Source organism: Akebia trifoliata, chromosome 2 (genome assembly GCF_017979445.1).
Source record: "Akebia trifoliata isolate Shusen 1 chromosome 2, ASM1797944v1, whole genome shotgun sequence".
Classification (NCBI taxonomy): domain Eukaryota; kingdom Viridiplantae; phylum Streptophyta; class Magnoliopsida; order Ranunculales; family Lardizabalaceae; genus Akebia; species Akebia trifoliata.
In genome coordinates, this window is record NC_141376.1 from 9,319,322 (window position 1) to 9,391,410 (window position 72,089).

Here is a 72,089-nt window from a genome sequence, read left to right on the forward strand (position 1 = left end):
CTCTTCATTTGCAAATCAAGGGGTATGAGCCATGAGCTCATACCGCCATCATGGATAAAAAGCAACACGAGAATTCTCAAGGACCAAGAGTAATTTGTGTCGTTGGATTGCTTATTTGTTTTCTTTCAAAATCAAATCTAACCTTTCTTTTTTGTCTTTGGGAATCTATTTTAAGTCATAAAGAAAAACATCTCTACGAAACTAATCTCTACGAAATCTATATTGTCCCTCAAATTCTAATGATTATGTTGATAGAGAGTCTCAACCGTGAATCGAGGATAGAAAAGTCCTCTTTACAGAAACGAGGAGGTGTATTTCTACATAAGAAAATACTAGCCTCAACGGACAAGTTGAGGTTTTCCATCATCGTTGGGATGTTACAATTTTCTAAGAAAAATGTATCCCAAGAAAAAAAAAACATGAATCCCTAGAATATCAAAAAAGCAATGATGAATGCACACGATAAATCATACAAGACTAATGTGACAAGGGCACATGAATCCCTAGAATATCAAAAAAGTAATGATGAATGCACACGAAAAATCATACAAGACTAATGTGGCAAGGGCACATAATCGTAGATCTTTTTCCTTCTGTATCCCAAGAAAAACATCTATGATTCTATGTTCTTGCCTCGTCAACCCTGTATAGATCGCGTGCATTCATCACGACTCATATCCAAATTAATCTCTAAAAATCTTCATTCTTTCTTTTTTTTTCCCCTAAATCCTAGAGTCATGTCGATGGAGGCTAGAAAAGACCTTTTGGATAACTCAAAAAAAATTAGACTACAGGTGTGTCGAAGACTAATCAAATGTCTTTTTAAGCAGTACTGGTAAAATAAAATAAAATAGAAAAACTTGTGACATTGGTCGTTGAGCTGTCCTTTTGGTTTTGCCTTTTAGGGTTGGTAAGGTCCATGTCATGCCGTGCCTCACACCCATATCCCCAACCCTTCTTCGCGCTCTCTTTCTCTCTCTCTCTATATTATGAAACGTTGGTACTGGGCTGGACATGGTGGGTCCATAGACATGGCCCATGTCTCCCATAATAATTCAAAATTTCATAATTAGAGCAATAATACTGAATTGGATTGATAATCATCGATTGCAGTCGAAAAGACAATCGAACGATTCAAATTTTCAGATAAAAGTCGAGAAAGAAGACGTGACAGCAAAACTTGCGTCACAATCACAAATGGTCTTTGTCTCTCATTTTCTTGTCCAACTGTATCGCACCTATGTCACTATTATTTTGCAGATTAAAAAAAAATAAAAATAAAAAACTGTTACAAGACCATTTCACTCGATTAAATCAAGAAATTTATCGTTCACTGTTCTTCTGGAAGAGTGAACAAGAATACAGAGTTTATCCCTAAATCAAATATGATAATTTAGGTGTACATCACGGGTTTGATTTTTCTCTTGAATTTTTCTCATGATTTAATTGAGGGATCATGACGGTCGGTTGTCGTGATAGTCCTCCCCAAGATTTGTTGTAGTGCATTCAAGTTGGTCTGGACACTCAATTAGCAAATATATATATATATATATATAGGATTAGGATCCGTATACACATAAAGATACTCATAAAGCTACAACGTGTTTTGTCTTACGTGGACAAAAATATTTGGAATGAGCTGATTTTTTGTGAGGATGATCTCTATGGTGAGGAGATTATCCTCGCCAAAAATCAGCCCATTATGAAACTCCTATCCCCATGTTTATGAGTTGAAAAATTTTAGAACGTACAATTTTTGTAAATCACTTTTGATGGGGTTAGAAGTTTTGGAATGAAACGATTTTTTTTGCAAGGATGATCCCCTCATCACAGAGATCATCCTCACAAAAAATCAGCTCATTCCGAACCTTATTAACCATATAAGACAAAAACGTTATAGCTTTATGAGTAGTTTTATGTGTCTACGGAACCCCACCCATATATATATATATATGATGGTTTAATGTAACAATCGTATATTGGCACTGGAAACATGTCTAAGTCTAGTAAGTCCATGGGAGGTATCATCTCTGTTTGTCCTTCCATATGCGTCTACATGTACAGTTGTATATAATCTTTTGCTAAGTTTTTGTATATATAAGAAGAGTAGTGATAATATGACTCCACTTTCGGATAAACACCCCCTACGCCCCCATCACAGAATTGTATCCCAAGGCATTTTATCTACGATTCTGTGATGGGGGTGTTTATCAGAGGGGAGCATCATATTATCATGGTTCATATAGGAATAGTAAAATTTTGCATGATCTAAGTCAAATACTAAAATATCAATATATGTAAAATTATATATTTAATCTAATTGCAATAACGACTTTAGTATCTTTGATATTGATAAAATTAGCAGTCAGTCAAGATAATACTCAATCTCCAGTCGAACATCCAATCCTGATTCCTTTGGTCTCAACTCCGAGACTACCCTTGGTCCAAGCCCAAAAATAATCTGCTCTCGAATCCAAAGTTATTTGATCTTAATTCTATTTGATCTCAAGATTGAAAGATAATAATTGCTTGATCCTGAGTATGAGGATTATTAGAATGGAACCTAAAGTTAAAGTTGATATGAATCCTAAATACTGTATACACGAGATGTCACAATTTTTGTGAAAGATATGACATGAACAAGATTATTATAGAATCAATAGAGAAGAAATATGACTGTTGATTTAATGTTACACCTATCTTATTTATCTTCAATGTATCATACAGGGAAGATCTTATATAAATAAGGGACTTCTTCACATGTGTGTGTGTGGTAGGAAAAATTAATGGATTGGATCAAAAGCTCGGGGATTTAGTTGACAATTTTGTGATAAACCCCATGAAAACTATGTTGTATCTATTTTTTGATATTCAATTAATGATATTTGAATAATTTTTTTGGTCATGATGACAATATCAAATTTAGGTCTCCTTTAAACCTATTATGTTAGTGGAGACACTCAAATTTAAACAGGCCTTCCGTACAATGTGCCTAAAAATACACAAAAAGTGGAATGGCCCCAAAACCCAAACCCTCAAGAAACTTGTTTCATTTTCAAATAAATGACTTAAGACCCCTTCTCTTTTGGTCTATGGGTTAGGAACCTACCTCTCCTCTAAACCATCACCACTTCACTTCTCAACCCAACCCTAATAAAATTCAACTCAACCCAACACCTAAGCCCCCTAGACCTAAAACCCGACTCAAAACTTAAGTCTAAGTCTCAACCCAAATCCAATGATCACAACCGATCATCATAAGAGATCAATGATTATCACAATGAGACACATGTCATTAATACAACTCACTTTCCTAATTTATCTACCAACCCCATCATCTTTCTCTAAAAAGTCAACCTACTCACTTTTCTACTCACACCCATATCATAACCTACCCCTATCATTCTCTCTAAATCTCTCATTACAAGTCACCCTGCACCCCTTATCCTTAATCAACTCATCTAACACACACCCCTCACACCTCTTTAGAATATGTCACCATCTCCTCCACCCTTCCAAAAAAATCAACAATCACTCTTTAACACCATCATTCTTTTAACCAAAATCTACTTCATTTAACTCATCTACACTCTACCCAAATGGGTTGAAAGATCCAATTCATTTAAATAAAAATAAATTTACTTACATCCTCTTTCACAAATACCATTCTCATAACCCTAAATTTCATACACTTTATTCATAAACCTCAAATTATTCTAAACTTTCTCATCATTTCACCTTATTCTACTCCTAAAAGTCCCCTCCAAGGTCTTATAAACCCCTCCTCCCAACATAATCTCCCCCATAACTCTCTTTATCAAGCCTCACTTTCTCTCAACTCTCATTCAATTTTCAACCCTCTCTCAATTCACTCTCAACTCTCCCTCTCGTAACTTTTATACTCATACCTTCTAACTACTAAGAGTCTTACACATTCAACTTAAAACAAAGAAGCTCATCACTTGAACATCTAGAAGAAAGTCAAAGAGAAAGAAGAACAAGGTTCACTATCGTGGGGTATGCATTATTGTCAGTTCAAGAGGTGAAGATGTGGTAACAAGCTCGGACGCCAATACGGTGCTTTGTGATTCATGCACCTAGGCAGCGATCCAAAGCCTAGTGATATTGACCTGAGGTGACTTGTTAGCATCCGTACATCCCAATTGACATCCTCGAGATTTGTGTCATGACAAGTACAAAATACCTATCAACAACAACAAATGCATTCTCCCCACATGATTGTGGATATTCACCAAGAACATCACCAGTTCACTTATATTTTGTAGACAAATGTTGAAGTTATACCAAACGTTTTGAAGGTGTCAAAGCTCAGAAAGAATTGAGCATGAGCATGACATCTACTCAAAGTTGCATGCTTCATGGTATCCCATTTCTCCTTTAGCATCGTGCAACATATCACCTGATTTTCAAACAAAGCGAGAGGATAGGAAAAGGGGTCTCCTTGCATTTAACTCTTTTTGCCCATGTTCCACACATGGCACATGCACACTCCCTCTCATTCACACTTTCATGTTGTAAATCACAAAAATGGGTATTTGTGGGCCTTAATCAATGGTCCATATAACGTCACGGTCTCACGGATGGAAGATCAATCTCTTAAAAAAAAAAAAAAAAAAAAACTCTTCCAAATGAGACTAAGTCTCGTACAAACAGGTTGTACTCAACTGGTGCACATGGGCTTTCCATTGTATTTCTTCCTTGTAGGCCACACATCATTACAAAGAAAACCTCCTAGTCACTTATCCCTAACATAGACTTGCTTTTAAGAGTCTACTCAAAATAAAATACCCACCAAGAATAAACTTTCACTTGATCCCAACGGAGACGGATTCCCCTAATACTGTGGGCCACATGTGACGTGAATCAGGCAATAGTACATTGTGCCACCAAATAAAGGAAGCAAAACGCATTACAGCTATCAGCCATTACATTTATGAGTAATTTCATTACTAATCAAATATAATAGAATATTGACGTTCAATCCCAATTCCCAACGGTTCAACCAAACCCCCATTAAAACATTTAATATTTCATTTTATTAAATTAAAACATCCACGTCCCTTCATTAATCTATCTACTCTACCAACGAAAACCCCACGTAAAGATAACCAAAACTAACCAACTTAACACAACAAACCACACTTCAATCAATCACACACACACACACTAGAAGATTAAATTAGTTAAAATTCAGATAATTAAAAGTCACACACAAATAGGCGTGCCCCGTTTCTTCTTCTCATCTTACTGTACAATTTTACACAAACAAAACAAAACGAAACACAAACACACGTGACACATCTAGACAGATAGTTAGAACTACCGACAGTAGAAGAAAGTTACATCTAACTGCGACGAAACGGCGAAAAAACAAAACCATCGTCAAGACCCACCCAATACCAGCTAAAAGAGAAAAAGAAAAAAAAAATTTCCCCCAAATAAAAAAAAAAAAAAACAAAAAAACAAAAGAAGCAAAATCAACAAAACATTTCCTGATGTTGGGACAACTCTTTTCTGAGCTTTTGAGAGAAAAGCCTGCAAGCGTCCATGCTAAGATCAACAGCAGCAGCAAGAGCAACAAATGCTGCTGCATCTTCAGTGCAGTTCACGTGCTGCACACTAACCTCCACCACAGGTTTACTGCACTTTCCCTCTCCATCCACTGTAGACGACATTACGAAACCCTTATAGAGACAATAGGGCCACAACCCGTACCCGAAATCACCGCTCCCCCTTGGACTACAACCAGGGGAGTTCGATATAGTTGGCGTAGAACGCCCATTGGAGTTCCCACTCATATCAATTACAAATTTGCCACCTTTGTTACTGCGGAGAGTAGACTCTGCTAGTAGAATTCCAGCTGAGCTCATGCCACCATTAGTGTCCAGAATGACCTCGAATCGGTAGCCAAGGCCATCACTGCTTCCACGTTCCCGCCATGCCTCGAGTCGACCCCATGGCTTCCACGTGCCATCGCCTGGTCGAAGAATGAGCCATGCTCCTGGGTTTGATCGGCTCACTCGGTCCGAACCGGGTGAGGCAACGAAGGGCGTCACCATTGATGCGGCTGCAACTGGTGAGCCAGATAGATCGTGAACCGTGATCGACCAACCCTTTCGTTCTTTCCCCAGACGTTCCCTCTCGCTTCCAAGCGAGCTCAACCAACCCCTAGAACTACTTGGTTCAAGTTGCGATGATCTGTTTTGGACAAAAAAAACAATAAAATCCATAAAGTTAAGATCTTGGTTTAATTTTTCTGAAAATCGAACAAAATGAAATCTTCGATGCTTTAGAGCTTATTAAATAAATTCAATGAAATCTTCCTTGTTTGATCCGAATTGAAAGTAAGCTTTACCGTACACTTCAGAGTTACATATTACACTTTAACAAGATGGAATTACACGCAACCTCATTAAAGAAATGAATCGATTGAGTTCTATAACAGCTTTATCTCTAATTTATTGCTACATATTATGAAATGTAATTGAAACGCTCTTCCAATTCGTTGATTTAGAAAGTTAAAAAGAGAAAGTTAGAAACATAATCAGGAAGCAACTTTACTGTACAATTCAAACAAACTTTATACAATTTTTAAAATCTTAAATTTCAGAAAGGATCAATTTTTAAATAAACATGAAAATTAAGAAATGCAGATTCCATAATTAGAAGAAAAAAAAATGAAAAACAAGACTGTCAAAGATGGAGAATCTAATCTACTAAAAAGAAACAGAAAGAAACCCTAACTAACCTGGAAATCTGATTCCGGTCACCAGAGCTTTTTAAACTGAACTTGCAAGTGAACACCGGCTGCCGTATGTTCCCCTGAATCTGGAAAACCTGAGGACTACATTCCGCCTCTCCGTCGAACTGAAAAACGAATCTCGGATCAGGCTCTGCTTTCACATTCAAATGCATCTGCGTTGAAGATCCTTTAACATCCTTCCCAACAGATATCCAACCGTTCTGGAAAACACAAGACCTAGTCTCCGTTCCCGCCAGATCCAACGGAACCGAAACCCTACCCAAAAGTCTCCCAGAATTCACTCCACAAGTCGTACCTCTGCGTCCAGTATAGATCGCAATCTTCAAACAAGGTTTCCCAGCAAAGATCGACTTTGCTTCAAGCTTTTCCAGATCTGCTTTACTCAAATGGAAACTTGCAGCTAGGGTTTGTGTTTGATGATCGGAGATCTGAGTTTCCGGTGGAATAAGAGGTATAATCGCCGTTTGTTGAGGGAAGTACTTGAGTTTAATCTTGCAGAAACATGGAGAGCTATAAGGATGAACACCGGAGCGAGCAGGTTTCGAGGCTACCGGAATCTTCAAAGCTAGGTTTCCGATGAGGATTCGGACGAAAGGACAAGGATCCATTGTTGTACGTCCTTTGTAAATCCTCTCTCGGAGAAGATTACAGTTTCTAGGGTTTTTCTTGTTAATCTTCTTCAGTGATCAGAGAGAGAAGTACGAGGAGATCCCAGAAAGAGAAAGATACAGAACTAATATACTAAGATAGAAGAGAGATAGAGAGAGAGAGGAGTTTGTTTCAAACAGGCTGTAATGGCTGTAGAAATGTTTATTGGGAAGCGTGCGGCGAGGAGGGAGATTGAGCTGGTGCGCAATGCACACGTACGCCAATCTCTCTCTCTCTTCCCTTGGTATCGATCTGGCTCTGTGTTGGTCTTTTTGGTTTCTTGCTTGCTTGCCAAAAAAAATAATAAAAATTAAAGTGATTTCTGTCTCTCTTTCTCTCACTAGAGTTTCTCTCACTAACTGTACGGGACAGTTGCAGGCATTAATTACACACTCGTTGGCATACAGCTGTCTACAGACTGTCGTTTTTCTCGCTAGTAGAACGGTAGTTTGAAGGTATCTGAATGAAGAAGTCTCTGTAGGGTGGGCGAGGAAATATTTGATACATCATGAAGCTTCGAAAGTTTTTAAAATCATACAAAAAAACAACACGTGGTAGAATCATATAGGATTTGTTGATGTAAAAATGTTTGGCCCACCCTTTTGGTATGCCAAGTGGCAATTTTTGAGGGGATGTTTCAAAAATTTTAAAGTGTCCGACGTATCATTGACACTTGTTCTTTATTTATATATATTTTTTTTTCTTTCTATTTGGGTTTTTGTTTTTTTGTTCTGTATAATTCTTTCTTAAAGACCTCTTCACCGATCTCTAGAAGCATACAATTTAACTGAATCACATATTCCCATCACAATGTGCACGCCCCCACGTACAGCCATTTTTTTCTTTGACGGAAATGCCCCTACTTTTATCTTTCTTTGGACTCGTCCAAAAGGGTGGTTTATAGGGCCTTTCTTAAGCCCATATAGATAGGGTTTGGATAAAAAAAGATATTTCAGCCCATTAAATCTATGTCGAATTAGGACCAAAGTACCTAACAATGTCTGGTCCATGATTAGTAATTCTTGGAATAATTCCTGATTTATATCGTAATTTTCCGAATGATAAACAAAACCATTAAAATTTTCATCCAATTCAATTCTTATTAAAAAAATTCAACTTTTTGAACATATTTTAATCATTCGCAATTTATTATTTTCTCGAATTAAACAAATCAAACATATTTTCTACAAAAAGTTAAAAATACAAATTAATGCATATTTTTATAATAAAATAATTCCATCTGAATATTGCAGAATATTATTTTCATTATTCTCTCTTTACACTTAAAGGTTTCATCATCATACAATCACTAATTGTTGATTGTTATTTCACTAATCATTATTTGTTATCGAATCTTATAATTCTCAATCTACATTCAATTTCTTCACTCCTTTTACATGTCTTCTCTCTTCTCTTGAATTTTTTGAACATGAGTCTTGGTAACTCACTTAATTCAATTAGTATGTGTTAGTATATGAAGATCTGTGTTAATAGTATGATTAATAACAATAAATAAATAAAATATTCTTAGTTTTAAATCTTTTTCTATACATGCTATTTTAGAATAAATATTAGGAAAATGTTGGAATGACACAGAGCATTTACTGCGATTCTCACAAGTCTGACGTGGGATGTGCACATAATCATAGATGTGTTTCCTTGCGATACGAGTAAAAACCATCTACGGTTATGTATGTATGTCCATGTCAGAATTGTGAGAATCCTAATAAATCCTGTGTCACCTCAGCACAACTCGAAATATTAAAATGAAATATGTGGAAAGGTATGAAGTGTTATTGATTTGTAATAAAGTTTAAGTGTTTGATATACATGAATAAAAATATCTTATGTTCTTAATTTATCGAGGATGAGTTTAAAGATGAAGGACATTGATAGTAATTTTGAAAATAATAAATCTTAAAAAGATAGAAAAGATTTCTAAATATTTGAATATGAGTACTACGAAAATTTTAATATGTATACACACGAATTTTTGAAAGTTTTTTAAAGTATTGAAGTCAAATTATACCCGAATCATTCTTGTATCGCATTTACGTATTTCTTCGAATTTTTGACCAAAATTTTAAACGAACTACTAAAACGAATTAACCCTATAACGATTTTTTTACCATACACTGAATTGCTAACTATGGCTTGGTTTAACCGGATCTAGTTTGTGGTCATATTGCATGTGTGTGTATCTTCGTTATCGTTACCATTATCTATACCCTATATATAAAAAGGAATAGCAAAACAACAAATTTTGTCGGATAATTAGTCGTTTTACTTTTGCTTTTGCTTTTCCCTTCAACTACGAATTGCAAATGACTTAAACATCATTTATGTTCAATTTCTTTACCAATGCAAACACACAACACATTAGTAATTTTGTTGTGTACCTGTAGAACATCGAAAGTTGTAGTTTTGTTTTTCGATTAACACATTTGGCAACAACTCTAGCAAAGAGACGATGAAAACAACTGCCAATATTGATTCGAGTTAGGGTTTATTAATGGATTTTGAGTTAGGGTGTGAGATTTGCTTCATTTTTGATCGATCTCTGATATCTTTTTTAATATTTTAGATTTCTTTTGCTTTATGATTTATTGAAATCAATCATAGGATTTATGCAGTCGTTAAAGATGATAGGTTTTGGTAAGAAATTCAATACAATATTTTGTATAACCTTCAAAATTTTCCCCAATTATTTACAAATATTTTCAGAATTAACTGAATTGAACACCCACAAAATAATTGTCGAATCCGTACTTTGTCGTTATGGAGTATGGACGTAAGTACTAAGCCCACCTCGTAGACTGTAGCACTATCTAAAAGGACTTTTCTTTCCTCAACCGAGCCATCAAACAAGCGATTAAGATTAAGAGAAAAGTAATAGCTTCCTAGAGATATGAGCTATCTAGGGATTAGTACATTTTTCTAGGATACATTTTATTGGGAATCTCTAGAATCTCAAGAGTTTTTTATTTTATTTATTAAAAGCCTTGGGTTGAGGCTAGTGTTTTCCTATTTAATACTACAATAATGCAGAAGTGACTTCAACCTAGAACTTCATATCACACTTCTTGATGTGATAGTGTAAGGGAACTATAGATGTTTTTCATTGAGATACGAGTAAAAACATTTATGATTCCCACTTTCACATCAAGAAGTGCGATATGAGGTTCCAAGTCGAGGTCACTTCAACACAACTCCAAAAGAATAATGCAGAAATGACCTCAAATATTTACCTCGTTTCTTACTTTCCTGACGTGGAGGTGTGTGCAAATCATAGATTTTTTTCATCGATATCCAGCTCAATATGAGATAGAGAATATGTAAGTTTTTCTCCAAAGTTTTGTAATCATGGCCTTTGCTTTGTTGAGACACTTGTACAAGTGTTAAGAGTTTGACTAGCCTTAGTAAGTTAGTAAGGATTTCACCCTTACTAAAAGTCCTTGGGCTCACCTTCTGGCATTCAAAAATATGATCGGATTCTTTAGGGTTGTAGAAGACAAAATTCTGTGCTATGGAGAAAAAAAATCCAAAAAAAAAAAAAAAATTATTTTTTTCACCATTGAATTTCATTTTTAAGTTTGGGAGTTAGGTGGAAGTTCGATGGCCATCTATTTTCAAAACCTTGGATCAAGCTCAAAAGAAATCATTTTTTTATCCAAGTTTTTTGATGAAAATTATAGAGTTGTGGTGTTGGATTGGTGATGTGGTAATCCATTCAAACAAAACGACCCTTAGTAAGATCTCAGTGACCAATCCTTTTGTTATGGATGCCGCTCATGCTCTCAAACCTTGTTCTGGAGTTTTCGGAGTGAAACCTTCTCCGATCTCCGCTCTCAAAATGTTCAAACCCCACTCCCAAAAATTTCATCTATCGTATTAAGCATTTTTTTTATTTCTTAAATAACTATTAGTCATGTATGTCCTAAAAATAAATATTATAATGAATTATTACTAAGTTTTACAATTAGAAATAACAATATTGTAATGATTGAGAAATTAAAATACTACTACAATTATAGAATTAATTTAAATCCTTCAAAATAGGAGTTTCAACCATTAAAACATATATTGATTATTTAATTGGTAATAATTATATTGATCAAGAATTATTTTGTCGTAACTGATTGAAGGTGGTGAGTAGCATAGTAACAACACTAATATAATCAAATTACAGAAATAGTTTAAAAAAATAAAAAACAAACAAATAATAGATGTAGGACAAGCGAAAATATAACAACTATGGACCATAGTGGAGTCATGTAAATAATCTATTAGAAAAGTTTATTTATTTTACTGAAAACTATTAATTCTAAATTGTAAAAGATGTATCTTGTTGCAAGAAAAAGTATGTAATAATAGATTAATTAAAGCAAATAAAATAAACAATAGTAAAGTTGATATTATATATATGAAAAGCATTCAGAAACCCTAGAGAGAGAGAGAAAGGCAAACATTGTGCCAAACACTTCTCAAAATATAAGTTAAAAAGTTTCGGATTGGGCTGATATATATATATATATATATATATATATAATATATATATATATATATATATAGGGTCGGATTCTTACGACCCCTATTACGACTCACATTGCGACACACCATTTTATCTTATATGGGCAAAAATGTTTGGAATGGGCTGATTTTTTGTGAGGATGATCTCTATGGTGAGGAGATCATCCTTGCCAAAAATCAGCTCATTATGAAACTTCTAGACCGTCCAATTTTTGTTAAAAAATTATAGACCGTCCAATTTTTGTAAATCAATTTTGATGGGGTTAGAAGTTTTGGAATGGGATGATTTTTTGCCAAAATGATCCCCTTATTACAAAGATCATCCTCACAAAAAATCAGCCCATTCCAAACATTTTTGTCCATTTAAGATAAAACGGTGTGTCGCAATGTGAATCGTAATAGAGGTCGTAATAACGCTGTTCATATATATATATATATATACACACAATGTTTTTTAAGGTGTTGTGTGCCTTGAGATATTCTCAACTAGACATTAAAATCTTTACTGTGTTAGTAAGGAACATGTTTCTCTTCCTCAACGCGTTAAGGTTTGCATGATGTTATTTTGGATTTTACACATTTCTTTAAAGGAATTGTTGCAGTTGTCAACGACTTTGATATCCGTAGCCGATAATGGCTATTTAAAAGCTTAGGAGAATCTACTCACTGCGTGCCAATGCAATGAGTTAGTTAGGGACCCACTATATGATGATGTTGTTCAACAATACCATCACGATCTCCAATGGTTTGATCTAATAGTGCATTCGTCTCCAGAGCAGACCTGCCATTGGTGGGGCCATATTTATGATGCATTCGAGCCATGGTTTTACAACTGGAGTCATCTCGACCTCTCTCTCTCTGAGGTAACAATGTGATTCGCCCATCACATCAACTTGTCTAGGACCCGTTATTAGCCCATATCTCGAACAAAGCGGCAGAATCGATTGATTTTGATATTTTTTTCATAATTTTTTTTTATAAAAATTTAAATATTTAAAACTTACCCAATCACTCTAAGAGGAACCCACTCGGTAATATATAATCTATAAAAAAAAAAAAAAAAAGAACCCACTCAACAATCTATTAGAGGATTGGATTTGAATTAGATTCGGTTAAAAAAATTTACAAAATGCACTCATTAGGCAATATTTTTTATAATTGGAGTGCATTTTGAAAACATTTAGGGGGTAACGAGGGTGAGTTTACTAAGTTTATTTATTAATCTACTTTATAATATAAAAAAAAAGTGATTAGTCCAAGGACAACATTTAATACGAGAGATTCTATTGGCACACCAATTGTCTAATTTCAAAAGGATTGGTGTTGTAAGTAAAAGTTAGTGTGTTAATAATAGAATCTCTTAAAATAGGGATCTAGTTCCCTAAGATTTGCAAAAAGAAAGAATCTCTTCCATCAAACAAATTGATGCACTGACCTACAACATTTGCACTCCAAGCATCCCCCAAACTAGTGCATTCTTCTTCCCAACAAACCCCATAATTTACTTAATTGTTGATATTTTTTCTTATAAATAAATAAATAAATTTTAAAATACATTGTAAACCAGTTTAAACTAAAAAGGCTTCACTCGGCTAAAGACTATAACTCAGTGAAATCATCTGTCTTTGTACGGGCCTAGTCATACAAGGGGTGAATTTTATTTTAACACATAAACATGAAACATGAAACATGAAACATGAAACATAAAACAATGCACTCTAAGCAAACCATAAACTTCAACAAACTCCGGATATTTCAAAATCAAGCCAAAACTGAGCATTGTCTCATTTAAAAAAAATAATAATAATCTGAAGGCACTTAAAAATGAGATAAAAACTACTAATAATCAAAAGTTTATCGGCCATGGCTATTTGATCATCTACAACTTGTTATAAAACTCAAAACTTCATGATCATGACGACATCCGCAGCAGGGGGCAAAACTGGAGACTAACCTTAGAAGGCTGTGAAAGCCTTCTTTCCACCTCCACCAGAGGATCCAGCAGGAATGACTTTCAACACATTAAACCTCACAGTCTTCGATAATGGCCTAACAGAACACAGACATAAAATCAAGAAACGATAAAGCAATACAAATATTATTTGACTTACGGGTGAAACAACCCTTCTTCCTCCTCTTAGAATTTACCTGCACTGGCCAATAGTGACATGGTCACCTTCTTTCACACGGAAACACGGGGATATGTGAGCCGGGATATTGGAATGCCTCTTCTCATATCTGAAACCTCAAAATACAAGACTTCAGATTCCCTTCTCACTTTAAGAATCAAGTGCAAATGCAGATGTCAGGAAAGAATTTCGTTTGTTACTTGCCTCTGATATTTTTTCACATAGTGAAGGTAGTCTCGGCGGACAATGATGGTTCTCATCATCTTGGCACTGTGACAGGTGCCTGCCAATATACGACCTCTGATGGAAACATTGCCAGTGAAGGGGCATTTTTTATCGATGTATGTTCCTGAAAATAAAACATGTTATCCCAATCCTCAAGCTTTGTAATAGTGTGAGCTCGGAAGAATTTATCAAGCACCAACTAGAGAAATTCCTTATGCATATAGATTGCCTATCAATCAACAATGACATATTGTTTAGACAATAATTTGTATTGAGTACATCTGTGCTCCATTTTACCACCCGAGTGGTGGAACCGTGGTTCAGTGACCCAGGTATGATCCCAAGGGTCGAGAGATCGAGTCTCTCCACCCACAACTTAACCCAATACTCCTGTTTGTGGTGGTTGGGTGTATCTGAAGGGCTTAGTCTCACTTCTCAGGGGGTGGGAGACATCCTACTGCATTAAAAAAAATGAAAGAAAGAAAGAAAGAAAACTGTGCTCCATTTCTCGAATGGTATTCAAGTTAAACAGCCTATAAAACTGACAAAGGAACAGCACCACAGCAATATCTTATCTACTTCAACAATGTTCAGAAGAATGCATGCAGCTTCAAAGTAAAAATAAAAAAAATAAAAAAAATGAAGTGTGTGGTGTCTAATTTGTGTTAACTAAAGAATACCCATCAATCATGTAATGAAAGGCTAACAAAAAAATGATAGAAAACAAAATATAGAGTAAAGCTCTCCATAGAATGGAGACGCAATAAAGTAGAGAAAAGAACAATACTAAAGCAGTAGTAGTCTGTGACATTCAAAAGATCCAGCACACTCCAGGGGAGTGGTATAAGATTATATTCTTCGAAAGCCTAACACCAAAGGCATGTTGATACATATTACATGATTTAGGCCCCATGTAGGATCTTGTATATAGGCTGGAAACCCATCTTTAATCTGATAATGCAATATATATGGTAAGGATCCAATCAGATCCATAACCCAACTGAAAACATGTTATCCAATCCAATCCAGGTTAAGTCCTTGGATTGAACCCAGCCCTGTTTGAAACAGATCTTAACTCAACGAGCCAACCTCGCCAAAACAGCTTTGGACCAAGTTGTATCCTGTATTGATCCACACCATTTCAAGCCCTAACTGTCATGGTGGGGTGCATAGAATTCAAGGGAATAGATGATTCCCCTCCTTTTGATTCACTCACTAAAATGATGGAAAATTAGGGGGAAAGAATAATTTTTTTATCATGGATTTTCTGGTGAGCACGCATGCAAAAGGCTAAACTTGAAGGAGGAAAATGAGGGGAAAAAGTTCAAGGGGAAAGGGTGGGCGACAGGAAGCACAAAAGCAATTCCATCCCCACATTCCCATCGGTACCTCAAAATAAAGGAGAGGAAAAATATTTTACTGAAAAATAGAGGAGACACAAAAGAAGAACCCTTATGAGAGAAAATATTTCTTCGCCAACCATGGATATAATCCTCTTTAAGACCACAGAATGGAAACTTCAATTAGTGTGAAGCATTACTAGCACCAATCATTTAGGGGGGAAAAAGAGTCAATGCACTCCAAAAAAAATGACCGATATAGAAAAAACTGAAAAATGCTAGCCATCATTTTATCTATTGTAGAATCATGAGGAAGATATCAAACCTCCCTCCCTGACAATCAATATTCTCCCCTATTGGTCATTTAGACCCTCCCAATAAAAGAAAATATAAAAAACAATCCAGCAGAATACTTATCTTATTTATGTTGGGGGACATGAAAAGGGAACAAACCATCAAAGTTGTGGGATCAAGGCCACCACTGAAATGGTTATAAACAATTCAGTCTTACAACTCTCGATACTTAAAACCTTATCCCAAGGATTTTGGGTAAGCCAAATGAATCATGTTCCCCCATTCCACTCTGTTTTGATCCACATCTTTCGTAATTATAAGTTTGTTTGTATCTGCTTTGAATATAACAATTCACATTCTTTTAGGTCTTTCTTTTACTTGTTTAAAACCTTCGACTTTAATATCTTCCCTCATTGGGATTGTGATCGGCCTTCATTAAACATGTCAAAACCATCTCAATCAACTTTCTCCTAGTTTATTGCCTATTGGAGTTACTCCTAGGTTTTTTGAATGTGTTCATTTCTAAATTTATCATTTTTTATCTTTCCACTCATCCATCTCAACATCATCTCTTCTACGCTCAAGTTATTAATGTGATGCTACTTGACCACCCAACATTCAGCTCCATAAAACATAAATGGCTCAACTCAGGCATGCAAATATTTTATTTATTTTTTATTTTTTTATTTTATAAATTTGATTGATATGCATCAATCACATAACATTCCAGAAGCACACCTTCACTTTTAACCATCCAAGATATATGAGAAACACCTTCCTCTATCTCTCCATCATTATCTATATAAATTCAAGATGATGGAAATGGTTTTTTTGGGGTATTTCTAGACCATCAATTTTTACTGGACCTTCATCTTCTAGGTTGTCAATACTAAATTTACATTCAACATACTAAGTATTCATTTTACTTATTCTAAATCCCATGGACTCCAACACCGATCCCTATAATTCCAGTTTTGTGCTCACTCCTTTTCTTATCTAATCTCATTAACTAATACTATATCACATGGCACATCCAACTAACATACATCAAGGTACTTGCTCTTTAATACGAACAGTTATTACATTTATAACAAGAGCAAGTATGACAGCCAACAATTGGCACCAACATATCCAGATGCCACCAAATTACAGTATTGGCAGGCTAGTGAATATGAAATCTGTGTACAAGCTGACCCACCCAATTATCAATAAGCTATCTCAGACTCAAGCCCAACTAATTGGGTCTCAAATTTCAGTAACTATGTACCCCTTGACACTCACTCCTCGGTAGGGTAGGAGCCCTTCTGGGCTCCAATTACTTCATCTATGGCTCTCCAGAGCGAAAATGCTCCATAAAACATCAGCTAGTCCATAAATCTGGTTCTATAGAATAACAATTCCTTGCACCGTCTCATAATACTTCTTTATAAAATTTCGAAATAAGAAATAAATAACAATGACGAAATGTGCGCATTTTCATTTTTCTACAAGCCCTAGAATTCTGTTCAGATTTCATGTAATTTTAATTTTTGACGATTTCATGGGGAAAACAATGAAACAAAAAACACAAGTAGGTCATAAAAGAACAAATTACACAATCAAATAAACAATACAAAGTAGAAACATCGAATTGAACAAACCTTCGATAGCCTCTCTAGGCGTCTTGAAGCCTAAACCAATATTTTTTGAGAAACGGTTTCCGCCCTTCCCAGGCCTCTTACCCTTCCCAGATTTCTTCGAGCTGCAACGATCGAAACAACAAATTAGAAAATCGTACTAAAAATTGAAGAATTAAAATAATAAAAAAAAAACTATTTTTTTCTCACCATAGGAACACCTTCGGCTGCTTCAAGAATGCTTTCTCCGTCTGTAATCAACAACAACAAAAAATCAGTAAATCATGAATCCATGAACAAGAGAGATGAACCAGAACTGATTCCGAGAGTATAATAGTTACTGAAATCTAACCTGTTCAGCCATGATTGAAAGATGCTCGGTGGAGACGAAGAGAACAGATAAAGGAAGAGAGTCTTTCGTACCTGCGATTGAAACCCTAATTCGAAACGAACTATTTATCCCAACGAAGACTTAACGTGTTCTTGTGTGACATCACATGAGTGGCGAGTCGCACGACTCAACGTTTAATGGTAGGATGGCCCCTTAATGGGCCGGGTCTGGCCTTAAACGGGCAGATTCTTATCTCTCTAATGGTTGGGGTAACAAATAACAATGTTCAATCCCGGCCCGCACAATTTCATGCTTTGTAGGCCTTGTTCCCAAACCTGACCCTAAATTTGAATTGGGCCTAAGAGCAACTCTAACACACTAGGGTTATGGCCTTGGATCCTCTCCCAACTGCCATTTTACAGAGTCAGAGTCTTTCGAAAAGCACTCCAACACACTTGGACTCTGACTCTCTAGTTTAAAATATTTTAGAAAGAGAGGGAAAGGCAAAAGAAGAGAGTGAGTTTTCTCTCTCTCTCTCTACCTATTGACATAAAACATGATGGCAATTGTGAAAATTTTATTGTAGTTAAATTTATGAAGTCATTTTGAGTACGGTTGGAGTGAAGATCCCTAGAATAGACAAAATCACTCACCACAATAAAATGCCTAATAGGTATGCCTATTTGCATTGGAATTGCTCTAACACAACACAAACCCATACTTAAAATGGCCCTAATTACATTTCCCAAACCAAAATGCATGTTGGGCCGTGTAAAAAGTAGGATCATAACAACTACTTATCCGAGGTTGGAAGGCCAATATTGATGATTAATATATTACGTCAATAGAAGTATACATACGAAGTATTGGTCTACCATCTCGTAGAGAAAAAGAAAGCTCATCAAGGTGGATCCCTTTTTATTGGAACCAATTATAATTAGATCTAAATGAAACCAGAATCATTAGGTTCCATCGGATGAGTACCAAAAACCAATTCTATCATTCCTTTTTTATATTATAAATGATTGAAGTTGTTTTCATTCATTTTGTAATTAATACATATTATAATTTTTGAAAAAAACATCATTAATTTATATCTTTTATATAATAAATTATAACTAAGTTGATAATTTTCTAGGTGATATGTATATTTTTGAAAAGTAAGTGCCACTTAGCTAAGTGGTAAAGGTTTGATGAGAGTTGATCCTAAACCCCATTAAATTGAATCACTTTCACCACCATTAACCAATAAACTATTAAATTTTGAAAAGGAAAAAAGTTTCATAGATGTAAAATACTTTTCTCATTCAATTCTTGAGAATTGGAATGGATGGGTGCCCAGTTCCATTTATTTTACGCACAATAATCGAAAATTAGGAGCTAAAAAAGATGTAATGGTTCTAGTACTAAACTGAAACCAACCCATTGACACCCCTATCATACCTTGCTTGGAAAACCAATCACTCCAATCTCCAAGAGCAAAAATTCAAAACAAGGAGTTTAATCTACAAGATTTTTATAATACATTTGATCTACATAATGTGTTATTAGCAATCACAACATAAAGTGGGTGATGATGCAAAAGTTAAAAAATGAGAATAAAAGAGCATCATGTTCAAAAATATCTTAAGATGTGGAGTACATTTGAAATATTATATATTAACTAATGTTTCATAAATTGAAGATTAAATCGATTTTTTTTTTTCAAATTGAATGGACCACAATCAGATCACAGTTCAACTTTGTTGGATCGACATAGATTTTATTAAATGATATATATATATATATATAGGGTATCGTTCGGCATCCTACACTTTACCCTACGTGTTCTGTCCTACATGGGTTAGAAGTTTTGGAATAAGCTGATTTTTGGTGATGATGATCTCTATGGTGAGGAGATCATCCTCACCAAAAATCAGCCCACTCCAAAACTTCTAACCCCATCAAAAATGGTTTACAAAACAGGGACGGTCCACGATTTTTCAACTTGTAAACATGGGACTAGAAATTTCGGAATGAACTGATTTTTGGTGAGGAGGATCTTCTAACCATAGAGATCATCCTCACAAAAAATCAGCCCATTCCAAAACTTCTAACCCATGTAGGACAAAACATGTAGGGTAAAGCGTAGGGTGCCGAACATTTTGGCAAAACATTTTTCAAAACATGGGTTAGAGGTTTTGGAATGGGCTGATTTTTGGTGAGGATGATCTCTACGGTGAGGAGATCATCATGACCAAAAACCAGCCCATTCCAAAACTTCTAACCCCATCAAAAATGGTTTACAAAAAATGGACGGTTCACGATTTTTCAACTTGTAAAATGGGGCTAGAAGTTTTGGAATGGGCTGATTTTTGGTGAGGATGATCTCCTCACCGTAGAGATCATCCTCACCAAAAATCAGCCCATTCCAAAACCTCTAACCCATGTTTTGAAAAATGTTTGTCAAAATGTTTGTTGCTGAACGGGACCCTATATATATGTATATATACTTTACATAATCCACCATCACCTATTCCCTCAAGTTAATATATATATAACAATGTTCCGTAGACAACGTTTTGTCCTATATGCCAAAAAAGTTTTGGAATGGGCTGATTTTTTTGTGAGAATGATCTCTATGGTGAGGAGATCATCCTCACAAAAAATCAGCCGGTTCTAAAACTTCTAACCCTATGGAAGGTGGTTACAAACTAACGGTTAAAATGAACGGTCCACAATTCTTAAACTTGTAAATTGAGACTAGCAATTTTAGAATTGATTCATTTTTTGTGAGGATGATCACCTCACCATAGAGATCTACAAAAAATCAGTCAATTCTAAAACTTTTAGCCCATACAGGACAAAACACGTTTCTACAAAAGTTGACCCATATATATACCAATGATAAATCAACGCACTAAAGATACATGGTCTGTACGGGAATGATGTGGCAAGGGCACATAACGATAGATCTTTTTCTTTAGGATAAACGAGGAAAAAAGATCTACGATTCTGTGTCCTTGTCAGGTCATTCACATACAGACTGTGCATTTTTTAGCGAATCGATATATATATATATATATTAAAGGTTGGTCCGATTAATGACTTTGAGATCTGAGCATTTTTCACCAAGGGTTGAAAAATCATTTGTTTTAACCTATAATTTGTTTCATGAATAATAAAAATAAAAATAAATTCAAGGACTAGAAGACATCTTTACAACATCAAGGGAAAATAAAAGATTCACATAAAGAGGGTAAAATAATATGCCACACGACACCTTTTTGGGCATTTGGTTATTCCAGCCATAGCAACAAAGTTTGGATTCGATAATTATTCCTCAAGGCTTCACTTCAATTACGTTAAATTTATTCAAGAAAGTTTCATAGAACAATCGTGAAAATTTTGGGGAGCATTGAAATGATGTTTTAGAATTTCTTATCAATGAAGAACCATCACTGTACTCTCTCCCAGTACACAAATCTTCAATAAGGTCTACCTCCAAAACCTAAACCAAAATTAAAATCAAAACCATGAGGAAATATAGAAGTATTACAAGCATTTGGTTTATTTTCAACAAGATCCAACCCTCCAATTGAATTCGATGACAAGAACGATGGTAGAGATGCATCAATCAATAGCTCATTGGCTCTATTAGTGACATTCTTCTTAAGATCCTCCATTAAGGATCTCAACATCTCCAACTCATGCATGCCTAGATCTTCAATGGGTGTTTCCCACCAGAATGGGTTGTGATTTACTTTTCTCAATTGGTGAAGTGTCTTTCCTCTCTTCTTCTCATCTTCCAATTGGTTTATAACCTCGGTGTAGCCTTGATTGACCTTACTGGCTCCTCGGTTACCACCAATAAGCATTGATGGTGCACCAACGTCGAGTAAACGATCGACAACAGATTCAACAGATGGATATCCAAAAGAGAAAGCCTTCCCTGCAGGTGAGAAAACAATTATAGCAGTTTCAGCACCACATAGGATGTTGAGCTCACTAGCCTTCTTGAAGAGCCCGGTTCGTCGCTTAGAGAAGGTAACCTGTCGGGCTTCTTCTTGCTCTATTCTCTTGATTTCGATCTTTCGGCGACCCATGCTCGTCTTCCTCACCATTACCAATTGATAAGAATTAGAAATTTGGGTTTGTTTTGGAGTGGCTGGATTGACTGGAAAGTTGGAGGAACAACATGGAGATTTAAAGGGGTTGATCCCTTCATACTGATACAATAACTCCCTCTCAAAGCTGTCTAAAATCTTTCTTTTTTTTGTTTCCTTTAAATTTAATTGTCAGTTTCTTTCTGTATATAAGATTAATTACCAATTCGGGGAGTTTAAGATCTTTTCCTACTTAATACGTGAAAATAATGAGAATCTAATACTCTTGGTTGGCATTTTTAATTTCCCATTGACCTTCTCCATACAATACAATAAATTTTATTTTATTTTCTTCTGAAAGTCAAACGAAACTCACAATACAATAGTATAGAAAGGTATACTTATGGGACCTGGACCTGACTTTGGTTAATCTTGAAAAGACCCACGAAACCTAGGGCTTCAACCTGGGCGGAATGGAGGGTAAACCCAAACCCAAACTCAACTCAAGTAGCAGAACCCTCGAGCCGAGCTTAACTCAACCTAACCATCGGGCCTAAATTCACTAACCCAAGTTTGATCTCTTAAAATCAGGTTGAATTTGAGTAATTTGATTTAGGTAATTTGGAGAGGTTTGGTCAAGTTGGGCTTATTGAAATTTCATTTTGATTAATAAATAAATTTTATAATAATAAAAAAATGTACGGCATCAAAAACTGATAAATAAAATTGCATAAAACCTTCAAATCCAGGGGAATATTTAGACAAATTATACTAAACAAAAATTCAGATTAATATTAAATAATTGTTCACAAATCTTAATAATAAATTAGAATAAAAAAATCTATAATTAATATAAAAATATTTATATATTAGTATACATCATCAGGTTGTTCAACCAAACCAAATCTGAATTAAAATCAGGTTGAGATATTCTAATCCAGGCTTTACTCATCTTCTACATAACTCGGCCATGGCTCGCCCATCAATCAGCTTGAGTTCGGGCTAGCCAACCCAGGTTGCAGCCCTAACAAAACCTTTAGCAGCCTGGCCCATTTGAAACCCATTGACAAAAACAAACAAGGAAAATATAATACAAAAAATATGGATAGATATAATTGGAACCACGATACAAGGGGGGTGTAAAGTTTACTACATTTTACTTGAAATTTTCAAACTAAAAGTACACAAAATTATACATTTTTCTTGAACAAGAAAGTATAATCAAGTTAACACCCTTCTTCTAAGATATCTATTAATCTCAGATTTACATATCAACTGTTCTTCCCCCCAAATAATACAAAGTTGATTGCAGTACACACCTCAAAAGGTCTAACAATAAATAAAAGTGAAAAAAAGAGGGGGGGCAGCTAACAGCCAGTTAAAACTAATTTAAATTTGAGACTGAAGCTTATTATAAAAACACAACAAAATCTATTGAGTAGGAAATGAGACGTCTTTCAGTTGCTGGGAATCAACCTTGGAAGGTGATCGAGTGAGGGCACACTGCGCAGTTGTGGTCTTTGGAAAAGCTATAACATCTCTGATGGAATTCGCACCAGCCAACAGCATCACCAAACGATCCAAACCATAAGCAATCCCACCTGCGCCAAAACATATAGGGATTCATCTGTCAGTGCCCTTCAAATAACAGGTAAAGTGTAAATAAATATAATTGATAAAAGTGTAGGTTCACAACCCTTCCAATGGGTTTTGTTACATAACCTACGGGCACACGTTAAGGTGCATTAGATACACCCTGAGAATTGATTTCCGTACCAAAACTGCCCTCAAAACAAAATTTTCTTACCAAAATACCCCCAAATGCTTATTTCAAAGGTGTACTTAATGCACCTTAACGTGTGCCCTACATTAACAAAAACCCTATTAATTGATCCAGGACAATAGAATGGAGGACCAGGATTCATTTAACTGAATCCAAATCTTTTAGATGATGATGAATGAGTCACAACTTGGATGGGGTAATAAATAGCCCAAAAAACAAAAACAAAAACAAAACAAAAAAAAAACCTGGAGATTCCTAACTATACGGAGCTCGCTCAATGCAATAAAACCACTCCTGCTTAGACGGTGAGTGTGGTCTCTTGGCCATAGGCAATACTAGAGCTAATCCCAGTTTTGGATTTCTTCTAGATGAACTATATGTATGGTAAGAGCGTAGAAAAGAAAACAAAAGTTGTCTTGACAGCATCAAAGCAGAAATTAAATAAATTCATGGAGCTTCTGAGTTAGTGTTAGCAATCATTAAGTCAATCATGTTAAGGCATTCCATACCGTGTGGAGGAGCCCCCATGTCCAAAGCCTCAAGAAGATATCCAAATTTCTCTTCAGCCTGCACACAAATAAATAATAGGAATTCAGATCACCAGTCCTAGGATTGTAAACGCTTTACAAAGCAAAATGAATTGAACTAGTGTTAGTAAGTTACATACACATGGATAAAAGAAAATTCTCAATTGAAAAGCAGCTGATATTGGCACCCCGACTTTTACTTATAACACCCCAATTTCTTAAATTATTTATCACCCCAAGAAAAGATTAAAACACACTCTTCAAACATTACAAAGGTTTAGCTCAAATTATAATCTCAACATTATAACACTCATTCAAACAATTTCAGTAGTTGTTTACAATTATGATTAGGCTCGTAAACCCAAAAAATAGAAATCTAGCAAAAAATAAAAATAAAAGAGAGAGCTTCTATTGGCACCACAATTTTTACTTATTCTCAACCATTTACTTATTTTATTTATTTTTAATTGGGGTGTATTAAGTAAAAGTTGGGGTGCCAATAGTAGCTCTCATTTGAAATCAGTCTTGCTTGCACTGTATAGCATTCCATGTAAACTAAAAACAAGAAATCTTCATCACTTCTTTTATTTATTTATTGGTAAAATCTTGTTGATTAGAAATGAAAAAAAAGATCTGGAGAGTTGTGACAATGAAAGGCTCTCGCCACACCTACAGAAAAATATCAATACATCAATCCCTCACCCCTCCTAAACACGAAATCCTTGAATCTATGACCATTACAATTGCGGCTGAGAGTAGAACATGAAAGCCTGTTTCATCACATGGAGGAACGTAAAGCCATATAAATGGCCTTTAATACTGAACCACTGAATATCCAACACATAAAAATGGCATCATGGTCAATATACTCGAGTTTTTGTGTGTGTGTGTGTGTTTCAATAATGAAAAGAAAGGAGCAGATCTGAGTGGAGTGCAAAAGAAATAGATGGCCTCACCTGTTTAGATGTGATACCCACAATTTTCAAAACCTTTTCTTGTACTTCGCGCTTGTAAATTCTAAGACTCCCTCCACCAATCTGATACCATGACAGAATCAGTAAATGGCACACCTTGGTTAGAAGGTTCCTCTCTTGAAGACAACCCATAACCTGGAGCTTCCAAGTAGTACTACGAGAAACAAGAAATCAATGAAGAGGTTACGGCCCTACGGGTAACATACCTCAACTCCATTGTAAACCATGTCATAAGCCAAAGCGCGTGCAGTGCGAAGGCCTTCCATGTCCTCAGGGTCTTTCATGTCCTCAGGGTTTGGTGCAGTGAAAGGGTGATGCAAGGCCTGCAAGAGAACTCTTGAGTGCAAAATGACGTGAAAAAATTTCAGTTGGGTAGCACTTTTCTAGAATATCTACCGGCTTTCCTTAAAGTTATATTAACCAACATAACATAAAGTGAAAAAGGAGTGATAAATATTGAATATTGACGACAATACTAAATAACAACAAAACAGCTACTAACTCTTTTTTCCAAACGCAATAAGACAATCCATGGTTGAATATAATTAATCACATTCTACTGTAAATGCATAGAAATGGCTAATATTCCACAAATTTAACTCAGTATACTGATACAGTATTTTAGCCAGTTGCCTCATCTTAAAATAGCATAGAAGAAAATTTGTGATCATGTAGATATTGTGAAGGAATCTATTTGATAAAACACAACTGTGGACCCCACTCTGTTACAGTTTTGTGGGTATAAAGATTGAGATAAAGGACTGAGATCCACACAACCCCACTTTATTGTCTTTTCTTTTCTCCCCTTCAACTTAATTGTATTCCCTCTCCTTCCCCCCTTTTTCAATAATACCCATCTAACTTTACAATCTTTACTCTTTTACCCTTTAACCCCAAAGAGGATGGGTCCCACTCCCTTTGTCTCAAGATTTATACCCCACAAAATTGTAGCACGATGAGACCGTTTTATCTTTTATCTTATTCCTCTCTCCAAAAATACCCCTAACTTTATTCTCTTTCCTCTACCCTTTTTCAGTATTACCCCTCCAAATTTATTGTTTTTCCTCTTCTCCCCCTTTCTTAATCATACCTCACAAACTTTATTATTTTTACTCTTTCACCCTCTTAACCCCAAAGTTTTTTTTTAATAATACCCCGCCAACTTTATTATTTTTCTTCTTTTACCCCCTTAACCCCACAAAGGGTGCATGTAATGTAGGCATAGGCAAAATCTAGTATGAATATAAATTTAGAAGTCAAGCGACCAGAATTTACAGAAACATAACAAAGACATGAACCATACCTCATGCCTCAGTTCAGAACTGTTCCACTCGAACATTGGAAAATCGGTCACCCACAAAATTGAATGTGCTGACTAGATATCAGAAAGAAAAGAGCCAAACACAAGTGATAAGCAATATAACCAATGAAATTAACAAAATTCAACTTGAAAGGTAAGGTTGCACATACATGGTCAACCAATCCCATGTCATTGGCTACGAAAACCCTAAGTCGGTCTAGAGCTTTATTAACTGATGTTTGGTGACCCACTGCAAACAAGATAAGATCACCCGATTTTGCAGAACATTGTCTTAGCAATTGTTCTCTACTCTTAGGATCCAGACTTGATGCCAAAGCAGGAATTCCTTCTACCTCCCCTAAAATAAAATTTGAAAACCATCAGGTGTACAAAACATATCATCTCCTCAAAATAGACAAAATGCATCTAATAGTTCTCTTTACCATCATCCAAGACCTTGAGGAAAGGCAATCCCTTCGCTCCAGATTTGATTGCTTCATTGTAAATGTCACCTTTCTTTAGAGCAGTGTTGGAATATCGTTTTGCGCCTGAAGGGACACATAATGCTTTGATAATCCCCTCGCTTTTCAAGGTATCTGAAAAAACCTTGAAAGTGGATCCTGTGAAAATGTTGGATACCTGCATTTCAGTAGAGGAGATTTCTCAAGCAGTGTTGTCATTTATGGAACTATAAGCAGTAATTTATGGAAATCTACAAGAAATCAATGATTTCAAATTGTTCTTGGAACTAAAAGCAGTGTTGTCATTTATGGAAACAAGGCAACATTTTTGTACCTCTCTGCAATATCAATTGACCAAATTAAAAGTGTGGAGTGGTAGGTCCATTTTTCCCAGTAATTTATGAGGAAAAAAACCATTTTTGTTCTTATTATGGTGTACAGCAAATAATTGAGGTATGTCTTAGACATGAAGCAGGATCCTCTGAGGCTGTAATATCCATCAGTTTAGATAAAGCTTTATCTCAGATTCATCTCAAATGCAAAGTTGCAACAATACCACTGTGTAGTTTGGATTATATAATACTGTGGTTTTATAATTTTTTTTCTTTTAGTATAAAATCCTCAAAATGTAATTCCCAAAACTCCTTTAGAGCTAAAGATGGGAAGAATAAAAGCTTTTTCTTCAACATGACTCCATAGATGTCCCTGATTTTATTTTTTGTAGCTAACGCTCATATATATTATATAGAATTTTAATATCCACCTGGTTTTTTTTTTCTTTTCATTTTTTGGACTTGAAATGACATTACAACATAGATACCATTTCTACATGAAGTTGAAGTGTATGGCATGGCACAACACCATGCCACATTTGTATCCAATGTCCTGGATTTCAAGAATTAAGGATTGTCTCTTTGTTTCCTGTACCTTTGTCAATATCTGGGCAACTAAAATAAGAATTCCCCTTTATCATAGCTAAATATGTTAGATATCTCAAAGAATGAATAGGGCTTACATCTATCAACTCTAGATTAAAACGAAGGTCCGGCCTGTCTGATCCATATCGACTCATTGCTTCAGCATATGTAAGTCGTGGAAAAGGATTTGGAAGCTGGATATTTTTTATCTCTTGAAACACCTGGTACAGTATATAATCTAGTCATGCTTCATTGAAAGATTATAAGTTAAACAAAAAACGCCTGAAGTGATCAGATATATATCGAATTGATATTATTGAGCAAAAAAAAAGACTTAACATGTCTTATCAAATCTTCATTAAGCCTCAACATGTCTTCCAGGGGCATGAAAGCCAATTCCATATCTAGCTGTGTGAACTCAGGTTGTCTATCTGCTCTCAAGTCTTCATCCCGAAAACATCTACAAGGAGGAAAAAGAAAAAAAAAAAACTGAGGGATCTTGGAGAATGCCATATATGATTTTATGATAGTAACAATTGATCTATCATTCCTTTTTTTTAACTTTTCCGGGAAAGACAATCTTTCTCATTCTCCCAATCAAAACAAGTTTTCTCTTACATAGTTTTTTTTCTTGCTTCCTATATGAAATCTGAGAATTTTATGCAAATTGTGGTTAAAAGGACACTCATGGGTCCTTTTACTTGTACAAAACGGAGTTATAAGTTTATTGACAAACTTTCGTGAACTTGCACCACACACAGAAATAAGCAAAAAATCATAGTAAAATAAAACTTAGATCGAACAACTAGTGACCAAAAATTACCGTGCTATCTGATAATATTTGTCAAATCCAGAGACCATCAGCATTTGCTTAAACAATTGTGGACTTTGGGGTAAAGCATAGAATGTTCCTGGCTTCAAAGAGCACACTAAAGTGAATCAGACCTGCAACCCAACAACATAAATATTCCCGTAACACATTGTGACGTGAAAGAATTATATTCCTTAACAAAAGCATTATTGATGCTTGTATATAGGATGCACTTGTTTTTAGCTAACATATTACATGGATCAAGAAGCATAGAAAGAAGAGTGATAGCATCCCATCCTCCAAACTTTGTCTCACAATGGAACAAATGAAGAACATTTGCTTCAGCAAGGGTGAGAGCAGGGGAAAGCCTCAACTTGCACCATATGAGGATGATTGGTAGGTGTGATAGCTAGATGAAAGTGATAATGGAAAAGCAAAGCATCTACACACTGAATACTTTATCCAATTCTATAATTAAAGTGTGGTGAAAATCGTATAAAAAAAATACATAAGTACCATTTGGGATCATTGCTAGGTGTGAAATAAGAACTTCTCTAGACAAGCATGGACAACTAGCACAGTTGGTCGAAGATGAGTAAGGACTTTGAGGGAGTGTGTTTTCAAGATTATGTATTTAATTGGGGAAGCATGTGTGATTCTTAGTTTCCCGCCAGACGTGTTTTCTTTTCCGTTGTTTATTCTTTCTTTATTGCTGCTGGTGTTTTGTTGCTTGGGGGCTATCTCAGCCTCCTTTACTCCTTTTCTTCATTTATAAAAGTTATATTTATAAAAAAAAACTAGCACAGTTGGATAGGAATAGATAATCAATTTAACAATGACATTTTCAGGAGTGCCAATGAAAAGAAAATGGCACGTTGATTAAAAGTCAAGTACCTGAATTCTTGAGGGAACAAGATAATCCCGTGCACCTTCAGGAGTGGACCTAGAGAGTATTGGAGTCTCAATCTACCTTACAACCATGGCAAAGTCAGGATCAAGACAAGCACACAAGTAAACCATAAATAAGGTGCAAGTACATGTTTCAGAAAGGAAGAACAAATAAACCACAAAGAACATATTACATCTACAAGATGCAATAGCCAAGTTTCTACTAGCAAACTGAAAGCTATAAATTCAATGTTTATAATTGAACTCTCGCATAAACCTAATTATTATACCTCCACAAAAGCATGCACGTCCTCAAGATATCGTCTGATGAGCTTGACCACTCTATGCCGCAACATTAGGTTAGAGTTCATCTGCTGCCGGCGCAAATCAAGGTACCGATATCTAGTAATAACACACCAGAACACATATAATCAAACAAGGCTAGCAGACAGATACTGCCAAGACCAACAATAACATGTAATGGAGAAGAGAAAGAAAAACAACACCTTTTATTATTTAGCATCTTTGAAAGGCATTTTGGATATCAAATGTAACAGATGCAATTGAGCTCTTAACTTTCAAAATAATTCAAAAAATCAACTAATACCTTCATACTGTGGGATGATTTTCTACACAAATAAACATGGATGGCAAAACTCAATGCCCATTATTTTCCTACCTTTCTGGTTCACCAAAATGTAATTTTAATTCCAATTTACTATTCTTGTAGATTTTGATATATAAATTGAGTTCAAAAAATAGGTATGAAATAAGAAATAGAATTTGATATATCAACCAGCTACCTCAAACGGATCTCCTCTTTAGCAGTCTCTTTTGCATCATCCACAGTGGTAACCAAGAAAGGCAATTTAGATCTGACAGAATTCAATACTTGGACATATTCCGCAGCAATCTGGCATGGTGGCGATGACAAAATTCCAAGAACAGTATTACATAAAATATAGAAAATGAAAGAAGAAAAGTAGAAGCTGACATAGATGGCAGAAATGCCAAGAAACTCAATATCAGACTTGGCTGAATCGTAATCAAACTTGGCAACAAATGCATTACCATCAAAGCAAGGACACTTCTGAAGTTCTTTGTTAATGTTATTGTGGAAGTAGAACCTATTAAAGTTGTAACCCATATTCATAGTGATGAACTAAATCTTCGCAGCTAAAGCTTTGTGGATTTAAGAATGAAAATACTTGGTGTCAGTCCATTCTCGATGCACGACTCATTTGCATGCTATGTTTATTCATCAAAAAAAAAAAAATGGTATGCTATGTTAATAAAAATCAGTACTCAGTTCTCTAAAGCTTATTTTCTCTATTAAATATTTAAGACGATCACAACATCATTCTTGCAATGTAAGATGAGGTGGAACAGCTGACCCCACTGCCAACACGCAACATTCTAAAGTCAAAACAGCTCAAAAATGGCTCAATTAATGAGCAGAAACAGTGATGAGAGAAATTAATTGTTGCAAAAGTACATTCAGAATGTCCGAGCTAAAGGTTGATTTAGTTTGGTGGCAAATTATGGAATACTTCCTCGCTCATGGATTTCATGAACATCTCAGTGACCTTTTCGCAATTTAGCAACTAAACCGATTTGTCATAAGATTTGGCTTAAGCATTCATCAATGAAGTAAAGTATTTTAAAGTTGATAATATGTGTCAGATGACACTTCTTTAGAAAATTTCAACCTCATACAACTTTAGTAACACCTCATCACATCCTATAACAGAACTAACAAGTATCCATATTGAAAAAAACATTACTGCTTCGGTTGAGACCAGAATGAAACATTGACCCCCGAAACATTCAATGTTTCATAATATTTTGGTCGAGACCATCTCGGGTTTTCTCTTGACCAAAACATTGCCAAGAACAGAGAATTTAAACCTTGGGTTCACCTAAAACATTATAGAGAAATACTAATTTCTTTCTGCCTTCTCTATGATCCAGAAACTGTATCCGAAAAGGAAAAAAAAAAAAAAGAACTCGAATTGAAATGTACCTCTACTGTACCGGTTTTCATCTTTTTATTAACAGACTCACTCGGTCGAGATCGAACCAAACCCACCACAGCAACCACATACTCAAGTCTCAACTCATTCACTATGGAATGGGTGTCAGGAAACTTATCAGGAAGGGTCGTAACCTGCAAATCAGAAGAACCCAAATCAAATTTATCACCACTAATTGCTCCAAACCCATCAAAATTGAAACTTTTTCTATAGAGACACACAGCAAAATCAAATACTAACAGACCACACAAGCTACTATAGAGATAAATAGAAATCCAACAAAAATACAAATTAAAAAGCACCTGAACAATTCCAGTGTGATCTCTAAGATTAAGAAACGTAACGCCTCCATGAATCCGATGAAGCGCGACCCATCCACAAAGCCGAACACGCTTCCCAACATCTTCGATTGATACATCTCCACAAAACCCAGTTCGATTAACCCATTCGAGAGAAGAATCTTTGATGGAAATTACCGGTTTTACATCAGGAGTTAAGGTTTCAGACGAAGCAGATAATGTCGAAGTTCTTCTTTTCGGTAGTTTTGGTTCGAAGTTGTGATAGAAAGCTAGGGATACGAAGGAGAATGATTTGTAACGATGGGCAATTACGGGAAATGCTCGGAGAATCAAGGACATGGCTGGAAAGTTCAGAAACACGAAGATGAAGAAGAAGAAGAAACTCTCTTTGAGTGGAAGATGTTGAAGATAAAGGAGAGGGTTTTGCAGTTTTGCTTCGATGGATTCATACGTGCAAGTATTCTATCATGGGTCAGGCCCATGGGCAAAGTGTGTTGGCTTCCAAGGCCATTTGGATTTTGACCCAAATATCTATTTTTTTTTTTAAATGGATCCCAAACCTGGGGGGAAGATTTATATAGGCAAACAGGCAGTGATATTATAAGACCATTATATTATGAATCAACACCATATGTGATTTTATTATAGGGTGTGACTTTGCAATAAAATCACTTTTAATGTTTATTTGTTTCATAATGGTGTGTGGTAATATCACAACGCTTTATATATTCTCTTAATCAGGTATCCCTGTAGACAGCAGACTGGGCCCATATCTGGGCTTTGCCCAGTCCATAGACCATGCTCTTGTCCAAGAACTAGTTCCGGGGCACATGCAACATCCGCACATCACACGCACCAGGTAACTAAGTGAAGGTGTGCCCTCGTGGGTGGCCCTTGAGGAATTAATGCTTATACTGGGTATCGAACTCACGACTTATGATCATTAATCGCTTATCAGTCCAAAAGTGCCATAGAGCTAATCCCTTGGATTTATTCTCTTGATCTTTATAGAAGTCTTTTTTTTTTTTTCAACACTATGCTTTCAAAAATCATGGAGATAGAGATGAGTTAGACGAGTTGCCTTAATATTGTTCATGAATGAGAAGAGATTGGAAATCGAAGATGCCCCAATCTTTCACCTCTTCTCCTTTTACTTTTTCTTGGAGGAAATCATCTATAACCCATTTTCTTGTAGCTTTCTGTAGTCATTATAATGTGTCACATCATTAAGATAGTTTCATCCAATCATTTAAATTTAGGAATTCAGCAATCATGCACTTTCAAACACTTGATTAGAGTTCAATTTTTATTTTTCTTTTTCAAATAGGATCTGACCCATGAGTGATGAGTACAAGAGGACTGGGTTGTTATCTATGGTCCATAAAACAGGAGTTACAGGAAAAATGGGCTACAAGGATCCACTCCCACTTTTTCTTCTACTTCCTTATGATTTAAGACTTTATAAAAGAAAAGCTTTGTCTCATTGCGGTAATGAGATGACTCGTTTGAATCATCTCGTATCATTCGTGAACAAAGTCAGACATGAATCCAAGATTTAGAACCATGTCCAACACCCAACTTCAATAACTTGGTTATGTATTCAATCTTTTGGATAACATTCCAATTTTATATAATTTCTAGAATTTTTTGAGAAATTTTATTTCTACATCAATTATTTATTTATTTATATAAAACTTCAGTTTTTGACAATCTAGTCAAGAATAATAGATGCATAATTTGTTTCTCAATTCTTCTGCTATGCATAATAAAGAGAGTAAAGATGCAAAAGGAATAGAAAGGGTAATAACAAAGGGGAGACCTTCATATAAGAGAGATTTATCGGGCAGACTATCTAATGCAATTTTATTACAAAAACTCCCTTACTTTATCAAGTTTGTTATCCTAACAAATCTTACTTTATGAATTAGGCTATCACTGCCCGTGTATGTAGGCATCTTGCCGAATCATGTAAATCGTGTCTTCTCGTAGTTCATTTTATTTGATGCACGTTTTTGCACAATACGATGTGGGTCTAAACTCAACACGTCCTCACACGTGTGGGTCAGACTGGGCCAAAGGTCTGCATTCTGATACCATGATAAATTTAAGGGTCCAACTCAAAATCAATTGACAATGGGTGGAAATGCCGAGGAACTTAGCTTATAAAGAGAGAACAAGGCAATAAGTGTTCGATGTGGGACTAAACTCAACAGTATAAGATGTTAGCCTTATTTTGTCAGAGGCTTTTATCATTGATTTCTATGGGAGTAAGTATTGTAAATTTTTTGGTTTTTTTTCTGTATAATAAAGTTTGGTGTGGTTCCTTAATTTTTTCCTGATTTAGGATTTTTCACGCAAATTCATGTGTTATGACTAGTGTCTTTTTCTCGTTCATTATCTTCAATTAATTTTATTTCCTAGGAATGTAAATTGGATAAATTCCATGAGATCACTCTCCCCTCATGTTGGACTAGGAATATGGAGAGCTACTTCAAACGCCAGCAACTCAGCTATCAATCACCATGGCCGACCACCTCTTGCAGACTTGCAACAAGCATCAAGTGCTGATCCTCATGTAGTCAAATCTTGAGACGGTCCTGAAAAGAATTCCCCATAATTAACTAATTGAGATGAATCTCGTGAGGTGAAAATGAGTTATTTACTATTCCAGCTTTCGCAGGATTAAATTGACTATTTCCCATTAGTCACTTTAAACCAGTGAAATAATCACTTTTAAAAACCTCCAAATTCATTATCATTCACGTTTTGGTAATTAAAATGAACAGTGAGCTGGAATCCTAAATTCGTCAAAAGTTGATCACTTTTTCGTAAATATCCCTGAATCTATGAACATATCAACATATTACATGATCCCATGTTGATCAAGTAAACATCTATCCTCGCACAACACTAGACGGTCTAGATAGTGTAGTCATTCTCATCTAGGACCGATAAGATTGCACAAGAAAATGATTTTTTAGAAAAATACAATCTGCAAGTATATGGAAATAATTTTTCTTGAAAAGGCTATTTTCCTTTCCCTGTACTAAAATTTAGAAAGTTTCTTAGGGTCATTAAAAAAGAAGAATTCGATGAGTTCTCTATCAAAAAGGGTGAAAAATTCAGCACTTGAGTCTCACAATCTTAAAATCAAACTTCTTGAGGAGGTAATGGTACTTAATTTACGACAAATCCATCACAATTAATTCTAAGAACACTTAAAGATTCAAAATCTTTTTCTTAGCTATGGACTTCCTGCATTTTAATGAAGAGAGGTCTTATTTTGTTTTAACAATCTTTCATACTACAAAAAGCATTAATTTGGAGTTTTGAAGGGCTTATATGTCTTCACATCCTTAGCCAGGCCCTGAATCGATCCAATGGCAGCGACAAGTGACACGACCAAGCAAGCCCAGCTTAATATTTTCAACCATGTCCACATTCCAGAAAATCGGCGAATCTTGGAATGTGCAATGTACATCTCTATGGGGAAGTACACCGTTAATGGCCAGAATGATGCGGCACCAATCAGACCCACGAAGTCGTTGAAGAATGGGAAGATCATTGCTATCACAGCTGTGACTATCACATATGCTGTTCTCCACAACACACGGAATAAGCTCATGTAGAATTCACCGTAAAATGGAACATTAATAGCATATTCGGTCGTTATGAATCCATTCTCAGGCCAACGGTTGGAGCACCATTTTTCTATGAACCCAAATAAGGGTTGGCAGAACACCTAAATGTAGAAGAAAATATCAAACAGTTTATTAAGGTTTGAATACTGATAAGTTGGATGATTTATAGAGATTACGTCAACCAAGAACACGAAAGTAAACCTAATTTAAAGATCCTAGTTCATTCATACTTGTTGGGTTATTTCTTCTATTCTTGTATGTGGAGAGTTGTCGTGGATTCAACCCGGATCTTTTGATGATTTGTTAATGACCCTCATGACTCGTTTAATTCGTCCCGGGCAAAATACTGGGCCCATTTAATTTGATTTTGAATCCAACCCGTTTAACCTCTTTGTAACTCTAAATATATAAAGGGTAAGAGATGAAATCCTAAAAGGGGTGTGAGAGATATATGAGAGAAATTGTAACCTAGTTCTTCTTTGGTTATCATAGTAAAATCGCCGTTTTCGCCCGTGGACGTAAGTCGATGCTTTTAACTGAACCACATATATCTTGTGTCTTATGAGATTCTTATATTCTTGTTAATTTATACTTCGGATCTTATGATTCTTTCTAACACTACTAAATATTTTATAATCACCAAAAGTAATGTAAAAAATATGTGTGTGTGTGTGTGTCATTTGTGATAAAATGCACTTACAATAATAAAATGTATCATTATATAATGCATTTTATTCTCTAACAGGGTTTGTGTCTTGTAATTAGGTAGAAATAGTGGGGTTGTTTGAGGTTTTACCTGGTAGGCTCCGATGAGATGGACGGCGATAAACACATTAGCCGCATCGATAAGCCAAAAAGGTTCGTAGAAACCAAATCCAGTTAGAAAGTTTCCCGGAGCATTGTTACCAAATGCTGCATAACCAAGGCAACCACAAAGCATATAGAACAAGGTTGTTGTCGAGACTCCGATCAAGGACGCCTTCTTCATGACTTGGTTCTCTGGGGGGCTTGATTTTAGTGTGTCCTGTAATTCATGGTGTGCCATATAACTTAGATGTAACACAGGAAAATAATTAACCAAGAAATCTACCCATCTAATTCTGATGAACTTGATTACATATAGAAAAAATTCATTTATAGAATGTGAAATAGTATAGAATAACCTCCATTAAAGACAAAATAAATAAAATCAGTTGAGATAATTTAGACATATAGCCTCAACTCATCAACCTAGTGCTTCTCTTTAGGATAGGGTTGGATTATTAACATAATCAACTTGGATGAGTAAAAAAAAAATATTAAATATATAGATATTTTAAAATAATTTTTATTATCCACAAAAATATTACATAGATAAATAACTTGAAGTATTTTCAAGTTGAGCTGCTAGGTTGACTCTCTGATTTGTCAAGTTGACTTGACAAATGGTTCCATCAAGTTTAGGGGTCAATTCATTTCAAAATTTAATCAAATCAAGTTTACTTGGCCAATTTTTGAGTCAAGTTGATTAGTTTTAAAACTATGATTAGTATCATCTGATTACTCGTTATTTTGGCTAGACTTAAAATCAATGAATTACGAAGAGTGGGAAAGAAGTATGAATTGTGTATCATCGATCCAAAAAAAAGTATGGATTGTGATATTGGCAAAATTTGTTAAAAAGCAAAAAAATAAAATTGCAGCCATTCTATTTAGATTTAGTGTTGCCCCTTAGCAAATTACTGCAATTTTTGTTGGTGCCTAGTTGCTTTCACTGATCACAAATTGTGATACACTTTGGCAAGTGCCTATGTTTTACCACGTAAAGAATTACCGCAAACTTTGTGGAACTAAAAGTTACCACAAAACTTCACCGACACTACACAAAACTTCGCCAATTATGAATTTCTTGTACGATTACCTAGAAGGACCTTAAGGTCAAGACAAAAATCATTTTACATATCTTGAATTGAATTTTCCTTTGATCTTATTGTGATAAATCTCAAATCCCGAGGCAGATTAACTTACGTGTTGTTTGTCTAACATTGATCATGATATGGTTTAGACTGCAAGTTGTTTCTCTGTAATTATTTCAAATATTTCAAGTTAAAATTTTACTAATTAGAAGATTAACTAAGGCCCAAAACTATTGGCTTAGATCTTGAGAAAAACAGGGTTGGACCAGCTGTTTTGTCCCATTCAAGGCTTGATTGGCCACTAGGACAATCCATGACAGGAATTGGACTTTTGCTTGTACTGATGGATGACTTGTGTTTTTTGAATGAGATAAATCAGTCCACATTGAAAGTATGGCCCACTGATAAGTTGATCTAGACTCTTCAATATTGGTCCAATGGTTATCCTATTAAAGTGATCTAGAGGTATCCCCCTCTTGGGACCATTAAAAATAAAAAAGCTCTTCTTCTAAGAAAACCTATACTGTTGATGGATGGTCCAGATCTTATCCAAGAATTGGACCATCACCAACTGGATGGTCCAACAAGAATCATGAATGCCCATTATGTATAGTCCATATCTTATCCCAGGCCCACCACTAACTAAATGGTCCACATAGAGAAAAAGCATGGATGACCATGTACACTACACTTCTTCCTGAAGGGAACAATACAAAGATTGATTCCTTGAGAGTTACAGAAGTTTTACAAAGTACTATTACATCCATACTGTAAATACGTCCCCATCACCCAATTATTGGACCGAATTGTCGGTTGTGGGCCCCACTTGTGTTGGATGATACCGTCATTAAAGCAAATATTATTGGGAAATGCTACATTTAAAGGGTGGTCCCAGAGAAATTGGTTGTGGCCAAGTCGGGCTGTCAATGGATCGGGTTTGGATCGACGTGGTACATTGGTGTCGATCCAATACTTATCCAATATGTGTGCACAGATCCATGAATAATGATTTTCTGAAACCACCTCCACCACCCCCACCCGAATTACGTTCCCTACATGGCATGTGTTAGAATCATAGTTTCCTCGGGATACACATATTTATGATGATGTACAATTATGTATCCCAAGAAAAAATATGGGTTAAAAGGGGGTGTCAAAAAATTACGACTCTTGATGTCAAAGTATTTTATCTTATATAGGCTAAAAATTTCATAATGAACTGATTTTTATGGTGTGGAGATCATCCTTATAAAAAATCAGTCAATTATGAAACTTCTAACCCCAATTTATAAGTTTAAGAATCATGGACTATCAATTTTTACTGTTAGTTTATATAAATCACTTTTGATGGGGTTAGAAATTTTGGAATGAACTAATTTTTTGTGAGGATGATCTCTTAATCGTAGGGATCATCGTCACAAAAAATCAACTTATTCTAAAATTTTTAGCCCATATGAAACAAAACTTTGACAGTTAAACTTGATTCATATTCATATTTATATATTTCAATAATACCCCCCATCGTTTTGTTTTTTAGTGAAAAAGATAATGATATATTAGTCTTTTACACAATAAATGATTATTTACATAATAAATATCATGAGCATTTAAGTATTTTGAATTAAATTTTTTTTTTACTAAATGTTTTGACAATCAATATCAACATAATAAAAGCATTTATTATGTAAAAGACTAATATGATTTTATTTTTTTCATTAAAAGACAAAACAAAGAAGGATATTATTGAAAAAAAAAAAGTGTTGAACATCTCCATAAGATTTTATAGACGGCAGCATTCCCTATATATATATATATATATATATATATATATATATATATATATATATATTATATATATATATATATATATATATATATATATATAAAATTAATGGGACATGGATCAAATCAAAATCATATGAGATTGGGTCTACTCAAATTTTAAATACTTGATCCAGATCCATAATTAACGATTTAAAACTGATCGAATATCAAGTTTGATCTGATCCATTGCTAACTTTCCTAAACAGCCAACATGGGAGCGGAGAGTGAGACTCTCTATATTAATGGTAGGATAGAATCTAACACCTCACACATTTCCTACCATAAATGTAAATCATGACTAGATATGTATGTAAAATCACATACATACATACATACAAACAAGTATAGACATGTAAACTTATCTGTATGATAGAGTGACTTACTTGTATCTCGACGAGGACGGTAGAGTAAGAGTAAGCGAAGGCGATGTCTCCTAAGGATTGGAAGGTCCTCCACACCTTCTCATCTCCTGACACGTCAATTCCAACTGTCGTCCCAGTTAAGGTTGTCCTCACGTCATGTCCTTTTTCTACATATTTTAAAACAATATATTAAGCTAAATGGAAAACTACTGAAGCAAATATGTTTAATTTCTTGCAATCAACCTATGTTTTCTAACCTGAAATTCTAGCCATGGAGAGGCCTAAGCCTATAGAAGAGTAAGCAAAAGACATGACAGCAGCCACAATAGAGAGCCATGAAAGCTTGTGAAAATTGGGTATTTGAGATAAAACAATCTGGATGCAAGCAAAGATGATCATGAAAGGATAGTTTGATGTGTTGCAATTCGCATCATGACCGTTCTTGTGGAAACAGTTGGACTTTTTAACAGCTCTGATCATCAAAAACAAAAAAAAAAAGAAAAAAAGAAAAAACCAAAAAAAAGTTTTAATTATCACAAAAGAATAATAAATCACTGGCTGCAAACATCTTGATCAAATTAAGGGATTTTGATTGCTTACGCCATACTGATTGCTGAAGTGATGGTGTATCCGATAGAAACACCTACTAGATTTGTATATTGGGCTAAACCACATAGTTTAAATTTGATCCCACCTGGAAAAAACAAGCAAAAAAGGAAGGAATTTGTGACTATGTTCTTTGCTCTTAAATGAAGACTTAATGTTGTAAATCTCAGCAAATATTTACCTAAATTTGCTTTGACAACATCCATGTAAGTGTAGTTTCTCGTGCCAGTTATAGGGTCAGGAGTCCTATAACAGTCTGAAAGAAGAGTAGAAGTGAACCAAGTGATGAAAGCAAAGGCCATGAGAATAGCAGGACCAGCAACCCAACCCAACTGAGCTATAGCCCAAGCCAAAGAAAGCACTCCAGACCCAATCACAGCAGTTATTATATGAGCACTTGCAGTTATTAAGGTTCCTCCACATCAAAAACACAAAACCCAATCAAACAAATTAAATCAAATAAAAGAGACCAAAAATAAATTTAAAAAAATGAAAAAAAGAATTAAAGATGAAATCAAATACCAGTTCTTTTAACTCGACCATCATCGTCGAAGTTCTTCTGAACTCCTCCATTTTCCATTGTTTCATGGGCTTGGTCCATGCCCAAGGTGTTCTTCTTCTGCAACTCTATACCCATCTTAATTTTTTTCTTTTCTTTCTATATATCTATCTATTTCTATGTTTGAGATGGTTTGAGAAGAGAGTTAAATGTGGGTGAGTATATATAGAGAGTAAGAGAGAAAGAGGGTTTAATGATTTTAATTATTAAAGAGGATTCCAAATTTAATGGTGAAATAGAAAGGAGAATTTTCTTAAAATGTATCTTGAGTATGGTTGGTGAAAGGTAAGGACAGGTGTACCCTTAATTGCTTATAAATTATTAAACAAAGAAGATACCTATTGGGTTTAGGGCTTTAGGTTTGGTCATATTAAATTATTAAATGGGGTGAGGGGGGCACCAACAATGGTGGTTGTTTCGAGTCTTCTCTTACTATGGTCCGAATTGGTTTAGTCCATCCATTTAAAAGAGAGTGAAGAAACTTCGCTGACTTTCAAGACCTTTCTTTGGCCTCTTTGAATATATTTTTCTTATCCTTTCCCTTTTTGAAAACTACAGCCTCAAAGATCAACATCTATTTCCTAATAATGATTATACGCAATTAAGATGCCTTAAAGATGGGGTAAGGACAGGTGCACTCATAAAAACTGAACTCACATGTTCCACTCAATCCCAACTGTTTATATGTGAGATCTAAGGACTGTGATAAAATATATATTCCGAGCATCATCCATTACAGATCTCAAAGATAAATTTCAATTGTTGGATCTCACATATACACGATCGAAATTGTGTATAAACATATGAATTCACTTTTCATGAGTCTACTATCACAATCCTTTAATATTATATATATACTAGAATTCACACGTACCTAGGCATAGACCCGCTTTGAGATTAAAGGGGGTAAAACAAGAATAAAGATAGTAAAATTAGAGAAGTATTTTGGAGGGATATTATTGAAAAAGAGGGAAGGTGGAGGAGAGGAAAAACAATAAAAGGTAAAGGACGAGAAGAAAAAAGGTGGGGTAATGTAGACCCCACCCCATTGCAGTTGGAGAGAAAATTTATATCTCATAACTATAATTGAAAGGGGGTCAACAGTAGTATTTTATTATATATAGGATTCTGTTTGACAGTCAATTATTTTGCCAACACAAAAAATCAGTTTATTCTAAAACGTCTAAGTTTTAACCTCATCAAAAGTGATTTACAAAGAAATGGATGATCCACAATTTTTCAACTTGTAAACTGGTATTACAAATTTCAGAATGGAGTGCAATGATAGAGTAGGTCATGTTACATAATACTATTTGTATCTGAGATCAAAGGCTTGTGATAAAATATGTATCTCGAGCATCATCCATTATTGATCTCTAAGATAAATCTCACTTGTTGGATCTCCCATATACACGATTGAAATTGTGTGTGAACATATGAATTCACTTTTCATGAGTCTATGTATCCCAACCCTTTAATATTATATACATACTAGAATTCACACGTACCTAGGCATGGACATCATTTTTGAGATTAAAGGGGGTAAAATAGGAATAAAGATAGTAAAATTAGATGAGAATATTGAAAGGATATTATTGTTCTAAAACTTCTAAGTTTTAACCCCATCAAAAATGATTTACAAAGAATTGGATGATCCACGATTTTTCAACTACTAAACTGATATTACAAGTTTCAGATTGGAGTGCAATGATAGAATAGGTCAAGTTACATAGTAGTATTATTAATTAAGATTTGACTAAAGACTAGGATTAAGATTCAAAAAGGGATTAATTTGAATCGGAATTTAATTAAAAATATGATTAGTTAGTTTTATCTATAAATACCTCGAGTATTTTGATTTTAGATATCAATGAGAAAATTAATCAAAATTCTTTTGAATTTAAGATATTGACCTTCTCAAATTGATCCAAGAGGTTCGATCTGCCTCGAATCAAATAAATCTCTCATCTTATCTATCTTTTATCATCATACCAATATATTCATCACACTATTTATTCAAATGGAATGGAAATTACACTTCCAAAATGTAAATCACTGTTCTAGGGTCCAATGACATTAACACCAAATATCAAATTACAAATCTCAGGCGTACTAGGTACAGATGAAGTACAAGATGGTATATATATGGTCTTTGGCAAGTAGTGACAATCAAATGGATGCTTGGTTTGTCAAAAGTTAGAAGAGTTCTAAGTTCAGATAACCCTAACTTTTCGCCTTAACTTTGGTAGATGATTGTTCAGGCATCATTGCCGTAAAAGGAGATGAGACAAAAGAGATGATTGTTCGAAGAAGAAAAAAAATAAAGGTAGTGGGGGCACAGATTCATATAAAAAAAAAACCTTTGCCAAGGAGAAGACATTAATTGTATACAAATTCTCTAGAGTAGTTTTTTTGCTTTTAACTGTTGCCAAATTCTTTAGACTTATGAGGTAGAGAAAATAAGAGAATGAGTGACAAATCCAACTTTATACTTCTTTGGCACCCTCTCCATTGTAGATACTTTTGAAGGGTGGGGGAGAGTAGGGGTGGCAATGGGTCGGGTCAAGTTCGGGTCATGTTGAGGTAAGGGTATTATGAAAATTTATCAAATCCAAACACAATCCATTTATAAGTAGGTATACATGACCTAATTGAAATAAAACCTATTTAATAAAATTCTAATTTTTATTGAAAAAAATTAAATTCCATTTCCATCACCAAAAATAAAATATCATTACTAAAAATAAAGTCACGCAATCATAATAAGTTCAATGGTGAAAAATAATATTTTCTTTTGAATTTTTTTCAAAGTTCGTAGAATTTTGTTATTTACAATCATGTGGCATCAGATCAAGTTTTTGAATGCCAAAAAGTGAAGTGGTCAGAAAACTTTCCTTATTAACTTAGTAAAGAAAGTATTTTTTAATAATAATATTATTATTAATATTATTTTTGACTAAGCAAAGTGTATTTCATTATCACGTGAGGCATAATAGCTTTACTTTGTAAGATCTTAAATCTTATTAAGGGTCATTTTGTCAATATTAGGAATCAAACACTGCACACCTCTATATTTTAATAAAAAATGGAGTAGAAAATATAAATATAAATAAATAATTTATTAAGAAAGTGTTTTTTTGTTTCTCAATTTAAAGCTTAACCATTTTTTAACTTAAAAATATCTTAAACCACCCTTTATATTTTATAAAATTTGATAATAGAAAAAAAAAAAAAAAAAAAAAAAAAAAAAGGTATTATGAAAGAGTTCTAAGAAATTCTTAAAAAAATTTAGTAATTTAAAAATTCTTAAATAATTGTTGATATATTTAAAATTACATGTTAATGACAAAATAACTAAACATGTCTAAACGGGTTAGGTGGATTGATGCCCATAACTCAAACCCAACCCATTTAATAATTGTGTTAGACGATTTAACACTATTATGATCAAAACCCAATTAGACTTGACCCAAACCCACTTAGTGTCATTTTTTAGTCGTGTTAAAATTGTTACCCCTAGGAGAGAAGATTAAATGGTATTACTAACAAAAGCGATTAAGAGTATCAGTATTATATGTGCAATGGATCAAACATACTACTTCTTTCGCACCTTCCCATTATTTTTAAATAAGGGATATTTACGAAAAAGTGATCAACTTTTGACGAATTTATGATTCCAGCTCACTGTTCATTTTAATTATCAAAGCTTGAATGATAACGAATTCAAAGGTTTTTAAAGTAACTATTTAGCCGATTTAAAGTGACAATTTTCGCATGTTTAAAGGGACTAATTGGAAAGAGTCACGTTAAACTTGTGAAATTGTCACTTTCAACCCTCGAAATAGTCACTTTAAAATTGTTGATTCATTACCGTTCTGAATTTCTTTTTTAACAAAAACATGACGATTCACTTTGTGGTAATTAAAATGAACAGTGAGCCAAAATCATAAGTAACTCATTTTCAGCTCACGAAATGGTAATTCACCCTTTAAATAATAATTTTTTCCTGCTAATATTTAAATAATATATATTTGGTTAAGCACACTATACGCATAAAAATATTATAGCGATCATTATGGGTGTGATGCTTGTTTAAACAACGTGACAAGGTTAGAATTATGGTGTCTCAATTAATTTGGCCCAAATGAAACCTTAGCCATCTAGAGTCCATGATTTAAATTGGGTTTTAAAAATAAAGGATGTATTTTTTTTTGCTTAATTAAAGACTTAAAAAATGGATGGTCATTAAACTCTCAAATTTAAAATGCATTGACCAAGCATAAAAATAAATTTTTTCTTTCTAAATTATTTTTAATTGTTCCCAGAATTTTGTTCTCTACATCCACGTGGAACCTAATTGTGTTTTTCTATGCCATGTGGATGTGCAGTTCACATGGATTGGTGGTCCTTTGTGTTTTATGCAACCCAATCACACACACGCACACATTAACTAGCTAGGTTATAGTAATGGAAAACAAACAAGGACATGTTTGGAAGTAGATAGCTGGGGGTAAAAGTTGTTATATCCTTGCCTGTTTGGAACGACCAACTTCACAAAACTATAGAACTCTCCAACTCTTCATAAATCCCATTCTTTAAGGAGTTGCAACTCTGTACCTGTGAGGTGAGGGTAATAACTTCTTATTAAGTGATAGCCTGATATAAGAAAATAAAAAATAATGATGATCATCATTTGGTAAGTATATGAGACACCCAATTTTTTATGCTCTTTTTTACATTGGGCGATTCTGATATGATTGACTGTTAAGGAAGGACCCAAACGTCCTCCTTTTCCACCACTATTCCAATACCTTTGATTTTTCTTCTCAAAATCAATATGGATCTTCACCTTATTCTTGGTAAAAGAATTTATGGTCATCTTCCACTTTTAGATACTATATACTTCAATCTTCAAACCTAGATAAGATTTTTCGAAAGGGTGAATTACCATTTTGTGAGTTTAATTTGACGAATTTATGATTTCAGCTGACGGTTCATTTTAATTTTCAAAATGTGAAAAGTAACGAATTTAGAGGTTTTAAAGTGATAATTTCGCAAGTTTAAAATGATTATTGCTAAAAATAGCGAAACCTGCAAGATTGTCACTTTAAAACCTTCGTATTCGTTTCTATTCATGTTTTGATAATTAAAATGAACAATAAGCCAAAATCGTAAATTTGTTAAAAGTTGATCACGATTTTGCAAATATCTCTTTTTGAAAAGTAGAAGATAATGAAATTAGAAGGTTCAGACGAGATTGAAATAGAATTGAAGATAATTAAAGTTGATAGGGTTAAAAATAATTTACCATGGATGTTTAAATAGCTTTTAGAAAATTAAAATTAACGATTTTTTGCTTAAGAATTGAAGATAATGTTATTTGGATCATTTTTTTTTATTAATTAATCATAAAAGAGGGTCCAACTCAAAAAGGACATGTTATCAATTTGAAAAATACAGGTATCTCAAATATTCACACGGGGATATATCTAAATGAATGAGTCCATGAAAAGGAAATGATGGACAAACAAATGACAAGAGACATTAAAGGAAGAAGGAAGTTGAAGCAGAGAAACAACTTATCAACAAAACTATAGGCAGGTAGGCCTAGAGAGAGACACATAGAGAGGGTCCAAATAACTCTCATGTCATGGCTACAGTATGATGAGGACGTAAAGCACTATTGCAAGCTTGACTTAAGCCCCATTAAATGAGGACAGAGATAATCTTCTTGTTCTCTTTCATTTTCTGTTATATGGACCATAATGTCGCGTCGATGAAATTTTTCTTTCCCAAGACTGTTAAAACTGTTGCAGATCAAGCCATGGTTTTAAGAACTGGATTTACCGGTACCCATGGATCCTAGTTTGAATCGGTTAATCCGGTTCATCTTGTTCGGTTCATTTTTGTAAAATCCTCGTGAGATCTTATCAACATGTATCTTCTTGTTTGTCTCACTTGTATTTCGACTCGTTGTTTTCTATTCTCTATAATAATATTAAGGAATCGTGATAATCTGACTACCCCAAATGATAATCGACTTTCTTAACATGACAAGTTCGAGAATCGTAAATCTGCACGTCCCAAATACAAAATTGCACCCATAAAAAAATGTGTATCCTAAGGGAATTGTGTATCTTGAGTTGCACATATCTATGATTGCCGAACTGGTCATGTTAGGATAGTCGATTGAGTGTATCATGTGGGGTGGTCAGATTATCATAACTCAACATTAAAATGTAGATTTTTTTTTTATTTTTATCTTAAAAATAATGATTTTTTAATTAGAAAGTCTTGACTTGTCAATACTCAACTAATCTGGCATGGACACGGAATTATAGATTTTCCTCGGGATACACAATTCTACATTTTTTTGGAGATGTGTAATTGTATATCCCGAGACATAAAGTCTGTGATTCTAGCACATGCCATGTCAAAAGAGTATTTGAGTTTGTCAATGGGGGAGTCAAATTATCAGGACTCTATATTTTTCTTATGGGTCTCGTTCAGCAACAAACATTTTGACAAAACATTTTTCAAAACATGGGTTAGAGGTTTTGGAATGGGCTGATTTTTGGTGAGGATGATCTCTACGGTGAGGAGATCATCCTCACCAAAAATCAGCCCATTCTAAAACCTCCAGCCCTAGTTTACAAGTTGAAAAAACGTGGACCGTCCATTTTTTGTAAATCATTTTTGATGGGGTTAGAAGTTTGGAATGGGCTGATTTTTGGTGATGATGATCTTCTCACTGTAGAGATCATCCTCACCAAAAATCAGTCCATTCCAAAACCTCTAACCCATGTTTTGAAAAATGTTTTGCCAAAATGTTTGTTGCTGAACATTTCCCTTTTCTTATATAATGAAAGTATCCTTATTTTGCTTTCCAACGCAACAAAGTAAGAGTAATGTTTTCATTATTCAATAACATACTTATATGTATTATGAAGTCTAAATTATTTTTTCACCCTTTCAATGGAAATGATAATAGAAATCTTACATTTAAAAAAAAAATAGAGTGCTAATTTTCTTTTTTATGCTTATTGTAGATGCAAAAAAATTTCACACTTCAATCTACCTCGAGATCTACAATTAATGAGTGATCTTATTAAATTGGGTGTTCTTGCATCACAATCATTTTGACGCTAAAGTTAGATTGAATATAAAAATTGACAGAGTGAGAGTTCATAGATAGAATGTTGAATATTTATTTTTGTGCTTAATGAACTTATTTATAGAGAATACGGGAAATCTTGATCAAATCTTATTTTTTGATTTGATCTTATCCAATTTACCTATTTCCTTATTTGATCTAATCAACTTTCTTAATTTATCTCGCGAATCTTTCGTAAGAAAGGAATTATCCTAAGAGATACCCTATGTACTGATTTTCCAAGATTTGACATCATCCACGGTGCTTGGATGATTCTGAGCAACTGAGCCATAAATAGTTATGATAGTAATTCCCTACCCCAACAATCTTATATTTGGATTAAGAAGACAAACTTACTAAGAGAAGAGAAGAAAAGAGACAAGAAACTCAATTTCTCTTCATCATGCTTGGATTGACAGAGAGAACTTGGGACAGTTTTGAAAATTTAAAATATCTTAAAAGAGATCTAGAGGCAGAGTTCAAATTATAAAATATTTTAAAAGGATTTATCTTCATTTCTCTCATCTTTTCTCCACTTTTGGAGGAAAAAAAAACTCATACATTTTTCTCTCTTCTCTTCCTACTTAATAATTCAAACAAGAGAAATGGAGAGAAATTCATTTATTTTCTCCTCTTCTCTCCATTCCTCTCAATCCAAACACAATGTAAGAGTATCAATCTCAGGCAACTTCCTCGGATGTTCGGATCTTTAATACCAAGATTTGAACTTAAGGGGACACGATTTTTACCTCCGCAATGATTATAAAAGAAATATGATTGTAAAAAATGCTAATTAATGTCCCATGAAATATTGGGATTATTGAACTCAAGTTGAGTTTTCAAAAAAATCAATTGATTTGACCTAATTTTTGACTAACGAGTTGAAGGGATTATACACTAATGCTTAATACAAGAAATTGAGACGAGACTAAAATGAAGACCTCGATTTTAGACCTTGGATTCCATTGAATGAAGGGAGTTCATGGGTCCACTCCAATTTACGAGTTGATGACTCAAAAGGATTTCGATTCTCCAGTTCAGTTCTGACTCGCCCAAATAAAATAGGACTACACATGTTTTAAAACCATTGATCAACCCACTTTAAGACCGTGTTTGCTTGCTGGCTATACTATCCAACACCAGAATATATAGAGCAATACAAAGCAACTATTTTGCATTTGTTTCATCATCCAGGAATACTAAATGGGGAAAGGTGTGTCTCCGGGCAGGGTCGGTGAAGATTTTGGGAACTATTTTAGAAAAAGTGTTTGGATTTTTTAATCTCTTAGGGCATAATTATCCAATTTTTAAGGGATAAATAATACATATATTCCACAATGGGTGCTTCTTATCCTTTATGCGGATAATTGCACTGTGAATATTATTACTTGTTTCGGTGGACAAAAACTCTATTAGCCAAAAGTATGGTCATCCTCTAAAAGGAAAATAATCTAGAGTCTTGATAATATGACTCGTCAAGTGGCATACTAAAATGACTCCATGACGTGGACAAATTCGAGAATCATAGATCGGTATGTCTCAGGATACACTTTTTTACTTATGAAAAAGTGCAATCGTGTATCTTGAGGCATACAGATCTACAGATCCCGAACTTGTTCACGTCATGGAGTCATTTGATTATGTCACTTGGTGAGTCATATTATCAAGACTCAATAATCTAATACTCGTTACTTTAGCATTTTTCATAGAGTGGTGATAACTTGACTTACCCATGAGGCATATTCAATCGACGCCCCTGACTTGACAAGCTTGAAAATTGTAAATCTGCTCTCCTAAAGATACAAAACTACACCTATTTATGAGAAATCATAATTATGTATCCTGAGGAGAGCAGATCTACAATTCTCAAGTCTGTCATGTCAGGGGTGTCAATTGAGTATGCCACATGACTAAGTCAATTTATCATGATTTTTTCAAAAAAAAAATGTATTTTTCTTACCACGTAGAATGCTAATGCGGCAAATTGGGAATGTTTACTCAAGCCGAAGAGCATCTGATTGGTTACTTGGAGCACCATCGATTGTCACACCCATGTCCAATCATTCTAGTCCATTTCCATTTGACAAATATTTATTTTTCATATTGTAAATTAGACTAATAGAAACTTACTAATAAAATAATCTTTGTTGCTATTATAATAAAAGAAAGGTAAATATTGTTGACAAAAATTCACATTAATCCATATTCTAAAATTACAATAATGAGAAAAACAAGACGCATTATATAACAACATATGATTTTTATTATAATTTTAAGGGAAAATTACTTGAGGATCCCAGTGGAGGGATTATTTTCTAAATAGTTCCTATATTTTGGGTGGTATATTGATAATCCATTTAATAAACTTTTTATTTTTTATTGGCCCCTCATCATAGGCAAGCTCAACAGTTTTGTTGCTAAGGTCAAAATTTATATTGTTGAACTCAACATTTTTATTGTAGGGCTCATCCCTTTTTATTGTCTGAGTTTGACATTTTTATTGTTGAATTTGATAGTTTAAAAAAAAAATGTCAAGTTCGACAATAAAAAGTTGTGAATTGGTCGCTGGTAAAATTCACCCATCTTCATTTTTCAAATTTTTTTGATTAAAATACATGGAAAAATCGACTAATAACTTGAGATAATGACTTATTTAGATGATTAATTCAAATCAAAAGAATCATCCTTGATCGATTTTCATCCAAAAACGAATAAAAAATTTTATAAAAAAAATCCTAATTTTTTTACATGTCTTCGACGAACTTGAAAAAACCGTAGAAAATGACTTCTTCTTCCTGCTCAAATAATTTCTGATAGAATGGAGTATCTGAAATTCGATTGGAATGCCAAAAATCCAATTTTTTTAAAGATAAAAATGGAAAGATCAAATGGTTAGGGCATTCACTTGTTAGAAATGTAATGAATAGATTTCAAGACTATTTAGAAAAAAAATTGGCCAGCCCAAAAATTTCATAGTATGGCCATGAGCACGAAACCTAAAGAGATGGGTGGGTCAGCAAAAGTCTCTAGCAATATTAAAACAATACCCATTTGATGTTATCTTTCTATCAATTAAAGAAATCGATTTTATCAAGTGTATGATAAAGATATTAAATTGATCATAAGTACATAAATACCTTAGTCAGGATGATTTCTCTCCCATAATTAGTCTCCAAGTCTAGAGAAAAACGAATCCTTGGATCTTCAATCATTTTCTTGAGGAAAACTTATACTCTCTTAGTCCAGAGACGAACATCTGACCCAACCCTTCTTGAGAGAAGAAGCGAAGCCTTTCACCATTAACACAAAGTCACGAACTAACAAGCCTTTTTCCAGGAACTGCACAAGTCCAAAGAGGTGAAAAGCGACACAAAAAGACCTATAAATTAATCATTCGTCTTCCCTACCAAAGTCTTACTGTCAAAAAATAAATAATCTACTAAGTGAGTGCAACTGAGATTTGTATCACCATCTCCATTAATAAAAATTGTTTGTCATCTTGTTTGTGCATCTCGAAGAACGCAATATTTGTTGGCTAAGGAAGGATGCCAAATTTTATTTTGACATCCTTCTTCACAAAATTGAATTTATTATAAATCACAAATTCATCAAATGGTGTATCTAAATCCTTAATTGGTATTTATATAATTTAATTAATTGGAATACTATGATAAAAAAAATCTGTCTTTGGCAATTTGTGAAGTTTGGACCATGAGAATAGGTGTAATATAATGCTTAAGGTCACATCATGCATCTGGTTCTCATTCCCATTAAAAACCACTCATTTTTCTAACTTTTTAGAGACTCCAATAAATTGTATGAGAAATCATTTTCCATTAGGAGGGGAAGACCAATTTTGAAATAAGGAAAAGCAGACATTGAGCCAGAGTCAAATGAATCTCGAAAAGAATAATGCTGAAGTGACTCCAAGATTGGACCTCACATCACACACCTTGACATGAAAGTGGATTGGAAGCATAGATGCTTTTCACTTTCACATCAAGATGTGCGATAAGAGGTCATAATTTAAACTTTTGCTCCATGGAACCAAAAAAATATGAACAATGGGACCTTACCTCCAAACAAACACCAGATGCAAATTGGTTAACAAGATCCATTAGGACTACTCAACAATTATTGTTAAAATATCTGAATCATTTCAACAATTAATTAACCACAGCTTCAAATCACAATGGGCATGTCATCTAACAATATATATCACAAGAGAAACACATTTTCTTCAAATATAACAACAGTAGCCAAGATTATAAAGCAAGCAAAATAGAACAGTAGTTCCAGCAAATCTAATATGTAACATCAATACCATAGCATATGACCTAAACGACCCCACCATCAGAATAGAAAAACAGTAACACTAGAAAGCAATGCTGAGAAAGCTGAAGTAAGAAAACATCCCCTCAGTACTCATCTCCCTCATCACCATCATCACCCTCAGCAGACTCAGCACCAACCTCCTCATAATCCTTCTCCAATGCAGCAAGATCCTCGCGGGCCTCAGAAAACTCTCCCTCTTCCATACCCTCACCGACATACCAATGCACAAAGGCACGCTTGGCATACATGAGGTCAAATTTAATATCAATGCGTGAGAACACTTCCGCAACACTGGTGGAGTTCGAGATCATACAAACAGCTCTCTGAACTTTGGCAAGGTCTCCTCCGGGTACAACCGTTGGTGGCTGGTAGTTGATACCACACTTGAATCCAGTGGGGCACCAATCCACGAATTGGATGGTTCGCTTGGTCTTGATAGTTGCCACAGCTGCATTCACATCCTTGGGCACAACATCACCTCGGTACATAAGACAGCAAGCCATGTATTTGCCGTGGCGTGGGTCACATTTGGCCATCATAGATGAGGGCTCAAAGGCACTGTTGGTGATTTCAGCCACTGAGAGCTGCTCATGGTAAGCCTTCTCAGCTGAGATGACAGGTGCATATGAGGAAAGCATGAAGTGGATCCTGGGGTAAGGCACCAGATTGGTCTGGAACTCAGTCACGTCCACGTTCAAGGCCCCGTCAAACCTCAGAGAAGCAGTCAGGGATGAAATGACCTGAATTACACATACATATATGGCAAGTTAGTGATGTGATTTCCTTCACATTGTGTGCAATCAAAGTAAAATAGGTAATTGTGTGTAGTACCTGTGAGACCAAACGGTTGAGATTGGTGTATGTGGGGCGCTCAATGTCAAGAGAACGCCTACAGATATCATAGATGGCTTCGTTATCAAGAAGCACAGCAACATCAGTGTGTTCCAAAAGGGAGTGGGTCGACAAAACACTGTTGTAAGGTTCCACAACCGAGGTGGAAACTTGAGGTGAGGGGTAAACAGTGAATCCGAGCTTTGACTTCTTTCCGTAGTCAACAGACAATCGCTCCAAGAGAAGTGAACCAAGACCAGATCCAGTGCCTCCACCTACAGCATTGAAAACAAGGAAGCCTTGTAGACCAGTACAGTTGTCGGCAAGCTTTCGAATACGGTCCAAGCAGAGGTCAACAATCTCTTTGCCAACTGAAATCAAACACATGAAATTATCTAATAAGCATTCAAGCATAAAAACAAAGTGGGTTAAGGCAAAGAAGGAGTATAATTACTTGTATAGTGGCCACGGGCAAAGTTGTTGGCAGCGTCCTCCTTGCCGCTGATGAGCTGTTCTGGGTGAAAGAGTTGGCGGTATGTTCCAGTCCTCACTTCATCAATAACAGTGGGTTCAAGATCTACAAAAATAGCACGAGGGACGTGCTTTCCAGCACCAGTTTCACTAAAAAAGGTGTTGAATGCATCATCTCCTCCACCAATGGTTTTGTCACCTGGCATTTGGCCATCAGGCTGCAAAAGAAGACATTATTCTATGAAATTGGTAAAGGAGGCACAAACTGGATGACTTAAACGAGAAAGAGTAATTTCTGCTCAAATAGTAAGATGGATGCATACTGTGATTGATTAGGTGCCAGTCAACATGGAATCACAGGACATATCCAGCACATTAGCATACTTACTTAGATCTGTGAAATATCAATCCAATCATGATCTGGTATCCCATCCAGATCTACTAATAATAGATCAACTGATGATGGAACTGATCCAAGTAAAGTTCAGGAAAGATAATCCTGAGGGTATGATTAGGTATGGAAATGGGTGGGAAAAGCATTTTCCATGGAAAATGAATTTCTACCCTAATCTAAACATCCACTCTTGGATAGATTTCATTTTCCCAACCAACTCCATGGGACAATGAAACCAAACAAGAGCAACCAAACAGATCCTAATTGGAAAATTTCGAATGCAAAAATTCATAGAGCTACAAAACCATAAATAATTCAAACTAATATAATATTACATAAAGGGCAAAGTATGTGATGTGGCATAAACATCTAAAAAAACAGTGATTGTGACAAATAGAAATCAGGAAAAATAAAGAAGAAAGAAAACAAATGTAGGAGAGCATCCATAAGTGTGTAGTTCTAATTGAATCAACCAAAACCATATGTCCAACATTAAAGAGAAGATATTCAGAAACCACAATATAAATTACAGATCTGAAGACGTACAAAGATAAAGAAATATATTAGCTTTTCTTCAAAGAATTGGCACATTCAAGTGACAAAACACTAGATCTGAAGAAATTTCAATTAAATATAGAGAAGAAAATTTGATATGTGCCTGAATTCATGCTTGTGTATATGTCGAGATCTGATGCATTATGATGTTTTCTATTATGTATTTCAACTTGTGAATTGTGATTAAATTAGCTACATAGTTATCTAATGTGTGATTATGTAGATTGTAGGAAATTTGTTTTGGATAGAGCATCCAGGCCAATCTTTTCCATATTTCGCAAGCTTGTCTAAGGAGAAGCAACCACGTGTCTTAAAAATGGCTAAAATAGAAAATTTCAATTAAACAACAGAACTTGAGCAAAAAAAAGGAGGGACTATAGATATCAAACACGATAATGGACAGATCCTATGTTTGCAGATATTAAAAGCAAGATCTGATGAATTACAGATGCAAAATCTAATAATAAACATTTCCTCAAAGATCTGTGATATTCAACGTCGCAGAACCCTAGATCTAAACCAAATGATAATGAAATTCGACAAGAAAATACAGGATTCATGCCAAACATGTAAAGAGCAACAAAACAAATCATCTAGAAAGAAAACAACCAAAGATCATCAACAAGAACGAAAGAAAGACAAATAATTGATTCAGATGTAGAGAGAAATCGTACCTGAATGCCATGTTCAAGGCAGTAAAGTTCCCAGCAAGCATTGCCAACCTGAATACCGGCTTGGCCAATATGGATCGAAATGCACTCTCTCATTTTCGCAGAAAAAGAAGAAACAGAGACCTGATGAGAGGACGAGAATGAGAAGAAGGAGCGTTTATTAAGACGCTTTGAGAATACGACGCGCGATCTCAAATAATTCGATTTGCTTTATATAGGGAGGGAGATGTAGAAGGAGAAAGATCAAATTTTTAACCATGGTTAGCTAACCACGGTAAGTGCCAGCGAAGAAACATTGATTGGCTAGCGACAACTACAAACAACCCATGATAACGGTCCTACTATTTCAGAGAGTCCAAAATCAAATACACCCCGGAGGAAGATTGAAATTCCACTCCTGCATCTTAAACTTGCCACGTACTCAGGAGTCTGTCTCAAAAAATGTCTAAAATTTGCCTCCTCTGGGGAATAATTACACGTGGCATTTTTAAGGAGGTGTTTTAAATTTGAGTGGAAATGTAAGGCGTGAAATAAATTCAAAACTCAACGTGTCTTGAAATGAGGGGGGTTCCTTCAAATTTTGAAGCAGACTACTTGCTTCAAAGTCAGACTCCTCTTCCGGGTTATCTTTTAAGGGGGGTAAAGAGGAAAGACAATAACATTATAGACAAATAATAAAATGACGGGCTAAAACGAATGCAGCTTGGACATGGTTGATGTGGCAAGTGTATACAACTGTAGATTTTTTCCTTGTGTATCTTGATGAAATAGATCTATGATTTTGTACAATTGCTATGTCAACTGCCTACGTTTTAACGCGTCAATTTATCACAACTAACATTACAAGGATATTATTGAAAAAAAAAAGTTTACAAGGGTAAGAGGGGTATTATAGAAAATAAGGAGAAGAGGAAAGAGAATAAAAGTGAACGGGGTATTATTGAAAGGAAATGCTGAAGTAACATTGAAATTGAAATCATTTCATATATAGTTGATGTGGATGTGTCTGTAGAATCATAGATGCTTTTCATCGAGATACGAGTGAGAAGTATCTATGGTTCTGTCTACACCAATGACCTAAATGATGTCAATTTCAATGTTACTCCAACACGACTCTAATTGAAAAGGGTAGAGAGAAAGATAATAATGTTGAAAGGGTATTTTTAAAATGGAAAATGAGAAAATGGAACAAAATTAAAATTACTTCTCTAGATCCGTGTGAGATTGAATATACACCACTCTTTATGGGGATAAAAATGTGGGGAAGACAATACTGTGTTTTATTAAATAAGATTAATTTCATAAAAGCCGTAAGTTCAAGTCCCATTACGTGCATGAAGTTGAGATTACGTCAGTCCAATTGTGAGCCTGTCCAAGGCTATTTGCATTTGTGTGACACCTTAAAAGAAAAACCATCACAAGAATATTATAACATAATATTGCATTAGAACATGAAGTATGACCAATCAAGAAAATGATACGAATGCATCATTTATGAAAACAAATAAGTAAACTTCCGCAAAGAGAGGATGATGGAACCTTTATGGGGGAAGTTGAATTTTATTTACCTTTTTACGTGATTCTAACAAAATATTATCCATGAATTTGACTTAAGCAGTGAAATTTCTTTAGCAGATGTCACATGGGTGCACCGAAATAAAGGTTTGAGTAGAATTAAACACGTTGAGCATGCCAAGAAGTCAGATTGACAAAAAAAAAATCCTCCACAATCATCATCGATTCATTCTTTGGGAAGTTAAGAGTGTGACTTGAGAGTACAGGCACAAGACTTATTTTTTATTTGTGTTGTCTCTTGCGAAATATGTTTAAAGCTTTGAGGATGAAGCCATCGTATCTCCATATGGCATGGCTTTGGTAATCAGGGAAAATTACCCTACGATGCAATGGCACTTCAGGGTTGGACCTCATGAAATTATTTGAAAATCATATATCATTGGGTCCATTTTAAGCCCATTTCATATAAGAGTTGTGATAATTTGACTTACCCACGTGGCATATTTAATCGACACCCCTGACTTGATAGGTTCAGGAACAAAACTGCATTTCTCATGGGGAAGTGCAGTTTTTATATTCCAAGGAAAGCAGATCTACAGTTCTTGAACCTGTCACATCAGAGATATCGATTAAATATGCTACATGGTTAAGTCAGATTATCGTGATTCTTCATATAAATTACTTTGGGATGTTTAATGGGAGCTAGCAAAGAGTTACTGATCTCACTAAATAAGGCTTACCAATCCATATATATATATATGTGGGACAGTTCAAGGGACATATGTAAAAATAATGATTTTTCAAAATATGGGTTAGAGGTTTTGGATTGAGCTGATTTTTTGCGAGGATGGTCACTATGATGAGAAGATCATCCTCACAAAAAAATCAGCTTAATCCGAATCTTCTAACCCATATTTTGAAAATTTATTAATATTATATTATATTTTACATATGTCCCTTGATCCTTACCCATATATATATATATATATGGGTCCCGTTCGCCACCCTTAGTTTTACCACACACTTTAACAAACGCGTTTTGTCTTACATGGGTTAGAAGTTTCGGAATGAGCTGATTTTTGGTGAGGATGATCTCTATGGTGAGGAGATCATCCTCACCAAAAATCAGCTCATTCCAAAACTTCTAACCCCATCAAAATTGATTTACAAAAAATGGACGGTCCACGATTTTTCAACGTGTAAACATGGGGCTAAACATTTCGGAATGGGCTGATTTTTGGGGAGAATGATCTTCTAATCATAGAGATCATCCTCACCAAAAATCAGCTCATTCCAAAACTTCAAACCCATGTAGGACAAAAAACGTTTGTTAAAGTGTGTGGTAAAACTTAGGGTGCTGAACATTTCCCATATATATATAGATAGAGAGAGAGAGAGAGAGAGAGGGTCCCTTTCAGCCACAAACATTTTGGCAAAACATTTTTCAAAACATGGGTTAGAGGTTTTGGATTGGGCTGATTTTTGGTGAGGATGATCTCTACGGTGAGGAGATCATCCTCACCAAAAATCAGCCCATTCCAAAACTTCTAGCCCCATGTTTACAAGTTGAAAAATCATGGACCGTCCATTTTTTGTAAATCATTTTTAATGGGTTAGAAGTTTTGGAATGGGCTGATTTTTGGTGATGATGATCTCCTCACCGTAGAGATCATCCTCACCAAAAATCAGCCCATTCCGAAACCTCTAACCCATATTTTGAAAAATGTTTTGCCAAAATGTTTGGTGCGAACATTTCCCATATATATATATATATATATATATAGGGTGGCGTTCAAGGGCCAACTTTTTAGCAAACTTTTTGGCAAAACATTTTTCAAAACATAGGTTAGAGGTTTTGGAATGGGCTGATTTTTGGTGAGGATGATCTCTACGGTGAGTAGATGATCATCAGCAAAAATCAGCCCATTTCAAAACTTCTAACCCCATCAAAAACAGTTTATAAAAAATGGACAGTCCACGATTTTTCAACTTGTAAACATGGGTTAGAAGTTTTGGAATGGGCTGATTTTTGGTGAGGATGATCTCCTCACCGTAGAGATCATCCTCACCAAAAATCAGCCCATTCCAAAACCTCTAACCTATGTTTTGAAAAATGTTTTGCCAAAAAGTTTGCTAAAAAGTTGGCCCTTGAACGCCCCCCATATATATATATATATATATAGGGAAATGTTCTGCACCCTAAGTTTTACCACACACTTTAACAAATGTTTTTTGTCCTACATGGGTTAGAAGTTTTGGAATGGGCTGATTTTTGGTGAGGATGATCTCTATGATTAGAAGATCATCCTCCCCAAAAATCAGCCCATTCCGAAATGTTTAGCCCCATGTTTACAAGTTGAAAAATCGTGGACCGTCCATTTTTTGTAAATCATTTTTGATGGGGTTAGAAGTTTTGGAATGAGCTGATTTTTGGTGAGGATGATCTCCTCACCATAGAGATAATCCTCACCAAAAATCAGCCCATTCCGAAACTTCTAACCCATGTAGGACAAAACGCGTTTGTTAAAGTGTGTGGTAAAACTTAGGGTGTCGAACGGGACCCATATATATATATATATATTTTAGCCAACATTTTTGTCCTACATGGATTAGAAGTTTTGGACTGGGTTGATTTTTTGTGAGGATGATCTCTACGATGAGGAGATCATCCTCACTAAAAATCAGCCCATTCCAAAACTTCTAGTCCCATGTTTACAAGTTGAAAAATCGTGGACCGTCCATTGTTTGTAAACCATTTTTGATGGGGTTAGAAGTTTTGGAATGGGTTGATTTTTGGTGATAATGATCTCCTCACTGTAGAGATCATCCTCACCAAAAATCAGCCAATTCCAAAACTTCTAACCCATGTTTTGCCAAAATGTTTGACACTGAACATTTCCCATATATATATATATATATGGGTTGGGTTCCGTAGACACATAAAACTATAACGTTTTTGTATTATATGGTTAAAAAGATTCATAATGGGCTGATTTTTTGTGAGAATGATCTCTGTGATAGGGGGATCATCCTTGCAAAAAATCATTCCATTCCAAAACTTCTAACTCCATCAAAAGTGATTTACAAAAATTAGACGGTTTAAAATTTTTCAACTTATAAACATGGGGCTAGAAGTTTCATAATGGGCTGATTTTTGGCAAGGATGATCTCCTCACCATAGAGATCATCCTCACAAAAAATCAGCCCATTGCGGACCATTAAATTTTAATCATATAAGATAAAAACGTTGTAACTTTATGACTAGCTTTATATGTTTACGGAACCCGACCCATATATATATGGGTCCCGTTTAATGGCTAACTTTTTGGCAAAACATTTTTCAAAACATGAGTTAGAAGTTTTGGAATGGGCTGATTTTTGGTGAGGATGATCTCTACGGTGAGGAGATCATCATCACCAAAAATCAGCCCATTCCAAAACTTCTAAACCCATAAAAAATAGTTTACAAAAAATGGACGGTTCACGATTTTTCAACTTGTAAACATGGGTTAGAAGTTTTGGAATGGGCTGATTTTTGGTGAGGATGATCTCCTCACCGTAGAGATCATCCTCACCAAAAATCAGCCCATTCCAAAACTTCTAACTCATGTTTTGAAAAATATTTTGTCAAAAAGTTATATATAGAGAGAGAGAGACTATTAAGCGAGACAATTGGAACATAAGTCAATGTATGAGCTAGAAAACTTGATTTTTTGGTTTCATTGTGCTTACCAAATAGTCTGAGTTTCACATTTCAAGTCAGCTTTTCGTGAAGTGGACGAGTTCAAAATCAAGTAAAATTTTGGGAAGATGGTCTCCACGGTATAGGCAACTCGATGCATGGTTGGATCATCTAACACGATATCCATGTGAGCCTCATAAACAGGATTAGAAATGGGGACTAAGTCTAGCATAGTTGGAAAAAGATACTCCAGTTAAGTATCTCAACCACAAATCAACAAAGAATAGCAGTCCTTCCCAGGGGCAGAGCCGGGATTTTGCTCATGTGGGGCAGTCAAGAGTGAAAAAAATAGTTGTGAGGGCAATTAAGAGTAGAAATTTTTTTTTGTGGGGGCAATAGTGACAGATTACTTTATCCGCCGTTAAAACCTGTCGTAATAGCACATTAATCCATAGAATTTGAAAACTCTTGTGGGACTTGCCCCTACAGCACCCACTCTAAATCCCCCCCTGGTCCTTTCCTCTAGGAGGACACTTGGAAATGGTAAAAGTACATAGTTTCTCTTGCATAGAAGACTGCATAGGGGAATTATAGATCTTGCAAGAGGATCTAAACAGAAGAGTGGTTAGAGAGAATAAGATGATAGAGAAAAGGATATATGCTGATAACTTCAGCATGTGTAGTGAGATACCCTTATTACGTCAATTTCAAGAGGAAACGAACTCGATTGCAAGTAAAAGAAGAGCATAGTGTGCTAAGAATTGTGCAGTCACTTCTCTATGAGCGCTACAAACTATACCCTTAAGAGATGATGAAAAGGCGGCCATGCTCAGATCAAGTAGGTTTGCAATACAACAACAACAAAGCCCTATTCCAAGGATTTCGGGTTGGCTAAACGAATTTTGATCCTCCATTCCACACTGGCCAAAGCCAAGTCTTCTGATATTGAGATTTGAGAGTTAGTTCAACTTGTTGAAAGTTCCAAATCATCATCATCATCATTAAAACCTTATCACAAGGATTTGGGGTCGGCGTTAGAAATACCAAATGAAAAGGACTAAGCATGATACACTACCATTGATTAGGAGTTCCAAGCTAATAAGAAAGAATAATCACTAGTATAGTCGGACCATATGGACGAGGAAACAGTAAGAGTATGAAGATGTGGAAATAAGGGATATGTTTTAGGGAAAAACTACATGAAACAAAAAGGAACCTGATGAGTACTAAAATGGTTGGGAGTACCAAACTGCTATCACTAGTGAAGTAGGAACAAATGGAGAACGCAAACTCTGAGTACGATCAGGAGGTGGAAGACAAGGAAGATGTTTGAGGAACCAAAACTATGCATAAGAATCATTTTAGAAAATGGCGCTTAGTACTTACATTTTGCTTGTCAATCTAGAGGAGAGGTAATAAATTAAGGACCCAAAAAACATGCTAACTATTGTGAACATAGACAAAACAAATAAGATGTTCAGGATTTGAATTCCAATTTCTGCCTAGGTTTTGGTCCACATCGGAACTGAAATATAAATAGAAGTCTTACCCAAAAATTCAATATTTTGGACAAGTCATAAATGGTATGATATCATAAGTAATGATTTCAGTAATGGTGACAATATATTATCCCTTCCTCTTCCTATAATCTCTATAAAAGTAAAGAAAAAAAAACTTAATTATTGACCTTTATTAATATAAGAATAATCTACCACTCCCTCTTCTGGTTTTGAATAGTGGATGGAATTTAAGAATAACAGAATTCTATTTCGGCCAAGCTCAAAAACGAAATTTCTTCCAGAAATTTCAAAACTTTTGGCGAAATGTGAAACCATGCAACATGGAAAAAGGGGAACAAGTAGTTACAGATGTCAGTCTGTTTTTCCATCAAGCAAGCCTTTTAGTCATGTACAAGAACAAAATCATTGTGAAATAGGAATTTTTTTTTTTTTGGCTAGGCAAACCAGGGGTTATTCATCCTTGTGAAGCTGAATTCAACAGGTTTTGAACCCAGGTATCAACACTCCACAGAATTTACCAACTTGTCTAAGTTGGCACCTTCATTGTGGGATGGGAACATGTGTTGCAATAAAATCCTGAGAAACATAAGACTATGACCCACACCCAAGATTTCTATCTGCTGTCCCGATCATAATTTTCCTACTTCCAGAGAGGTAAAGACTTTTGGCCCCATTGTGGGAACCTCTATCCTAAAATCAGAGAATAGGCTTGTGCAACAGAAAATACAACAAACTCATTAATAAACATATTGTAACGATGACCAGCAGAGAGAGAGAGAAATAGCAGCCGAAGACACCAAATTTGCATAGATGGGTGTAAGTAATGCGGCAAAAGACTGACTTGATTGAAAGAATTGGGAACAAGAGCAGATTCCGGTGTGTGGGTGGGGGGTGGAGAGATTAGCAGTGTTTCTAAATAGTTCAAGAAGCGAGAACACCTTGGAGGGGTTTACAGGGGAAAAAATCAACTGGAAAAGACTATCAAAGGGCAGTGAGCAGGATGGAGGGCGAGCAGCATCCTAGGTAGAAGCCCCTCTGCGGGGTTGAACTACTTGATGTGATTCCACAATTTCTAGCAGTGATCCCAGTTAAAGATATAAAATCCATCTAGTTGGTCAATGAGATGCAACTTAATGTTTAAGATTGATAGAAGCACTTAGTTGTTTTAGTAACGCCAAATTACAAGAACTACTTGATCAGTAAGAATAGAATGAGAACACATGAAGAATCCACATCCAACTATATCAAGAAGCTGTATGAAAAACACATAAAACAATATACTTTTGTTAACCAAGCAACTACTCCAAAAGACCGATCTGTTGGAGAAGGGGAGAACTATGAATATAAGAGGGTCATGGGGCTTAACTAGGGTATGACACTCTTGAGAGTGGAGGAAAATATACACTCAACATTCCCCCTCACCCATAAGTGGAAAGATTCGAACCCGTGACCCATACGAACCTTGTGCTTTGATACCATGTTAACTAACCAAGTACTCCAAAAGACCGATCTGATGGGGAAGGTGCACGATACATGAGCATGTGATACCTGGGAGCAAAGGTGGATAACACAACACTAACATATTTTCCTCCACCCTCGAGAGTGTCATACCCCAATTAAGCCTCATGACCCTCTTATATTCATAGTTCTCCCCTTATCCAAGAGATCGATCTTTTGGGGGAAATGGTTGTCAACATGGTATAAGAGCGCTAGGTTCATATAGGTCACGGGTTTGAGTCTCTTCGAAGGAATTTTCCACCCTTATGAGTGAAAAATTCTAATTAGCTTATATGAGCTTTCAAGGATCTAGACTAAGCCAAGGTCATACCACGTTAGAAGACTCATATCGATCACACATGAAAAATTGTCTGAGAAGTGAAGAAGATTGATAATGTCAGCGCAAAAAAGCTAGGTCCAGATGGCAGGGCATTACCGCAAGCTAAGGCACCAAAATACCATGTCTTGAACCAGGAACTAAAAGGGTGAAAACAGCAGACTCATTCTTACCAACCGAGATTAGTGTTCAAAAGGGTTGATACAAAGGATTAATACCAGGAGTGTTACACAACAACAATTCAGGTGCATTAAAAAGGGTAAATTGTGGCCTTTCATAGATTAACAAGATTCAAAACCAGATTTCTACACAATTCAGCTACCCTAGAGCTTCAATAACCAAATATTTACTGGGAAGGAGCTTTTAGTACATCTTCTGTCAAGATTCATACAGATTCAATAACCAAGTAGTAATTTTTGTTAAAAAATAAAAAAGAGGAAATAAGAAGTCCTGACTGAGGCAATTGGTTCTCCAAGAAACTAGATATTTAAACATTATTTGCTCTGTAATACAACACCAAATTTGCAAATCTCCATGGTTGGTCCTAAAAATAATCAAATTAAATCTAGAAAATGAAATGAGGCACAAAGATGCTCTAATTTTACCAAAAAAATTGGGGAGAATCAATGATTCTGAGTCTCATTAGAACTAATCTGAAACAAAGCAGCCCACCAAATGAACCAAACAGATTGGGGTGTAAAGTCTCTGTATGTGGTGATACCAGATCCAAATCAATAAAGATAGAGTTATAAACAATCCATCATCCTTTGATCAAAAGACTAAGAAATAACAAAATCTTAAAATATATAAATAAATAAATAAAAACACATATTTAAGGTCCTTCTCATGTTCAACAACCTACCCAGATGCGCATTTGGTCACATTCCACATAAATATAGAGTTATAAACAATAAGAAAGGAGAGAAAACGAGATATAATTCAACAAGATCCCAAAAATCACATTTTGTAGCCATGTAACCAACTCAAATCTATAGAAAGTGGAAGGAAACATACATCATCACTATACCCATAAAACGATACACCTTCCCGTATACATACATACACATCAGATACATCTTTTTAATGTATAATCCACCGTTGATCGGTGCTTGATGACGATTCTCCTATTACTCCTTTAGTTAGAATATCAGAAAGAGAGAGAGAGAGAGAGAGAGAGAGAGAGATTAAAAAAGAAATAGGTTCTGAATGAAAAGTCTAATACAAGTATACTGCCTGGCTCCAATCTGTCTGCCTTTCTACGCTAAGGTGACGATGTGCAGAGCTACATTGTACCCCTCATTTGAAAATGCACAAAAACCGCCACTGATTCACAAATGGTTCTTCTTTTTGGAATATGGACAGCTTTGTCATTGCTGATAATGGAGAAGGGGATGTCCTCATGAGCCATTCCCGAGCCAAGCCAAGCCAAACTCCACCTCTCTCTCCCTCTCTCCCTCTCTCTGTACCCTTAAAAACGAAACAAAAAGCTAAACAGACAGAGAGAGAGAGAGAGAGGGAGAGAGAGAAAAACGAAACAAAAAACTTAACAGAGGGAGATTCAGCGAGAGAGAGAGAGAGAGAGAGAGTTTTATATAGGAGAGGGTGGCATTGTGGGTGGTGTGTCGTACCAGAAAACGGAACAAAGATAAAGTTGAAAGAGGCATTTCACCGGCCAAACACTCAAAGCGTGCTAAACATCCTCCCAACTATTAATCATATTTTATAGGGTATTTTAGATATACACCCTATAAAGTTAGTGATATTATATTTTTATCCCTTATAAAATTCAATATTAGCTTTTACCACCTTACTAAGTCAACGTTGCTTTTTCTGGATGATTTAAGAGATTTTGATTTTTCTGAATTTTGATTTAGTAATTGAAAGGGTTTGAAAAGCATTTAAAAAAGAAAAATCAAAATTTCACTGTTGAATTAACAAGCAAATGTAACGTTGACTTCCTGTTAAGGGAGGTAAATCCAATATCACCAATTTTATAGGGATGTTTTTAAAATATCATATTTTATGTTTAAAGAAAATTAGAGTTAATTGAATAATAAATATAATTTTTCATGATGCCCATCTATTTTTATTAAGTAAGAATAAGAATAATACGTGGACTACAATCTTCTTTGTTTATGGAAAATGTATAACTAATTTCATTCGACAATATGCTGGCATCGTTGAGAGAATCATTGATTGTTTATATTGTATCTCGAGGAAATCTATGGTTCTCTCAGCACTAACACGTTAGTGCAATGTTGAACGTAATGCCGAAGGAAGTTAACTTAGAATGACTCTTTGTTTAAAAGTGATAATGTGCTTAATAATGTGCTAATGCAATGAACTTTGAATAATTATATCCCAAGGCTTTTCTTGTATTTCTCTTCAATGTATCAAATGAATCGAGATCATATGCACCCAAGGTGGAGGATTGAAGTTCTCCTCCCATGCCTCAATACATGCCACGCAACCCACAATTCAAGGAAAATTTTAAAAAATAAATAAAATATTAATCCCTTGAATTATGATTTATGTGCCATGTATTGAAGAGATTTTTAATCTACCACCTTAGGTGTCATATCAAATGTATGCCTATTTACTTCAAAGTAGCATCCAAGGATAAATTTAAATGTAACCTTATAATAAAACATATACAATCCAAATACAAGTTGGACATCATTAGAAAGTAACCAAATAGGAATATATCTACATCAATCCTCTTTGGATTGGGAAGATCACATGGACATACAACCAAGTGCATTGAATGCTAAATAGACGATTTGACCTGAAGTCCGTAAAAGAATTAAAAAAAAAAAATTTAATCTCAAACAAGACAATTAATCGTCGAAATTATTTAAAAGTGCAAAGTTACTCGACGAATAAAACATTTCCATGGAACTTGACAGAGAGGAGGCAATTATTAAAAGATGTTCATGTAATAAAATCTCAAAAAAGTGACAACTATCATCACACGATCATTGAACATAGCAAAACTGATGATATTATCAATTATTACATTATCCCATCCAAATGCCTATAACAACAATGCGTGTGAAGTTCTTCAGTCCCAAGTTAATATTTTATTAAAATAGAAAATTAACTTAAATGTTAAATTTTATTTATGGGCTTCATGTTAGAGTTTAAGAAGTTATTAAAGAAAAAGAATGTATCTCAGAGGATTTTCTCCCCTCTCTCCTCCCTCAAGTAACCTAGTTTTTCAACTTTGATGAGAAAAAATTTACAAAACTCATCTTGAGAAAGTTTGTGAAAGATCGTAAAATACAAAATAACTTCAAAAATCATTTTCATTAATTTTATCGACGATCTTACAAAGAAATCATATGCAATTCTGGATTATTTTCAGCAATTAGAAGTCAAAAATTGTAAGGATAGCAAATTCACAAACTTAAAAAAATTAATAATAATAATAATAAATAAATAAAAATAATTCCAATGAAAATAGAATCCACAATAGTTTATTTTCTAAAACAATAAAACGCGTTTGGCCAACACCAACACATGGATATGAAGATCCATTGGTCCCATATCCATCCCAGGCTATAAAATTGTTGTCGGAAACGTGGCATTTCTACCAAGATTACATACCTCTTATCCATCAACACACGTTATATAATTATATTTATATAGATTGTTATATAATTTAATTTTCCATGACAGCTATTAAATATAAAAAATATATATATGGATAGGTAGATGGGTATTATTTAAATAAAACTTTTATTATAATGTTTTTATCAGATTGGCAGCCACCCTTTTTGACAAGAAGGCCATAATGTGCCTTAAACGTCACTATTTCTCTTCATTCAAAGAAGCCCATCAAATGGTTTCCCAATCAACCAGAAAGCGACATTCCCTTTTCTAGAATCTCAGAACAGAAATGGTCTCCTTAGAGACCCTAACCCCACAATTCTATGGTGATTTTTGTGGCACCCCACCACATTTTGGTGAATATTTGAGATACCCATTTGATTTCAAACTAATGTCATACCCCTTTTGTGTTAAAAAAATATGGACAAATAAATTAAGAATCGAATCGAATCGAAACAAAACACAAATCACACACAGAAATATAAATTTTTACATGGCTCTCTCAAGATTGAAGTACTTTCATGGATCACATCGATTCCAATATGTAAAGAGAAAACTCGCAGTTATAAATTACACATTTTCACCAAAAGAATTAGTGAAATCACGAAAATACCCTTGAAAATTTTCTTGTGGGACTTCGCCCTTGAACCCTTTCACACCCCCAATGAGCTCAGAGTCGAACTTGACTGATGTGAATGTGTGGCTCGATTTCCAGTACGTTCTTGTTGATCAGTATTATCAGACTCCTCAAACCACAACACCATAACCTTGCTCTTCTTTGAAAGAATAACAAAAAAATAATAAAAATTCTTTTATCTTCAACTTAAAGTGGAAAAAAAAAGAGCATATCTTATTCTTTCTCTTCAAAATCCATCATTTTCAACCAATAGTTCAAAAAATTTTACCATCGCCTTTAACCTTAAGACTCTATCTAATTCAACCTTTATTCCTCAAGTAATATTTGACTTTTGGGAAGTAGAAAATAATGGATTTTTGGGTTAAATTTTTTTTAACCCTTGCCTTTGACTTTAAGACTCTATTTGGTTCAGTCTTCATTCCTGGTGCAATATTCGACTTTTGGGAAGTAGAAAATAATGGATTTTTGGATTAAAAAAATAAATGTTTTTCTATCGGATATTAAAGATGGGATCAAATAGGTTAAAATAATTTACCCCTGAAGTTGAAGTATGGGTCATCTAGGGCATTTTATGCAATTCTTCTAGAGTACACTGAGGTCGAGGGGTATGTCATCAGTTTGAAAACCTATAGGGTATCTCATGACCTTTCATGTCCAAATATCCATATTTCTCTCAAACATTTGTATGTTAATGTGTTCTACAACGACATGGATCTCTTTTGGCATATTTACTAACCTTTAAAACATATGGTCTCCAGATAAAACAACATGGGAACCTTGAAAATGACCTCCCCTTAATGCGCTCTTTGTTTCTTTCTACAAACTTTAATAAAAATAATTAACTATGATATTACCCACATAAACAATCAATGTTTCAATCATTAATTATACATCATCAAAGTCTTATCCCAAACTTTAAGGTTATTTGATCGGAGCTTGCTCGTCCATTCAATTTTTTCTAAAATCAAAATTATTTTTTTTTTCAATTGAATTATTTCAAGACATAGGTAAAAGAAAAGAATCATTCATCCTTTTTAATGGATGATATTTTGGTAATTTTAAGAATTTTTGCTACTAGGGAAATTTAGTAATACCCCATATGAAATTGTTGATATTAGGTTTAATCCTACAAAATGCAAGGTTAGGTTTAGCCTCCTAATTGAAAGTTAACACCTCTTTGTGTTGATAATGTCATACCCCCTTTGTGTTGGAAAAATATGGATAAACGAACTAAAAATTGAATCGTCACTAAATACAAATCATACGCAGAAACACATATTTTTATGTGGTTGCCTTAAGATTGAGATACGTCCACGGATTACATCGATTCCACTATATAAAGAGAAAATTTGCAGTTATAGATTACACATTTTCACCAAAAAGATTAGTGAAATCACGAAAATACCCTTGAAAAATTTCTTGTGGGGCTTCACAGTCGAGCCCCCCCTCACACCCCCAGTGAGCTCAGCGTTGAACTCGATTGACATGAATGTGTGGCTTGATTTACAGTACCTTCTTGTTGATTGGTACTATGAGGCTCCTCAAACCACAATACCTCGACCTTGTTCTTCTCTGAAAGACTAACAAAAAATGATCAAAATTCCTTTATCTTCAACCTAAATTGAAAAAAAATAAAAAAAAACATATCTTAATCTTTCTCTTCAAAACCCATCATTTTCAACCAATAGCTCAAAATTTTTTACCATCGAGCAACCTTTATTCCTCGAGCAATATTTGACTTTTGGGAAGTAGAAAATAATGGATTTTTGGGTTAAATTTTTTTTAACCCTTGTCTTTGACCTTAAGACTCAATGTAATTCAACCTTCATTTCTGAAGCAATATTTGACTTTTGGAAAGTAGAAAATAATGGATTTTTGGATTAAAAAAATAAAGGTTTTTCTATCGGATATTAAAGATGGGATCAAATAGGTTAAAAATAATTTACCCCCGAAGTTGAAGTATGGGTTATTTAGGACATTTTATGCAATTCTTCTAGTGTACACTGAGGTCGAGGGGTATGTCATCAGTTTTGAAAACCTATGGGGTATCTCATGACCTTTCATGTCTAAATATCCATATTTCTCTCAAACATTTGTATGTTAATGTGTTCACAACGACATGGATCTCTTTTGGCATATTTACTGACCTTTAAAACATATGGTCTCTAGATAAGACAACATGGGGACCTTGAAAATGACCTCCCCTTAATGCGCCCTTAGTTTCTTTCTACAAACTTTAATAAAATAATTAACTATGATATTACCCACATAAACAATAACTGTTTCGATCATTAATTATACATCATCAAATTCTTATCCCAAAATTTAAGGTTATTTCATTGAAACTTGCTCGTCCATCAAATTTGGTCTAAAATCAATTTTTTTTTCGATTGAATTATCTCAATACATGGGTAAAAGAAAAGATTCATACATCCTTTTTAATAGAGGATATTTTGGTAATTTTGAGAATTTCTGCTACTAGGGCGGCGACAATTTTGCATTATTCCACTTTCAATTAGAAAGGAAGCACTTCTAGAAGTTACCAAATGGAAAATTTTCATGAAGAAACACTTGTTCGTGCTTAAAGTATGAAAATAATCTTCAAAGAATTGTTGAACGAGTACTTAGAAAAGTTGGAGTTAGCTTCTAAAATTATCGAGTTTGATGCAATCTCCTCGTATTAGAAGTTACGAAAAGCACATAGAGACAGACGTGTCATTAGTGGTGTGAATTTGTTGTATTTTTTATTTATTTATGTCATTTCTGAAATACTCCTTTAGACCTACAAATCCTATAAAGTGAATATTTTGGTGGATCCATACACATGACACTTTATTGGTGGCATAATTATTAGATTTGATAAATTTTCTTAGATCTACATATAATATTTGGTTTGAAATTTTTTTTTTTAGTACTCAATTCTAATTTGAATAATGATTTTCTGACTCCCCCATGCTCTCTTGATGTGGCATGTGCTAGCTAGGACCATAGATTTTTTTTTCTTGGGATACACAACTGCACATATGTTTGGGGATGTGTAATTGTGTATCCTGAAGAAAAATCTATGGTTCTAGCACATGCCATGTCAGGAGAGTATGTTAGAGGGTGGGAGTCAGAAAATCACGACTCTTCTAATTTATGTAAATCGCTAATCAAACTATATTTTATAAGTCTAACAAGAAGTGACATAGATACCATGGGTCAGTGGACCCATTTGAATGTCTCAGTAGGCATTTTCAAGGTGAAGACATCAAACTTTTATGTTAACTAAGAAACATCAAATGGGCCTATGACATATATACCTACCTGTCCATGTCTTGCATAACATTAAAAAAAAGTCGTATTTTGATCAAATTGGAAGCATTTTTGTTTCTTATACTAACAATGTATACAATTTCACTGGTAATGGAAGTTTGATCCCCAAAAACCATTGGAAACTATAATTATCTTTTTTTGTATTTTATCTTCAAATGGTATTTTTGACATTTAATACTAAATAGTATGTGTAAGGGTGGGAAATTTCATAATGAAGTTTAAAAGATAAGATTTTGAGATTTAAAAAAAAAAAAAAAAAAAAACTAAATTAGGGGAGACTATATACATTGTAAAAGTCTCAATATTAGTTGGGTTATTTGAGCTTGTTAGGCTGTTAAGTAACATAGGTATGAACCTAAAAAGAAAAAAACATGTAGGGTACCTTTAACAAACCTCATTTCTTAATCGTGGTCGAAAAAAATGAAACAAAACCCACTAAATTAGAATCGGGTACGTTACTTAATCCGTAATCCAACACCCTTTAATAGTATTGTCATGCCCAACTCTAAATGTCGTGAGGTTGAGGAACAGCTGTTTCAACTTTCAAAACACTATATAGCATTCATATCTAATAGGTACACACTTCAGATGAAAGGATTGTTCATATTCAATTAATGTAGGTTGATGTGTTTCCACCCATGTTGGTGGTGGTAAGGTACCAACAAATTTTCTCAGTAGAGTTGAAGTCACCATCCATACTTTTTT

General features: G+C 34.8%; 5 protein-coding genes and 1 pseudogene across 6 annotated transcripts; all 6 read right to left on the reverse strand.

Moving 5' to 3' along the window:
- Nucleotides 1–5,188: 5,188 nt before the first annotated feature.
- Nucleotides 5,189–7,798, reverse strand: LOC147409390 (uncharacterized). The gene is made up of 2 exons (XM_086428413.1): nucleotides 6,770–7,798; nucleotides 5,189–6,219 (listed from the first exon to the last, which is right to left on the reverse strand). The coding sequence occupies exons 1-2, from the start codon at nucleotides 7,390–7,392 to the stop codon at nucleotides 5,499–5,501; spliced, it is 1,344 nt and encodes a 447-aa protein (XP_086284539.1). The 5' UTR covers nucleotides 7,393–7,798; the 3' UTR covers nucleotides 5,189–5,498.
- A 5,915-nt stretch (nucleotides 7,799–13,713) lies between these two features.
- LOC147409391 (small ribosomal subunit protein uS17z) lies at nucleotides 13,714–18,048 on the reverse strand. Its single transcript, XM_086428422.1, has 6 exons — nucleotides 17,919–18,048; nucleotides 17,777–17,817; nucleotides 17,591–17,691; nucleotides 14,296–14,440; nucleotides 14,111–14,200; nucleotides 13,714–14,011 (listed from the first exon to the last, which is right to left on the reverse strand). The coding sequence occupies exons 1-6, from the start codon at nucleotides 17,928–17,930 to the stop codon at nucleotides 13,918–13,920; spliced, it is 483 nt and encodes a 160-aa protein (XP_086284548.1). The 5' UTR covers nucleotides 17,931–18,048; the 3' UTR covers nucleotides 13,714–13,917.
- A 3,316-nt stretch (nucleotides 18,049–21,364) lies between these two features.
- On the reverse strand, nucleotides 21,365–22,130 carry LOC147409392 (agamous-like MADS-box protein AGL61 pseudogene; annotated as a pseudogene).
- A 990-nt stretch (nucleotides 22,131–23,120) lies between these two features.
- Nucleotides 23,121–32,422, reverse strand: LOC147409393 (tRNA synthetase class II (D, K and N) family protein). 2 transcript variants are annotated; one of them, XM_086428425.1, is made up of 15 exons: nucleotides 31,979–32,415; nucleotides 31,667–31,810; nucleotides 30,447–30,556; nucleotides 29,934–30,045; nucleotides 29,650–29,721; nucleotides 28,768–28,859; nucleotides 28,284–28,404; nucleotides 28,043–28,165; nucleotides 27,010–27,205; nucleotides 26,737–26,924; nucleotides 26,570–26,641; nucleotides 25,473–25,589; nucleotides 25,249–25,329; nucleotides 24,275–24,332; nucleotides 23,121–23,583 (listed from the first exon to the last, which is right to left on the reverse strand). In XM_086428425.1, exons 1-15 carry the CDS (start codon nucleotides 32,312–32,314, stop codon nucleotides 23,414–23,416), a joined length of 1,992 nt encoding a protein of 663 aa, XP_086284551.1. In that variant the 5' UTR covers nucleotides 32,315–32,415; the 3' UTR covers nucleotides 23,121–23,413. The 2 variants fall into 2 exon arrangements, 1 of the variants encoding a protein (XP_086284551.1); XR_015173618.1 differs by lacking the exons at nucleotides 23,121–23,583; nucleotides 24,275–24,332 and having other exon boundaries at nucleotides 25,473–25,602; nucleotides 31,979–32,422.
- A 2,776-nt stretch (nucleotides 32,423–35,198) lies between these two features.
- Nucleotides 35,199–41,027, reverse strand: LOC147409394 (amino acid permease 6-like). Its single transcript, XM_086428434.1, has 7 exons — nucleotides 40,826–41,027; nucleotides 40,485–40,718; nucleotides 40,298–40,391; nucleotides 39,955–40,169; nucleotides 39,719–39,864; nucleotides 36,413–36,640; nucleotides 35,199–35,717 (listed from the first exon to the last, which is right to left on the reverse strand). Exons 1-7 carry the CDS (start codon nucleotides 40,938–40,940, stop codon nucleotides 35,292–35,294), a joined length of 1,458 nt encoding a protein of 485 aa, XP_086284560.1. The 5' UTR covers nucleotides 40,941–41,027; the 3' UTR covers nucleotides 35,199–35,291.
- Nucleotides 41,028–52,231: 11,204 nt separating this feature from the next.
- Nucleotides 52,232–55,466, reverse strand: LOC147409395 (tubulin alpha-1 chain-like). The gene is made up of 4 exons (XM_086428445.1): nucleotides 55,276–55,466; nucleotides 53,636–53,870; nucleotides 53,182–53,552; nucleotides 52,232–53,090 (listed from the first exon to the last, which is right to left on the reverse strand). The coding sequence occupies exons 1-4, from the start codon at nucleotides 55,366–55,368 to the stop codon at nucleotides 52,434–52,436; spliced, it is 1,356 nt and encodes a 451-aa protein (XP_086284571.1). The 5' UTR covers nucleotides 55,369–55,466; the 3' UTR covers nucleotides 52,232–52,433.
- Between the last annotated feature and the right edge of the window lie 16,623 nt (nucleotides 55,467–72,089).

What these genes read in the sequence shown, in the direction of transcription:
- LOC147409394 (XM_086428434.1), bottom strand. Translation starts at nt 40,940, where the DNA reads ATGGGTATAGAGTTGCAGAAGAAGAACACCTTGGGCATGGACCAAGCC. An exon ending in CTCCATGGCTAGAATTTCAG is followed by an intron (nt 39,865 to 39,954) that starts GTTAGAAAACAT and finishes TAAAATATGTAG; the next exon opens with AAAAAGGACATGACGTGAGG. An exon ending in CCGTCCTCGTCGAGATACAA is followed by an intron (nt 36,641 to 39,718) that starts GTAAGTCACTCT and finishes CATGAATTACAG; the next exon opens with GACACACTAAAATCAAGCCC.
- LOC147409395 (XM_086428445.1), bottom strand. Translation starts at nt 55,368, where the DNA reads ATGAGAGAGTGCATTTCGATCCATATTGGCCAAGCCGGTATTCAGGTT. An exon ending in GCCTTGAACATGGCATTCAG is followed by an intron (nt 53,871 to 55,275) that starts GTACGATTTCTC and finishes CTTCTTTTGCAG; the next exon opens with CCTGATGGCCAAATGCCAGG. An exon ending in TGCCCGTGGCCACTATACAA is followed by an intron (nt 53,553 to 53,635) that starts GTAATTATACTC and finishes GTTTGATTTCAG; the next exon opens with TTGGCAAAGAGATTGTTGAC.
- LOC147409393 (XM_086428425.1), bottom strand. Translation starts at nt 32,314, where the DNA reads ATGTCCTTGATTCTCCGAGCATTTCCCGTAATTGCCCATCGTTACAAA. An exon ending in ACATGGGATTGGTTGACCAT is followed by an intron (nt 26,642 to 26,736) that starts GTATGTGCAACC and finishes TCTGATATCTAG; the next exon opens with TCAGCACATTCAATTTTGTG. An exon ending in GTTCTGAACTGAGGCATGAG is followed by an intron (nt 25,590 to 26,569) that starts GTATGGTTCATG and finishes GTTCTCTTGCAG; the next exon opens with GCCTTGCATCACCCTTTCAC.
- LOC147409390 (XM_086428413.1), bottom strand. Translation starts at nt 7,392, where the DNA reads ATGGATCCTTGTCCTTTCGTCCGAATCCTCATCGGAAACCTAGCTTTG. An exon ending in GACCGGAATCAGATTTCCAG is followed by an intron (nt 6,220 to 6,769) that starts GTTAGTTAGGGT and finishes TGTCCAAAACAG; the next exon opens with ATCATCGCAACTTGAACCAA.
- LOC147409391 (XM_086428422.1), bottom strand. An exon ending in CAGCCGAAGGTGTTCCTATG is followed by an intron (nt 17,692 to 17,776) that starts GTGAGAAAAAAA and finishes CGATCGTTGCAG; the next exon opens with CTCGAAGAAATCTGGGAAGG. An exon ending in TATGTGAAAAAATATCAGAG is followed by an intron (nt 14,201 to 14,295) that starts GCAAGTAACAAA and finishes TTGAGGTTTCAG; the next exon opens with ATATGAGAAGAGGCATTCCA.